This window comes from Rhinolophus sinicus, chromosome 1, assembly GCF_057876585.1.
Source record: "Rhinolophus sinicus isolate RSI-liver-muscle chromosome 1, RSI-T2T, whole genome shotgun sequence".
Taxonomy (NCBI): Eukaryota; Metazoa; Chordata; class Mammalia; order Chiroptera; family Rhinolophidae; genus Rhinolophus; species Rhinolophus sinicus.
This window is the reverse complement of record NC_142501.1, coordinates 89,070,722-89,142,810: the sequence shown is the minus strand read 5'-3', so window position 1 is coordinate 89,142,810 and position 72,089 is coordinate 89,070,722. Positions and strand designations below refer to the sequence as shown.

At 42.8% G+C, this 72,089-nt stretch overlaps 1 pseudogene; it reads right to left on the bottom strand.

Moving 5' to 3' along the window:
- Positions 1–36,878: 36,878 nt before the first annotated feature.
- LOC109461006 (eukaryotic translation initiation factor 1A, X-chromosomal-like) lies at positions 36,879–56,206 on the bottom strand (annotated as a pseudogene).
- Between the last annotated feature and the right edge of the window lie 15,883 nt (positions 56,207–72,089).

The window sequence follows — 72,089 nt, the reverse complement described above, 5'->3', positions numbered from 1 at the left end:
TAAATTTGGAATTGAGTGTATGGCTCCCACCTGAGCTGGTTCATTTGGTTTGTTAAGGTCCCCTGCTTGTATAGTGTCAGTTATGTCTTCGCACACCTGCCACCCCTTCTCCTTACGTCTCCACTGCAGCATCGGCCCTTATCAGCATCCTCCATGGTGCCTGGCACGGGGTTTCACCATCCTGGCCTTGGAACATTTGCTTGTTGATACATATTATCATAATTCAGTAAACTACCATTTGCCTGGCAACATGTTGGGTATTTTGTATATATGCTTTTTAATATTCCCAACATCCCAAGAAGGAGGTATTATTATCCCCACTTCAAAGATGAGCCAAGTTAGTTTCCGTGATAATTTCGAAATTTCCCTGACATCACCCAGAACCAACATGTGAACCCGATGGAAGCCTTGTGGGAAACAAGCCCCAGAGCAGTCAGTCTACCTCCAGTCAGCGCCTGTCTCACAGTGCAACTAAAAGATTGCCACACCTTCAGTGACTCCCACTGTTATGCGGCAGTTTCCCAAATCTCAGGTGGTCCTTCTGCTGAACAGGTGATGCGAGGATAAGAATGATTTCTTTGGTCTGTAAACTTTGCGGTAAGGAGAATTCCCAGCAGGCAGAGGGAATTGTAAAGAACCTCATCCCTGCTCTGTAACAGAGCTCGGCCTTCTCTCTGCCCCCTTTTCCACTTCCTCCAGGCAGTCCCTTCTACCTCTGGGCTGGGACAGCTGGTAAAATGCCACTTCCTTCAATTAAGGGAAAAGGCCTCAGTGCAGAATGGTTATCCAAGAGAGCTTACAAAACACTCTCCGGATCCCTCAAGTGCTGAGAAATCCAGACCAGCTGGATGACATTTTTCTCCCCAAGCTCGTAAAGCTACAACAATTAAGAGGAAAGGGCTTGGCACCACCCGGTTGGGGTGGAGTTCAGCTCAGAGCTCTGGAGAAGCTGCCCAAGGCCCTGGGTGACCTCTTGCCTCTGCCCCCCATGACCCCTTGCCCCCACTGCTTCCCAGGACAGTGGGTCAGTAGTCAGGCTCTGGCTGGTTTCAGTTTCTTTTCCTGAATTCTTGCAAAGGAGGAAGTGGAGCTAGAGGGGGAAAGATTGGGGATAGAGAGACAACAGACCGAAGCCCCGAGTGGGGGAATGGTTTCGCTGGTTCCAGGGTCTCTGACTGCCTCAATTTCCTTATCTGCCAAATTGGGAGAAAAGTCCAGCATCTGACCTCACAGCATGTTATGGGGCAAAGTGAATGATAGAGTAATGGCAATATTTCCTGTGAACCCTTGGAAGTCAGCATGTAAATCATTCAAACATCCCCAGTCCAACAGGCTCCCCGGCTTCTTCCCCACTAGATCAGTGGGAGTGCACTTAGGAAATGGAATTATAAAGTCACCCTGAGTAAATTGTAATTAGGAAAATGAATTTCTGTGAAGACATGTGTCATAGAGTTTCAGTGTCAAAAGAAATCTTACAGTTCGTGTATTATAATGATACCCAAACCAACAGAAACCATGTGGAGGTCATCTATTTATTGTTTGGGCTTTTCCATTCCTATAGCATAGAGAATTGGAGATGAGGTCGTGGCGTCGTCCTGTCCCTGAAAACCACCAGTTACCTTCTCATCAGGGTCATCATGCTGTCCCACCAGGACCCCTGTAGAATAGGAAGAAGGCAGGGATTGTTATCTTGATTTTTGCAGACTTGGAAACTGGGACACCAACATGTTAAGCAGCTTTGCCAAAGTCACAGTAAAATGCAAGTAGAACTGGGGTAGAATCCAGGTTTCCTTACTCCGAAAGGAAGGAAATAAATGACAGTGAACTCGGGCTTATAACAGTCCCCGTCTCTAAATAAAATACAGGGGCTTCTTATCACAAGGCATAACTACAATAGGAAAAGGGCCACTAAAAATAGATCCTGGGATTTTACAGTGAATTGTAGAAACCATGAAAAATTATACTGCAGATTATGAAAATATGCCCTGAAGAAAACAAGATGCGGTTTATAGTTGCTGCTATATGCAAAATCTTAGAATAAATAATTAATCAAAAACTGATTTGCTTGGACATCGTTTTTCTTGCACAATTTTGTTTTTATGATGGCGTCATAAGCCATCTTTCAATCCATTTTGGCCTTTCAAAGTGCAGTAACATGGAGTCCCTTCATCACTTAACTCAGGGGCTCTTCCTTAATCCTTGGATACGACAACGTTCCTGTTTGGAAGCCCACCACTCTCTTTGTGGGTTCTCTTTGCAGGTCCCACCCTCACTGTCTTTTCACCAGCTAACTCAGCCAGGTCCTGTCCAGTCGGTGGCTCTACCTGTGACTTGGGTCGTTGTCAAATATCGCTGAGTCAGCCTGATCAGATTCAGTATCTTTTGCAAGGTTTGCAATTTTATTTTGTGCAGATACACTTGTATTCAAAAGGAATATTTGAAGGTGAACTAATTTTAAAAGAGATCAGTTCATTAATGAGTATTTTTGTGTTGGAATGACTTTGTCCTTCTGGTGTAACTCATAACTCAAGAGTGGGGACAAGGAATTTTTAGATGGCCAGGGCTGCTCCTCTACCTCCCTTCTCACTCCTAGCCAGCCCCTAGGAAGCCCAGCGAGGTTGGACTATTTTCTAAGTGAGACATCTGAACTTGTGTCTACAGGCCTCGTCCATACATGGTCATCTCTGGAGCCTGGACGTTTGGGGTAGACTCTGTGCAGGAGGAGATGGTCTCAGAACCCCTACTTTTCTTTGCCTAGGACATTATTTCCAGACTGAAAGTCTGTTTCTTTGGTACCATCACTATTTTCAGTAGTCATCCCCTTTGGCAATTAGGACAGCCTAGGACCAGTGATGCACAGGTGGAGAGAGGGCCAGCCAAGTCTTGTAATTCCAGGCCAGATGGTGATGCTTTCCCTTCACCATTCATTCATTCAATGAAATGGATTAAGTGACTCAAAAGAAAGCAGCTTCCTTCACAGTTTATCCACCCAAGAGACATTTATTGAACAGCTAATAAGTGATAGGCATAATTCTAAGTGTTGTAAAGATAGAAATGGGTATGACATAGTCGAGCTCCAAGGAACTTAAAATGTAATTGAGGAGACAGGATATATGAGACATTGATTAATAGTAACTATTAGTAGTTTCAAATAGTGTATTTGGAAAATGTATTATTATTTATAATTATGTCACCTTTTATCTCCCAGTCACTCTGCAAGGTGATTTGGGTTGGTGTTAGTACCATTTAACTTTTAATAGATGAGAAAACTGAGGTTCAGAATAATTAACTTATAATTGGTAGAGCCAGGTTTCTCCTTATTGAGTCCAGTGCTCTTTCTAGAACGTCCATTTGTTGACCTTTATAAAAATACCTGAGTTATTACTCAGCCGTTAAAAAGCATGAAGTATTGATACATATACAATGTGCATGAACCTCAAAGTCACTATTCTAAGTGCAGGAAGCCAGACACAAAAGGTCTCATATTATATGATTCCATGGGTATGGAATATCCAGAATTCACAATTCCATAGAAACAAAAAGCAGATTGGTGGTTGCCAGGGGCCGGGGCCAGGGAGGAATGGGGAGTAACTGCTAAGTGGTAGGAGGTTTCATTTGGGAGTGATGAAAATATTTTGGAACTTGATAGAAACAGTGGTTGCACAACCTTGTGAATGTACTAAATGTCACTGAATCGTTGTTCACTTTTAAATGGTTACATTTGTAGTACGTGAATTTCACTTCACTAGAAAAAGAATTTCAAAGATACCAGAGTTGAGGTGTGACTGGGGCCTCCGGCCAAGGGCAAGGCACCGATTGTACTTGTCACACTCACTTTGCTTTCTTATCCAGCTTCCCTGGTGCTAGGACCTGGGGAGGCTGGTGGGCCACACTGCCTTGTCACAGGCTCTCAGCCTCCTGTGCTCTCCTTTGCAACACTTACTGGCTGTTGGAGGCCTGTCTCGCCATTAGCCTCTAAGCTGCAGGAGGGCTGGGCCATCTTTTTCACCTCCCGCCACTACAGTGTCCGGTACAGAGCAGGGATTCAGTAAACTAAAGCAACTCTGGTTCTACTGTCCTTCCAGCCCTTAACTGCTGTCTTTTTTAACCTCTCTGGGCCTCAGTTTCCAGGCGTCAGCTCTTGGTTCAGTTGACTTCCTCAGCTCTGTAGATACAATGTAACCCTGGTGTTGCTGCTAGGTTCCTCTTTAAGGTGGTTGTTGCCCTGAATACAGTGCCTCTGGGAATTTCATCACTGCTAGAGGATTCTATTTGTTCTGGGCAAATTATACCAATACATTATTTTTGTGGAACCAGTGAGAATCTTTTTCTCTAAGGAACTATTGTCACCTCCCTCTGTGTTCTATAAGGAAAGAAGGAAGAGTGAGGATAAGCTATTATTTCGATAAGCTCTAAAAGATGTTTTAAACCTCTTTAAAGAGCTGACAATGGAATGCTGTCAGACCTTTTAAATACTGGCCCCTTCGTGGGCATAAAGCTTTTTTCCATTTTGTGTTGGGATTTAATCTCAGAGCAGCAAGGCAGTACCAACCTCCCTCATTTTATAGATCAGAAAACTGGGGTCCAAGACGAATGACTCATTCAAGACCCACTGTGAATCAGTGACAGGGTGGAGATCTGACCAAAAGTCTGTGCACTCAGCCGTCCTCTGGAATGAGCTGCTGAGTCAAGCTTCGAGGGTCTCTCCTGGTGGTCTACAGCGGACAGGGACAATTGCCATCTGGAATGGGTTAGTTTCACTCCTGCCTGGAGGCTAGAGGATGGACTAAATGACCCCTGCAGGTCCCTTTCTTCCCTAGGCCTCTCCAATTACCTTCTCTAATTTCCAGCAAACATGCTTTCTCTAGGGAAAAATGAATCCGGGGCTCTAGCTTCCCTTGGGAGTCTGTAAACGATTTCACTTTCCAGTTTGGGGAATATGAGCTCCATGAGAGAAAATGCTCAGCGGGCTGTCAGAAGGAAACATTTCAACAACAACACACTATATATTTAGATTCTTCCTAGCAACTAAGGTTCCTAGTGGGTGCAGAAACTGGGAGGCAAACCTGAGTCCTCTTCCTGCCCCCCCCCCCCCCCCCCCCCCCCGGCTTCCACCCCCAGAGCTCTTAATTGGTTCACTTCTCCACTTGATGCTTGGACCCCCTCCCTACCTGGCAGGGGCACTTGAGGTTAACGAGGCTGCTACACAGAGTCATAGCTTTATCCTTGAGAAGTTCAGAGCCTTGTGCACCCTGACAATGTGGGCTGCCTGTTTCACATTTTCCTCATTCTTACTTCTCTGAACCTGGCCTAGGACACATGGCCTGACAAAGGACTTCTCTGATGCTTTTGAGTTTACGATTAACGAGGGTAATAATGTCTATTTAAACTGTTCACTAAATACCTATTTTGCTGAGCACTTTATGTGTATTATTTCATTTACTCTCACAGCAACCACATCAGGAAATGAGGTGCAGAGTAGTAAGGGAGTTATCTAAGATCGCCCAGCTAGTAAGTGGCAAAGCCAGGATTGCGGCCTTGTTCTGTCTGACTCCACAGCTCATTTTCTTCAGCATAACCCTAAACTTCTAGATGTAATTATGGGCTTTGCAAAGAGTCACATACCATTTTGACACCACAACACTGGCATTTCCCAGATTTTTTTTTTTTTAAGTTTTTTTGTATCGAAACATTTTAATCCTGTAGAAAAGTCACAGAATAGGAAGTGAACTCCCATCCCCCAGGTTCAACAATTACCCACATTTTGCCGTACTTAACTTCATCTGGCCATTTCTTCTGTTTCTTTTTTTTCCTCTAGCACTTTAAAGAAAATTCCTAACATTGTGTCATTTTGCCCCTAAATACTTCCATATGTAGCTCTGAAAGGGGGGAAGAAGAGTGGAAGGAGGGCCTTCCTACAGAATCACAAAACCAAATACCTAACACAGATAAAAATTTCTTAGTATCACCTAATATCACCAGTTCAACTCTAATTTCTGCACACGTCTCAAAAAATGTCCTTCCCCCCCGCCGCCCCCCAGTTTGGCTTCTTTAAATAAGCATCCACACAAGACCCACATACTGCATTTGGGTTTGTCTCCTGGGGCTCTTAATTTAGAATTTTATCCTCTTTTCCCCGTGTCATTGATTGTTAAAGACACTGTCCACCGTCCTGCAGAATGTTTCAGAGTCTGCATTTCTCCCACTGCTCGCTGGTGCTGTACTTAACTTACTCTTCCAGGGCCTGTGTTTCCCATAAAGGGATAGACCGAAAGGCGTGCTGAGGTCCACATCTCACGGACGTGGATGGTGCGGTGTCCTGTCTCCCGCCTCACCTCTGGGGCACATAGTACCTGGTTGTCCCGGTTTCAGTGCCTACAAACATGAATGTGTTTACATGGTTCCCAGATATTTTGATGGCTTATATTGATGAAAGATAGAATATTTAAATTCCACTTTGTTTTAGATGATCTGGACTATCTGCTATGTTCTCTCGAGTGTCAGGTTTGAAGACTAATTTCAGTTACATGGGAAAACCACAGTTTTTTGGGTTTTGTTTGTTTGTTTGTTTTTGCTTCAAGAGGGCTGCGGCCTTTGGGGTCCCAAGGCCTCCTTTGCAGAGGAGAGAAGCTGTCACTCTGAAGGTGTGGTGGACCAGCTCGCCCACCTTTTCCTTGAAAGCGGATCCTGTGGGTGTGCTCCACATGCATGAGCTAATGATCCAGGAAGTAGAGAATGCCTGGCTGCCTCTAGCAGCACAGTGATGTCCCAGAGACAGGAAGTGTGAACCAAGTCAAGCAAGAGTCAGGCGTACATCCTCCGTGCTGAAGGAGGCAGCTTGAAGACGCAGCAGAAGAGGAGAGAGCACATGAAGGGCTGATGCTCTCAGAGACCGTAAGCAGGAGGAGACAATAAGTGGGCAGAACTTGGACTAAGAAGAAAGTGAACTAAAAAGACTGTGCAAAGGACTTAACTCAGAGTGAGGAACTCGAGCCAATCATGAGAAGAGTGCTTGCGACTTGCAGGTTATACATGGGACCCGGCCGGAGAGACTTAGAATCATTCTTCAGATTGAAGGGCCCTTAAAAATCATCTAGTCCAACAGCCTTCCTTTTGCAGATGAAGACAGTTGGGCTCAGAAAGGAGAAGTCACTTATTTAAGGTGACACAGGTTTACAGTTGGGGCAAAGACCTAGTCACCTGCTTCTCATCAAGCCCTTCTCCACAGCAAGGTGCTGTCTTTCTTCTTCAGTAGCAGTGGTTGAGTGGGGCGACCTGAGAAACCAGATTTCATTGGTGGTAAACCAGCTCACACCAAACTTCTCTGACTAAGCAGTGTGCTTGTGATCTGTTTAAGTCCTTATAGTTTGTGCCCTGCTATACCTCTCACTGTGTGAACTACTTAGTACAGATGATGTGCTGTGGCTGAGAGTAACTAGAGAAGTACAGGGTGGGGCTATGTAGTTCTGCAGTCTAGGTTTAAAACACGATACGCCTGTATACCCTCATCTGCTGTCCCATCTCAGCAATGAAGGCTAGAGGTCAGGAAAAGACCCAGACACTCCATGAATGGTGGTGTTGCTGGTTGTTTCTTGGAAAGTGATGCTCTACTTGAGGGCTGCGACCTACCTCGAATCAGTCACCTATATCTTCCAAGCACTTAACAGAGGAAGAAACACATAATAATCAATGGTGCTTAATAAACATGTATAGTTGAATGAATGAATGAATGAATGAATGACTACCCCATGAGGTACACCATCCTACTCACATACTCACTGCATCATAACCCACACCTCCTCACTGAACTCTGCGTTGTGTTCCAGAACAGTGGGCTTCAGATGCTGCCTGCTTACTCGACCCCTCCCGCACACAATTTTTAAAACTATATATTCTCTTTCATTTGTAAGTCACCTTTCCAAAAGTTTACATCAAGAGTTTAAATATGTAGTTAAAAATGGATGTAGTTTCCAGAGTATTATAAACATTGGCATTTTAAAATAAAATTTTTAAATCATACTTTTACACGTATCCAACGGAAAACAGTTACCATGATTATTTGCTACACATTATCCATTTTAAAAGTTATGAACAAATTCTTCTTTATGGTTGGGAATTTATAGTGTTTCCTTTTCTCTTTGAAATTATCTTTCTGCTTTATTTCACCTGTTTTAATTTTCTTCAACAAAAATATATTCAGAAACATAATTTTTCAGAGTTCCTGTAACAGTTCTAATTGTCAAAATTATAATTCTGTATTATGTTATAATAGCAATTATTAGTGCCCAATTGATCAACACAATATAAAATATTATATATTTTGATAAGAGAATTTTAAACATACAAAGTACCAATATAGACAATATCCTGGGTTCATATAACAAACCTTGACAAATTAGAAAGAATTGAAATAATATAGAGTGTGTTCTCCAATCACAGTGGAATCAAACTGGAAACCAATAACAGAAGGCTAGGAGGACAATATCAAAACACTTCTACAAGCACATAAACCATGGAAAGAGAAAAAGTCTCAAGGGAAATCCAAAAAAATGTATTGAGCTGAAAGAAAATGAAAATACAGCATATTGAGAGTTTTGAGACACAGCTAAGCAGTGCTGAGAGAAAAAAATGTAGCAGTAAATGCTTACTTTAAAAAGGAAGAAAGTCTCACATTCATAACCAAATCTCCCACCTCAAGAGCCTAGAAAATAAAGAGCAAATGAACCCAAGGGCAAGCATAAGGAAGGAAATAATAAAGGTAAGAACAGAAATCAATGAAATTTGAAAACAGAAAACAATAGAGAAAATATGTGAAATAAAGCGCTGGTCCTTTGGAAAGATCAATATAATTGACAAACGTCCAGAAAGACTGACGAAGAAAAAAAGAAAAGACACAAATGACCAACATGGGGAATGAAACTGCAGCTATCACTACAGAATCCGATGACATCAAAGTGATAATAAAGAAATTCTGCAAGCAACTCTACTCTCATAAACTCGACAACTTAGATGAAATGGACCAATTCCTCAAAAAACATAAATTTACAAATAATTACAAAAAATTACAACTCACCCAAAATGAAAGAGGTAATCTGAATAACCCTATAGCAATCTAAAAAATTGAATTCAGAATTTTGTAACTCTCCCCCTAAAAAAATCTCCAGACCCACATAGTTTCACTGAGGAATTTTATCAAACATTTAAAGAAGAATTAACACTTAATTCTACATAATCTCTTCCAGAAAACAGAAAAGGAGGAAGCACATTCCAATTCATTTTATGAAGCTAGTATTATCATGATACCAAAACTAGACAAAGACAGAAAAAAGAAAGAAAGAAAGAAAGAAGGAAAATGACAAAACAATAAATCTCATAAATACAGACAAAAATTCTTAATAAAATATAGGCAAACAGAATTCAACAATATATAAGAAGAATTATATATCATGACCAAGTGGGATTTATTCCAGAGATGCAAGACTGGTTCGATATTTTAAAATCCATCAATATAATCAACCATGCTAACAAGCTAAAGAAGAAAAATTATATGATTATATCAAGCAATGCAGAAAAAATATTTGACAAAATTCATCTAACATCCATCCATGATAAAAGCTTCCAGAAACAACAACAACACACACACACAAAAAAAAACAGAAATAGAGAAGAAATTCCTTAACCTGATGACTACCTACAAGAAACCTCTAGCTAAGATTACACTTAAAAGTGACAGACTAAATGCTTTCCCCCCTGAGACTGGGCACGAGACAATGATGCCTGCTGTCACGGCTCTAATGCAACATACTGCTGGAAGTTCTCGCCAGGATGATGAAGCAAGAAAAGGAAATAAAAAGTATATAGATCAGAAAAAAAATAAAACCATTTCTATTTGCAGATGACATGATTGTCTATGAAGAAAATCCCAAGAAATCTACAAAAGACTTCTCAGGACTAATAAATGGCTTTGGCAAAATCACAGAACATGAGGTAAACACAAAAATCAATCAACTGTATTCCCCTATACTGGCAATAAATAAGTGGACACCAAAATAAAAAATATATAATGCCATATTACAATTGCTTGAAAAACTGAAATACATATAAGTCTAACAAAACATGTACAGGATCTGTACACCTAAAATTATAAAATGCTGATGAAAGAAATCAATAAGATCTAAATGGAAAGACATGTTGTGTTTATGTACTAGAAGACTCAACATAGTAAACATATCAATTCTCCTCAAATTGATATACATGTAAAACACATTCTTATCAAAACCCCAGCAAGACTTTTGGTAAATAGTCTTAAGATTATTCTAAAACTTATGTAGAAAGGCAAAGGAACCAGAACAGCCAGAACAATTAAAAAAAGAAAAGGAAAAGAACTTGGAAAAAATCAACAAAAACCTGATTTCAAGACTTATTTTATAGTTACAGTAAATCAGTAATCAAGTCTGTATGTTTTTGGTAGAAGAATATACATAGAGATGAATGGAACAGAACAGAGAACATGGAAATAGAACAAAACAAATGTGTCCAACTTCTTTTTGACAAAGCTGCAAAAAGCAATACAATGGAGGAAAGATAGCCTTTTCAATAAATAGTGCTGGAGTAATTGCATAGAAATAGGCATTAAAACAAAAAAACTAAAGTTATGTCTCAGACCTGATAAAAAAAAATGAACTAAAGATGGATCACAGACTTAAATGTGAATTGTAAAACTAAGTTTTTTGGGGGAAAAAAATGAGAAAGTCATCAAGATCTAGGACTTGGCAAAGAGTTCTTAGACTTGACACCAACAGTGTAATCTATAGAAGGAAAAATTGATAAATTAGACTTTTGCTCTGCAAAAGATCCTGTTAAGAGGATAAAAAGTCAAACTACAGACAGGGATAAAATATTTGCAAACCTACAAAGTACTAGTATCTAGAATGTATAAAGAACCCTCAAAACTTAACAGTAATAAAGCAAACAACCCTATTAAAAAATGTGTAAAAGATATTTCCCCAAAGAGAACATACAGATCGCAAATAAGTACATGAAAATATATTTAATATCAGTTGTCATTAGGGAAATGCAAGTAAAATCATGAGATATTACATACCCATCCGAACAGTTGACATTTACTTGAGTCAGTAAGGCAAAGATGTCCCCTTTCACCACTCTGATTCAGTATCATACTGGAAGTGTTCGTTAATGCAATAAGAGAAGAAAAGAAATAAAATGTTGAGGAAGAAGAAATAAAATATTTTTTGTTTCCAGATGACATGATTGTCTATGGAGAAAATCCCAAAGAATTAACAACAGAACAACAACAAAATGTTCTGGAACTAATAAAATGATTAGAGCAGGTTACAGGACACAAGGTTAAATACAGAAGTCAGTTACTTTCCTATATACAAGCAATGAATAAGTGGAATTTAAAAATTAAAAACATACCCCAGCTTACATTAGCACCCTAAAAGTGAAATACTTAGGTACAAATCTAGCAAAATGTATCAGAGATCTATATGAGGAAAACTACAAAACTCTGGTGAAAGAAATCAAAGATCCAAATCAATGGAGAGATATTCTATTTCATAGATAGGAAGACTCAATATTGTTCAGATGTGAAAGTTCTTCCCGAGTGATCTATATATTCTACACAACCCCAATCAAAACCCCAGCAAGTTATTTTGTGGACATCAACAAACTGATTCTAAAGTTTATACGGAAAGGCAAAACACCCAGGATAGCCAACACAATATTGAAGAAAAAGCAAAAAGTCAGAAAATGAACACTACTTGATTATAAGACTTACTATAAAGCTACAGTAATCAAGACCGTGCAGTATTGGTAAAAGTATCGACAGGTAGATCAATGGACTGGAATAGAGAGTTCAGAAATAGACCTAAACAAATGGAGTCAACTGGTGTTTGACTAAGGACCAAGGTCATTCAATAGAAAAAGGATAATATGTTCAACAAATAGTGTTCAGAACAGCTGGACAACCACATGTAAAAAAAATTAATCTGGACACAGATGTTATACCCTTCAAATGATAAATAAATCAAGAACCTAAATATAAAATGCAAAACTATAAAACTTCTAGAAGATAACATGGAGAAAATCTACATGACATTTGGATTTGGCCATGACTCTTAGATGCAACACAAAAAGCATGATCCATGAATGAAAAATTTGATAAGTTAGACTTCATTAAAATTAGAAACAGCTTTTAATCTATGAAAGACACTGTTAAGAAAATGGCAATCCCTCTTCTGGGTATCTACCCAAAAAATCTGAAAACATTTAGAGATAAAGACACGTGTGCTCCAATGTTCATCGCAGCTTTGTTTACGGTGGCCAAGACATGGAAACAACCAAAATGTCCTTCGATAGATGAATGGATAAAGAAGTTGTGGTATATATACACAATGGAATACTATTCGGCAGTAAGAAAAGATGATATAGGAACATTTGTGACAACATGGATGGATCTTGAGAGAGTAATGCTGAGCGAAACAAGTCAGACAGAAAAAGCAGAGAACCATGTGATTTCACTGATATGTGGTATATAAACCAAAAACAACAAAAGAACAAGACAAACAAATGAGAAACAGAAACTCATAGACACAGACAATAGTTTAGTGGTTACCAGAGGGTAAGGGGGGTGGGGGGTGGGAGATGAGGGTAAGGGGGATCAAATATATGGTGATGGAAGGAGAACTGACTCTGGGTGATGAACACACAATGGGATTTATAGATGATGTAATACAGAATTGTACACCTGAAATCTATGTAATTTTACTAACAATTGTCACCCCAATAAATTTAATAAAATAAAATTAAAAAAAAAAAAAGAAAATGAAAAGACAGGTCAGAGACTGGGGAAAAAAGTCTCTGCCAAACACATATCTGATAAAGGAATGTTATCTAAAATATACAAAGAACTCTTAAAATGCAATAATAAGAAAACAAATCCAATTAAGAAGTGGGCAAATGATCTGACAGACACCTCATCAAAGAAGATGTACAGTTTGCAAATAAGCATATGAGAAGATGCCAAACATACATCATTAGGGAACAGTAACTTCAAAAAACAGGTACTACCTACATATTAGAATGGTTAAAACCCCAAATGCTTACAACACCAAAAGCTGGGGGGAGAGAGAGAGAGCAACAGGAACTGCCATTTATTGCTGGTGAGAATGCAAAATGGTCCAGCAAATTTGTAAGACAGCCTGGCAGTTTCTTACACAGCTAAATGGAGTCTTAACATATAATCCAGCAATTGCATTCCCTTGTATTTACCCAAATGAGTTGAAAACTTATGTCCATACAAAACTGTGCACAAATATTTAGAGCAGCTGTATTCATAATTGCCAAATAATGAATGTCCTTCAATGGGTAAATGGATAAACAGTGTACATCCATATAGTGGATTCAATGCTGAAAGAAATGAGTTATCAAACCATGAAAAGGCATGGAGATACCTTAAAGCATATTGCTAAGTGAAAGAAAAGGCTACACGTTTTATGATTCTAACTATATGACATTCTGGAAATGGTAAAACTATGGAGACAGTTACAAGATCCGTGGTTGCCAATAATTTGGAAGGCAGGAGGGATAAATATGTGGGGCACAAGGGATTGTTAGAGCAGTGAAATTATTCTAACTATATGACATTCAGGAAAAAGCAAAACTATAGGATCAGTAAATAAGATCTGCGGTTGCCAGTGATTTGGGGGGAGGAATGGTGTTAGGGCGATGAAACTATTTTGTGTATTGTATTTTGATACTGTAATGGGGGATGCCTGACATTATACATGTTATCAAAGCCCATAGAACAATAGGAAGAGTGAATTTTAATGTAAACTATGGACTTTAATTAGTAATAACGTATCAATATTTATTCATCAGTTGTAACAAACGCACCATATTAAGGCAAGACGCTAACAATGGGGAAACTGTGCTGGGCTGGGAGAAGAGAAAGAGATAGAATATATGGAAACTTTCCATACTTTGCTCAATTTTTCTGAAACCCTAAAATGGCTCTAAAAATAATGTCTATTAATGCCTATTAATTTTACAAGACAGTTAATTCTCCCATAAGAGAGATTTCCAAAAAAAATTAAGTAGGTTTTTCTCCCTCAGAGAGGTGGAGCTTAACACCTAACCCCTTGAGGGAGGTCTGCCCTTGCTAATTGCTACTGAAGAGTAAAATACGGAGGAGGAGAAGGGGAGAAGAAGGGTCACCTGACAGTGCAGAAACCTGGCCAACACTCCCTCACCTGGGTGACCAGCGTTAACATCATCAGTCCTGCTGACTGCAGGTACCTTTGATTTGATGTGATGGGAATGGCACTTCACCTTTGTGGTAAGCCTCCCCAAATTCCATCACCAGTCTAACCATGAGGAGAACAAAACAAACCCAAATTGAAGGATATTCTACAAAATACCTGGCCAGCACACCTCAAAACACTTAAGGTCATCAAAAACAAGAAAAGTCTGAGAAACTGTAATAGACCAGAAAAGGCTAAGGAGACATGACAAGTAAAAGTAACATGGTACCTGGATGGGATTGTCAAACAGAAAAAGGACACTGGGGACAAACCAGTGAAATCTGGACAAACCGTGGAGTTTAGTTAAAAGTAATGTGTCACTGTTGGTTCCTCCAAAGGTACCACACAAATGGAAGATGTGAACCAAAGGGGAAACTGAGTGAGGGATTCAATTTCTCAGTTATTTCTCAACTGCTTTCGTGGACCTCTCTGTATTATCTTTGCAACTTTTCTACCTAAACCTATCCTAAAATTAAAAGTGCATAACAAAATAATGTGTGAAAATAAATGATACCACCAAATGCTGGATCCCTCATACAGGCTGGAAGGCGTGTAAAATGGTACAACTGCTTTGGAAGACAGTTTGGCAGTTTTTTTAAAAAAATTAAATATGCAACTACTACCTACATGACCCAGCAATTGCACTCCTGGATATTTTTCCCAGAGAAATGAAAACTATGTTCACACAAAAACCTGCATGGGTATGTTTATAGAGGCTCTGTTTGTACTAGCCCCCAACTGGAAACAACCCAGATGTCCTCCATTATGTGAATGGTGAAAGAAACTGGCACATCCATCCATGGCATGTCACTCAGTGATAAGAAGTAATGAACTATTAATACATACAACAACCTGAACGAATGTCCAGAGAATATTGGTGAATGAAAAAAGCCTATCCCAAAGGGTCACATAGTATTATATAAGATTCTATTCTATAACATTCTTGAAATGACAACATTATAGAAATGGAGGATACTGGTGGTTAAGGAGGAGCAGGATGGAAGGGAGTAGGTGTGATTATTGAAGGACGACATGAAAGATCCATGTGGTGATGAAAACATTCTATATCTTGACTATATCATTGTCCATGCCCTGGATATGATACTGTCCTGTCTAACATTGTAAGATGTCACCATTGGGTACAGGGACACAGGACATCTGTGTATTTCTCACAACTGTATGTGACTCTATCTTCTCAAAAAGAGTTTAATTACAATTTTTTTTTTAGAAAATTATCTATTAATGAAGTAGATGGGCTTTTAATTTTAATTACTTTATGGACCCATGCATAATATTACTGGGTATTAGAATTAGATGGGGAGCAGTAGCCATTCTACTCCTGCTTTTCATTTTTATAGAAGTAATGCTGGGAAACTTTGTTCACATAAATAAGTTTGGAAGGAGTTTTATTATAGCAATATGATTTAACTCTCTGAACTCTTTCCAAGTTCTATGCCAAAAATAACATACTGCTCTATCATCAAGAATTATTTTTAATAATCTATCAGGTGACAACTCGATTAGGTCCTCCTCTGATATCACTGAAAGCCAAGAATTAGAAAACATCTGACTTACAAATATCTGTTATCCAGTTTTTGTAGTCATTAACTTTCTCTGTTTCTGAGAAGCCACCTAAAATGCTTTACCAAGACTCATCAAGTGATTATTAATTATCCTTATTATTCTTTTTCTTAGAAGCACCTTCTAATTTGATATGCTTAGAGTTACATACATTGAAATATTGTTCATTTCAATACACATCTGCCAAAACTTTTTAATAAATTATTTTTATATTATCATGTGCTTTATTTTTATTATTGTCAAAGTTTTAAAAGCTGTAGATTTAAAGCATTCAACTTATGAATAACATCTACAATTTAGCCTAATTAAAGGCAGTCATCATTGTAAAATGAATCATCCAGATTAGATTTATTCTCCATCCCCAAACCAAAACCCACCTGTTTTTATTTTTCAATCCAAGGCAAAGTGTGTTAATATATGTCCCCATGACAAACATTCTACATTTTAATTCTAAGATGAAAGATGATAGACAGAGATAAATGGATGGATGGATGGATGGATGGAGATAGATAGATAGATAGATAGATAGATAGATAGATAGATAGATAGATAGATAGACAGATAGATATGAGACTGATAGAGAGATAGGGCTTGAAATTTTCCCATGAATTTATCACCCAGATGAAGTAAGGCACCATCACCTTTAGTATTTCCTAACTTCATTCACTTTATTTTCATGGGATTTACATTATGGCAATACAGGTATGTTCTTTGACAATCATTGGGGGATGAATGTGAAGATTCGTTAAAGAAAAATGATCACTTTTACTGCATCACTATATGAGATCTGACAATTAAGTTCGTGAACTTACCACCATGCGCTTACATTGGCAGCACTGTAGAAACAGCTCAGTGAGGTTTCATAACCTTGGTATATCAATGTCTCACAGTTGTGTTTGTGCCGACATGTGGCGGTGTCTTGCTGAGTGGCATTCATTATTGTTGTTGCGTGTTTTTGTGTGCTGCCTCAAGAATGTGTGAGCTTGAATTAGAGCAATAAATATTAAATTTCTTGTTAAACTTGGCAAAAGTGGAAGTGAAATCAGGGATACGTGAGTCCAAGTTTATGGGGATAATGCCATGAAGAAAACGGCAGTGTACAAATGGATTAAAAGTTTCTCTGAGAAGAGAGACCGCGTCACTGATGAAGAGCGGTCAGGGCAGCCAGTAATGAGCAGAACTGATGAAAACATTGAAAAATTCATCAAATTGTGCGTCAAAATCATTGGCTGACTGTGAGAAGCATAGCAGACCAAGCAAACATCGATAGAGAAACAGTTAGAAAAATCTGAACTGATAACCTTGGCATGAGAAAGGTGTGTGCAAAAATGGTCCCAAAGGAGCTCACTGATGAACAAAAGCAAAGGAGAGTTGAAGTTTGCCAAGACCTTTTGGAGACGCAAGATGATGTTTTGGGCCGTGTTGTCACTGGTGATGAAACCTGGGTGTACCAATACGACTCGGAAACAAAGCGTCAAAGTGCACGATAGAAGTCAGCCAATTCTCCATGACCAAAAAAGTTCCGTCAGTTCAAATCAAGAGTCAAAATGATGTTGCTAACCTTTTTTGATATCAGAGGAATTATTCATTATGAATTTGTACCAACTGGACAAACAGTTAACCAAGTTTACTATTTGGAAGTGCTGAAAAGGCTGCGTGAAAAAGTTAGACGACCTGAACTTTTCGCCAACACTTCATGGCTCTTGCATTATGACAATGCACCAGTTCACAGGGCACTGTTTGTGAGGGAGGTTTTAGCCAGTAAATAACTGTATTGGAACACCCTCCCTACTCACCTGATCTGGCCCCCAGTGACTTCTATCTTTACCTGAAGATAAAGGAAATATTGAAAGGAAGACATTTTGATGACATTCAGGACATCAAGGGTAATACAACGACAGCTCTGATGGCCATTCCAGAAAAAGAGTTCCAAAATTGCTTTGAAGCGTGGACTAGGCGCTGGCATCAGTGCATAGCTTCCCAAGGGGAGTACTTCGAAGGTGACTATAGTGATACTCAGCAATGAGGTGTGTAGCACTTTTTCAAGGATGAGTTTGCAAACTTAATTATCAGACCTGGAATATCCTCACAATACGTCAGAATTCAAAATCACCCCCAATGGGCCGAAGTACCTTGTTTCTAATGCCATGCTTTGCCCTTAACAGAAATATGTATAAGACCAAGAAAGACACAAAGTTTCAGAGATTTATGTTGTCTTCACTAATATTTTCAGTTGTCCTTTGATGCCATGGAGGTTTTTCTTTTTTTTTTTTTTTTAATTTTATTTTATTAAATTTATTGGGGTGACAATTGTTAGTAAAATTACATAGATTTCAGGTGTACAATTCTGTATTACATCATCTATAAATCCCATTGTGTGTTCATCACCCAGAGTCAGTTCTCCTTCCATCACCATATATTTGATCCCCCTTACCCTCATCTCCCACCCCCCACCCCCCTTACCCTCTGGTAACCACTAAACTATTGTCTGTGTCTATGAGTTTCTGTTTCTCATTTGTTTGTCTTGTTCTTTTGTTGTTTTTGGTTTATATACCACATATCAGTGAAATCACATGGTTCTCTGCTTTTTCTGTCTGACTTGTTTCGCTCAGCATTACTCTCTCAAGATCCATCCATGTTGTCACAAATGTTCCTATATCATCTTTTCTTACTGCCGAATAGTATTCCATTGTGTATATATACCACAACTTCTTTATCCATTCATCTATCGAAGGACACTTTGATTGTTTCCATGTCTTGGCCACTGTAAACAAAGCTGCGATGAACATTGGAGCACACGTGTCTTTATCTCTAAATGTTTTCAGATTTTTTGGGTAGATACCCAGGAGAGGGATTGCTGGGTCATATGGCAATTCTATTCGTAATTTTTTGAGGAACCTCCACACTGACTTCCATAACGGCTGCACCAGTCTGCATTCCCACCAACAGTGTATGTGGGTCCCTTTTTCTCCACAGCCTCTCCAACATTTGTTACTATTTGTCTTGTTGATGATAGCCATTCTGACGGGGGTGAGGTGATATCTCATTGTGGTTTTGATTTGCATTTCTCTGATGATTAGTGATGTTGAGCATTTTTTCATATGTCTATTTGCCATTTGTATGTCCTCTTTGGAGAAATGTCTCTTCAAGTCCTCTGCCCATTTTTCAATTGGGTTGTTTGTTTTTTTGTTGTTGAGTTGCATGAGTTCCTTGTATATTCTGGATACTAGCCCCTTATCGGAGGCACTGTTTGCAAAAATCTTCTCCCATTCAGTTGGTGGCCTCTTTATTTTGTCAATGGTTTCTTTTGCTGTGCAGAAGCTTTTAAGTTTCATATAGTCACATTCGTTTATTTTAGCTTTTACTTCCATTGTCTTTGGAGTCAAGTTCATAAAATGCTCTTTGAACGCAAGGTCCATAAGTTTAGTACCTATGTTTTCTTCTATGCAGTTTATTGTGTCAGGTTTTATGCTTAAGTCTTTGATCCATTTTGAATTAACTTTGGTACATGGTGACAAATAGCAGTCCAGTTTCATTCTTTTGCACGTGGCTATCCAATTCTCATGGAGGTTTTTCTACTTGGCCTAATGCACCGTATGAGTTTTGGGATGGATGTGAGTTAGTAATTTTTTCTTTTTTGTAAAGTGGCTAAAGGCTATTGAGAAAGAGCAGGCCTGACCCTCCAATTGTAGGCACATTATCAAGCAGGTCAGTTTTAGGGAAGGGTCAAGAAATGGAACAGAAGATCTGGAAGTTGGTTCCCTTAAAGCAATTCATGCCTGAATATCACTTGGAAACTCTTCCTGTCTCCTCAGGGACAGTCACACTTCAGTTGGTGAATCACTGTTCTCCCTTCTTGCAACGCACACACAGAAACAGGTGTATGGAGACCTAGAAGCTCTTCTGAACTTAACAAGGACCTTTGCACCCATCATTTCACTGTTGTTTGAGCCCTAACCAATGAACATACCTATTTGGGTGACCAGTGTTGAATCTTACAATTAGTTCAAGGTGGTGTCAGTACACAGCTTCCCTTTCTTTTCTAAGAAAGAGAAACCAAATGTCTTTAGGAAGTAATAGCCTCTGACAAGAGGCCAAATACACACACCTGAAGCAAACACACCACACATGAAATGTGCATAAGGATACAGCAAAGATATTTACTCTTCTTATTGAAAGGGAGGGATGAGACTGCTAGAGGGGTTGAAGGAACTGGAAATACAGGATCCCAAAGATTGGGGGGTTTCAGGAGGATTTGCATTTATTTCAGAGACTCACAAATGGGTATAAATGAGATTTGATGGAATAAGTGAGGCCAGTGGACTAATACCTTTTAAAAACGTCCACAGCTATCTCTTGGTAAATGAAAATGTTTTTGCCATCTTTTCCTATCCACAGGTAAGATTTTATTTTTGAGCCAGACTTCTGTATTCAATGATAAAAGGGAAGGAGGAGGGAAAGAGGGAAGGAGAGAGAGAGAGAGAAAGAGAGAGAGAGAAAAGGCAAAAGAAAAAAAGAAAAGAAAAAGGAAAGAGGGAGGGAGGGAGAGAGGGAAGAAGGAAGGAAGGAAGAATGGAAGACAATCAATTTGTCATCTTCCTGGAATTTCAGCTCAATTTCTGGACTGGTGGTAGTAAATGGGTTAATTTATACTAAAGTGTTATTGGCTTACAACACCTATACCTTCTGAAAAGCCCTTCTGGCTCAAAGCCTCTGTGAAATATTGTTTACATTGAAGAATCAAAGTAAAATAATAATAATAATAATAATAAAAGAAATGTTAGAGAAAAGGAATGGGGGAGATAACTCGTTCTTCTCACTCAGACAGTCCAATCAGGAAACTCCCTGCAGTGCCCAACTTTTGCTCACACCAATAGGGCCAGTAGATGCCACCTGCCAGTAGATGGCGGTCTTCATATTAACTGCCTATTCACCATTCCTTTCTACCAGATATATTGGTAGGGTTGGTTGGCTTAATGCACAGGCGGACTAGGCAGCTACCTGCACAGTATGAATTGGAGAGCCCTAGGTGAGATCTCCACCTGCTCAGCAGTAACTCTCTCATAGATCCTGCCATTTATGTCTAAAATTCAAATTTATCCAACACTTTGTGTGTGTGTCGGGGTATGGGCATTATTGTGGATGGCAAGAAGGAAGGGAAACTGAGGGTAGTCATTAACACTTTAGCAGGAACTAGTTTGGTATATTAACTCAGGAATGAAAGGACCTTGAAAAAGTATAGCAAAAGATTGGTATCTTCTATAAAGAGGATCTACCCAGGTTTGGTGGTTGTATAGGTAGGACATTCTGTGTGTAAGCTGGAGTGGCATGTAGGCACTGGGCACCTGAGTTACTGGGCAACTTTGAAAAAAAAGAGGTAAAAAGAAAAGAAGTGGCAGATGGAAACAGATCAATTTTGCCTGCACTCAGGCCTGCCCTGCCCAGTGTTTCCTTCAGCTCCCATCTCATGATGGAGGAGTTTCTTGAAGGTCCTTACTCTGGTAAGCTCCTTACTCCTTGGATGGCTCCAAAGGTTATATAATTCCTTGTCATTCTCTGATGCCTGTGGCTCTGGGTTGTTAGGACCAGCATCTTCTTCATCTCTAGGATGGCCTGAGAAGTGAGGGAACATAGACAAAGGAATTGTTCAGAGAGGGGCCTAAATGGTGAGAAGCTTGAAACTGGTACAGTACCTTTCCGAACATGGTAAACAAGATACTGTCTTTGGACGCCAATGGCTGTCATGTGGACCGTGTCACACACGTTCTGTGCAAGCCCCAAGGTGGAACCCAACTTGCAGAGAAATTGATCATAATGCAATGTAAGGAAAACATAACCTTCTGTGATGATGACGATGGCAATACCAGCTCACACTAACTGAACCATACGTGGTGTGAAGGCACCGGGTCTCATTTAATAATCACAGCATTCCTGTGGAGTGGGCATTATTATCCCCACCATTTACAGGTGAAGGACAGCGGTTTATGGGCGTTAAATGATTGTCTGCCGCCTTAGACGGAACGGGCTGCCCCAGAATCAGTAAGTGCCCTTGTACAGAGGCACTGAAGAAGAATTGGGGACATGGGGCGAGAGTGCCACAACAGAGACTCATTGAATTCAATGATCTGACATGTCCTCCCACACTTGGGGCATGTGGGTGCCTTCAGTCGCGCAACAAGGGGGGTGCCCACCAGGGTCTAGGGACTAACAGAGATCATGTTACCAAAAGGGGGGTGTCAGAGGGAAGAATTACTAAACACACAATTTGGGGTTTTTAAAAAGAAGAATTGCAATAGGTACTGTCCTAAGGAAGTGAAAACGTGCTGTGAGAAATTACAAGCGGAGGGGCTGCAATCTAGTAGTTCCTCTACTCTGAGGAACCAAGGAAAGTGGCATTTAAACTGAGACCTGAACGCAGAGTAAGAGACACTCCAGTAAAGCAGCAGGAGAAAGGAGGGGAGAGTGTTCCAGTGCAGGGAACAGTTTATACAAACCCCCAGTCAGAGTGGGGAAGGGGAGCTGGTCTGAAATGACGCTGGCCAGGTAAGCAGGCTGGATGTATCATGCATGCAGTTCTAAGCCACACTGAGACTATCCTTAGATTAAGATGGGGATTTTGAAGCTGTAAAGCAGGGCAGAGATATGATGAGCTCTGTTTTCTCAGACTACTGTGATTGCCGAATGGACGTTGGAATGAAGAAGACTGAGAGATGCCAGGAGACCAGTGAGAGCTTGGTAGAGGAATAGGAAATAGCCCTTTCTCCAAAAGGTTCACAAGGCATCGCCCACCCACACTGGCTGGTGTGCATCTTCCTGAAGGGAAGGTGTGGGGACAGAGTCCCAGAGAGCAGTTTCTGGGCTCTTGACCTCACGTGGAAAGGCGCTGGCTCGGTTATTAAATGGCCATCAGCTGTTACCAGTTAGCCATTAGCCACTAATGTAACTGCCGTGGCTACGCTGGGGAGTTGCTTGGTTGGCAGAGAAGCAGACTCCCGATGGCTCCTAGCAAGGGGGTTAGCAAGCGGATTGCGGATTGCGGATCCTGTTGATCCTATTTCCTGTGTCTCACCAGCTGCCAGTAAGATGGGGGCACGGGGGGGGGGAGAAGTGGGGGCCCTTTTTGGGGTACTGGTGGATGTTTGCTTTTCTGTTTTGACCATGGAGAATATAGTGGTATGACTCCCCTGTCTGTGGCTCCGTTGTTGTTCCTTTTTGGCCTCCCCATATCCTGCGTTCTTATGTGGGGAGCGGGAGCAGAGACCCTGCCTGACAGAAGGAAACCTGGGAGGGGAAGACAGAGAATAGGCTTGAGGCCTGGTGTAGGTCTCCACCAGCCTGACCCAACGGGGCTGTCCTTTCTGGTCAACATTCTTGCTGAGGTTTCCAAATCTGCACGCAGCAGTTCAGATCAGTGCTGGGCAGGGTGTGCTTGGGAACTGTTGTGCTCCGTTCTGTAATGAAGGACAGCTGGACTGAGCTGCAGCCCCAAGTGTCCACCTCCACACTGCCCAGAGCTGTGCGTTCCTTCCCCACCACCCAAGAGGAAGGTGTGGGAAGCTAGAGCTAAAGTCACGGAGGCTGGGAAGTCAGAGAAGGAAAGTTCATTCTTCGAAGAAAAATCCCAAATCAGATAATTATTCTAAATGCATAGATGAGTTAAGAATGGATGCATATTTCATGCAGATCTGGCAAATTACGGGACTGCAGAGCCATGTGGTGGAAAGAACAAAGAACTGAATGAGAAAGCTTGTCTCCCCCAGCTTACTGGGTGGCCTTGGATAAGACTTTTGACCTTTCTCTCTGTTTCCTCAGGCTCGGAGATAATTGTATTTGTCACCTTTATCTTGCAAGGATGCTGTAAACCTCAAGCTCCAAAGGAAAGTGTTCTGGCGGTTAAAAGCTTGATACAGAAGTGAGGCAGTGGTGTTGTTAGGACTGATAATCAGACGGCAGGGTTGGGAAAGAGCCTGGCTTTGTTTCCAGCTGTCAATAATGCCATGTAATGCTTCGCGTTGGAAATCAAGCCTTCACATTCTAGCACTTCTTCTGAATGTCATCCTGCAATATCTCCCGCCAGAAGCTCTTTTCCTCTACTCACCCCTCACCTGCCCCTGCTCCCACAATCCCGAGATTCTTAAGATGTTGTAACAGAGACACTGCAGACAGATGCATCTTCAGTGAAGTTCAAGAGCAGCTTTCCCCATTCTCTGCTAATGTCAGTTAAGAAATCCCTCAAACACAGGAGGTGACTACTATATTTAAGCCAGTGACCAAGCAGTGTTTAAACAGGAGAGGTCTTTACCAATATGGAATAGGAAAATGTGTGCCATGGACAGTGAGTGCAGTAGACGTTTTCATTTGTATTCTCTAGATATTATTGGAACTCAATCTCCTTAGTGAACGCAGCACCCTCTCCCCTTCCCCTGAACCACAAGCACAAGTCCATTTCATTTTCTTCAGATATTTACCACGTCTAAACTTTTTTACCCGTTTGTTCATTGTCTGTCTCTTCACTAAAAGGAAAGCTCCTTAAGTGGAGAAGCCATGTTCGTCTTGTTCAACACTGTATCTCTAATACCTAAAAGTGTGTCTGGCACATAGTGGGTATTCAGTAAATATTTGATTGAATGAAGGTTGTCTTTTTCTAGTTTGTGAACTGTCTATTATCTCTCTCCACCTACCAGAATACAAAATCTGTAAGGGCAGCAACCTTGACTCTTGTTTGCCATGATATCCTCACCACCTAGAACCTCAGGCACTAGAAAAATGATGAATGAATGAACATAGGCTGAATATAGAGATGAATGTAGGCTGAAGAGTTTAGGAAACACTCTAGGAGGAAAAGGAATCTGAGCTGGTCTTGAAAAGATTAGTAGAGTTTGGATACCATCATTATTTTAACCTTATTCTGTGAGATCTGATATTAATAATAATGTACTAACATTTACAGAGTTCTTGTTAGGGGGAAGCATTATTTTGGGTACTTTATGACCATGTTTTATATTCCAGAGAACTTATTTAAACTAGTTTATAAGTCAACCTGAAATAATTTTCTTCATTAAAAAATAAATCGGCTTTGACACATTCTTGTCATGGAAGTCAACCATTGTTCCCATGATGCTCTGAACAGCTGCAGTCCAGAGGAAGCCAGAGGAAGCCCCTCCTGCCTGCTGTTTAAGCAGCTGGCAGGTTAACAGAGACCACCCCAGACCCTGCAGCTATCAGCAGCTGCCTGAGCGGATGGAAATTCTGCTGCCATAGAGTCCAGCAGATGAGACCAAAGGGAGTGGACGTGGCCACTGGTCTGACCTGTGTATGTCAGCCCTACGGTGGAGGAAGTTTCTTAATCCCGAAAGGTCAACCAGTTCTCATGGTTCAGACGGGAAGTGTTCAAGTATTGTAGCAAGAGCCTCTCTGTGTTCTCCCTCCAGCCAGGTACTGTGGGGGCCACCCCAACTGCTGGGCTTCTCGAGAGCCCTCACTTTTCAGACTTTCTTTAGCCCCTCTGGAGGCTACAAAACCAAACTCCTAGATTTGTAGAATGTTGGAGCTGGGAGGAGCCATAGAGATCATTTAGACCGATCTCCTCATTTGACGGAGCCCAGAGGGACGTTGTCCTGCCCCAAGCCACATAGCTAAGTGATGGAAGCTAAAGTCTCTTAACTACATGGTTGCTGCACGTGTGTCACTTGTGTGCTAAACAGGTGTTTGCAGTATGATTATTAGCAGTTCTGTTTTCCTCTTTTTCCCCAAACAGCAGTAATTAGTATGTTATTAATTAACAATATTGTTATTAATACTATTGTCATCCGTCGAGCAATTCTCTGTCAGATTAGGGTTTTATTTAGCATTAACACTCTGATGGTAAGAAGTTTTCATTTATTCAGAATGACAGAAGTGTCAGGTTGAAAGAAATATCTACTGAGTGGAACACCTTGTAGAAATTATAATTTTTCTATGATTTAAAATGTAATTCATTACTCTCACCACAAAAACCAAACACAAGTAGAATTTTCTTGGGCGGTAGCACATTATAGCAGAAAATTCTCAGGCTTTAGGAACCGGAAATTTGTGTTCTAGTCTCGATTCTACATTCCACTGTCTTCTAAGTGTGTAACATCAGGCAAGTTGCTTAATATCTCTGAGCTTCTGGCCCCTCATCTTTAAATCAGGGTTACCAAAACTGAGTCCATATGCGTTGGACCATGTTACCCTGCCACCCTGGCCACAAGAACTTGGACCAGAGATGGCTCCATGCAGTGTTCTAGAGAATGCCAGCTGCCTGAGACGTAGGCTGCTGAGACTGGCCCCTGGGAATCTACTGATTGGATCGCGACTAACCCATTGAAGCAGCCAGCAGGACATGTGACTATGAGGTACTCTGAGAGGACAGAGAGTGAGGTGGTCCAGAAACTTAGAGACACAGAGAGGGGAAGCCATGGAAGCCATTCATAAACAGGGCACAGGAGACAAGGGTGAGAAGAAAATTGGTCATTTGGTAGCAGCACTAAAGATAAACAGTTAAGGGGGTACTGTGGCCTCCAGACCCTCCACAGGCAGCTGTGGCCCTACCGTCTCAGCATATTCTAGCAGCTGCTTTATGAAATGAGTTCCGGGTATCTTGTAGAGATAAATAGAGAGAAAAAGAAAACGTGGCCTCTCCCCTCAGGGAGTACTTAATCTCTCATTCTCATAAAAGTCAAGCTAGTAAAGAACACATGAAATACCGTAGGAGTCTAGTAGCTAAAGCCACACGCTTCGTAAATGAGCAGAAATGGACTTAATTCCTGGCTCTTCCATCTGCTAACTATGTAAGCTTGGAAGCATTTCTTGATCTCACCCGGTCCTCATTTCATCTACAAAAGGGCACGATGCAAGCGTCTCAGCATTGAGTGGGCCGTGAGGACTAAAGGAGGTAGCACAACCTTTGTTAGCAGAGCTCCTTCGATCAATGGCATTTCTTTGATCACGGCCACATCTCTTGTCCTGATCCACGTCCTCTGGGTCAGCCCTCATGCTGGGGTTCTGCCTTCCTTTGCTGTGAGAGGTGGGCGAGCGGAGGAGGGAGAGACGACCAGGGAAAACTGGTAGAGAAAGCTGCCTCCAGTCATCCCAGGGGAGGGGGCGCCCACAGCCCAACTTAATAAAAGGAAAAGCACTCTGAGTCCTTCTGGGGTGCCCTGGCCTCGTGCTCCCGAAGCGGCACTTTCCCTCCCCAGCACGAGGCCTCTGCAGCAGCCTCTCTGTTCTGGAGAGAGGGCCTCCGACCAGGATGCTCCAGCTGCAAGCAAGTTCCTAGAAAGTCCGATGAAATGGCTGTCATTCCTTTGCTGTGAGTAATCAGCCCTAACAAAGCCCACTGGTATTTCCGAGTCCATTCCCAGTGCCCAGAGCAGGTCCAGCGGCACAGCAGCTGCGGGGAGTGGAATGCAGCTCCGCACTTTGTCCTGGATTTAGCCTTCGGGAAGATCTGGATTTGGCCCGGAAGTGGGGAGGTGCTCTGAAGGCCATCCCATCTCATGCATGCCCCTGCCTCTGGGCCCAACTATTTTAAAACATGGGTGTTAGGGGACCCCTTAGAACCCACCCAAGTGTAGGGACCAGGGGAGCCAGGGTGGGGACAGTAAAATGATGTCCCTTTATCTTCTCTTTGATCTGCCACAGGAAGGGGCTGCAGGAGAGGGGGAAGAGAGAGAGAGAGAGCAGCTCAGCCTCCCACAGTTTCTCCACTCACTGCCATGTCATCCCCATCCCAGCTTTCTCTCCTTTGGTGTCTCGGCCAGGCAATCCCTGTATCTCTCCCCTCTGGGCCACTCATCAAGGGTCTGTTGCAGCCACCATTCCTGGAAGCTCAGGGCTACAGAGCTATTCCTTATCCTCTCCAAATCGGGGCGCAGGGGTACCCCTGAGAGCACCCATAGGCCCAGGTCAGATGCACTGGCGGGGGGGGGGCATGTCTTTTGCTGTCTTTTGCCTTAGCTCTTTAGGGGTCACAGCCACCCTGGTGAGAGGTATTCTTAGCCCATCTTTACTAACAAGGAAACTGAGGCACAGCAAAATCAAATGACTTGCTTGAGATCCTGCAGCTGATCTTTCCACTTCCTAGACAAACCCTCTGGAACCTCCAGGCCAATTTTCCAGGGACAGCAGCTTCAATTGCTCCCTGTTTGTCCACCGACTCCCATCCCAAATGAAACAACGGCACCCTTGCAGGCCAGAAGCCACAGCTAACTGCTGCAAAGCCTCCACAGGAAGAGCTCTAAAATGTCCTCTCCAAAATGGTGACACTTGCCCCCCGCGTAATTTTAAGGCAGGCATTGCCACTCCCCAGAGTGCAACTCCTGGGCAGGCGGATTTCCTCTGCATGCCCTGTCTGCATAATTTCTGAGCTCCCCCTTGACGCCCCCTGTAAGGAGTAGCCCTGAGGGGAGCCCTGGATGGGGAGGGGGCCAGGGCCAATGCCCCTCAAACCAGGTATCCTGTAAATACCCCGAGCATTTTGCATTTGCCAGGGTGTAACAGCTTTTAGTTGTTTCAGTTGTTACAAGGAAAGAGGATTCTGTAAGCACACAGTTGCCTGTGGTCAGGGGGATGATCTCAAACTGCTAGTTCCTGGGCCAGCAGCCAGCTGCCTTGCATGGTCAGAAGGTGAAATTTGAATGCTGGTGAATGGAGAGCGGAAGTTCAGCAAGGCTGAGCGAAGCCCATTCATGAAAAAGATCTCGTCTCACTTCCTTATTGCCAGGAGTCAGTGTGGAGGGGTGTGTATGTGTGTGTGTGGCTTTCTGTCTCACTTCTTCTCCCACCCCTCCTCTTTTCTTTCTTTCTTTTTTTTCTCTCTCTATCCACAAAATATCAAGTTCATCCTCAGGAAACGGCCAAAGAATGTGTAGCTAGTCTGTGGTTTGCTGAAAAAAGAAAGGACAAGAAAGAGATTTTACAACGGCAATACTCTACCTCCCTGATAAAACCAATCTCTCTCTCTCAATCTCTCTCTCTCTCTCTCTCTCTCTCTCTCTCTCTCTCTCTCTCTCTCTCTCTCTCTCTCTCTCTCTCTCTCTCTCTCTCCTTCCCTTGCTTCTTCCCTCCCTCTTTCTCTCCCTCCCTCCTTGCCTCCTTCCCTCACAGCATTCAGTATGAGGATTATGAAAGGATAAAAGTATGATTTCCAGTCTGCCCTCCTGTTCCCAGGTCATGCTGCACCCCTGCCCGAGCTGTCCTCACCCCCAGTCCTTCTGGTTTGAGATGACAGAGTAAGTCTCACATGGGAGCTGAGCTCTGTCATAGGTGGAATGGGAGGGTGGTCACGGCTGACCCAAGGGAAGCTTCTCTGAGGTTGAACTCAAGGCTTTCCCTTGGGGAGAAATTCACTGCTGTCCAGTTAGGATCCACCTCAGGGGACCACGTGGTACCTCTGACAGGCCATGCTTGTCACTAGGAGCATGACTTCCAAGCTTTCAGAAGGCTGCTGTGTAGCTGTGAAACCTGGGGCCGCTTGATCTCTTGGAGCCTCAGTCTCGTGACCTGTAAAGTGGGGATAATGATAATAGTCCCCTCCTCATAGTGTTGTTGCAATGATTAAGATAATGTGCACAAAGGACCTAATTAGCACAGGGTATAGTGATAGAAAAGATTGTGTTTTGGTTGAATACCTCCCAGACAGGGGACTCACTACATCTGCAGGCAATCTGTTCCATTTGCAGCAGCCCCATAAGGACACTACCAACTCTGCTGGGCTTTCTGAGTCTCGGGAGGGAGATGGCACTTCCTTTGCCTTTAGAAAGAGAAGCTGGGACGACTACCAAAAAAAAAATAATAATAATACATGCCCAACTCAGCTTGACCCACTCTGGTTCACTGGCGCCTTCTAGCCACTGGCGTGAGGAAGATGTGTCCTAGGGAAGGGGATGGAATGAAAGTCTCCAAAATGATTAATTGGTGCAGGGGATTTTAAGTTTGAAGCAGCTTTCAGTTGTTTCTTTCAGACTCTAGCCAAGAAGTGCTTACTGGGCACCCGCAATGATCTCGGAGTCTGGGAGGAGGTGCACCTGTCCCCACAGCTGAGGCCCCCTCCATGGGTGCAGCAGGTGGAGGAGCATGTAGGTACTTTCCCCACCCCATGAAATCTCATTCTCGCTGATCCTGCACATTTGTAAAAACTGTCATGACAATTGCTATTCATAAAGTCCTCCCAATGATGGCGTGAAGTCATCTGGACAGGTATTGGTCTTCTCCCCATTTTACAGATTACAAAACTGATGCCCAGTGATCCTGATGGTGGAATGTAAAGGTGCTGGAATTCTCCAAGCAGCTGTCAGTGCCTCTTAGGTGGGTTCTCCAAGTGGTGCAGATGACAGAAGAGCGATTCTTCTCCTCTGTGTCCCCAGTTACTCTTCACTGAGTTAGGCAGAAGCTTCTGACCCCTCCAAGTTCCTTCCCAAGGGGCTCCTCCAGGATATGGACCGACCGTCCCACACCCCTGTCCTGGGTTTGATTTGACCTTAGCTTTGGCCATGCAATCAACATTCGCTGATGCGTCCCAGCACTTCAGGGGTCACACGCTCCAAGCCTGCAGACCCCAGTTGGAGAAGGAGGGGTTCCCTACTAGGGCATCTCTCCCACTGCCTTCATTACTCCCCCCTCTCTTCCTCCATGTCCCCAAGCCATCCATTGATAGTGAAAGAGAGGAAACATCTGGTCTGGGTTCAGCTCCTCTGCCCTTGTGGGTGAGGGGGGCATAGGAAAGATGGTTGGAGATCTTGCAACCTTGAAATAAACCAACGGTTCCGTTGCACTGCTCTACAATCCAGTATCCTTTTCTTCCCTGACCTGAATACCATCCGCCCCCCAGCAAGAACCCCGCTAACACCAACCCCCACCCCTGCCACCACCTAAAAGACAGCTGTTGCTGCCATTTCCAGAAGCCAGAAAGATCCATGACCAAAGTGGGGCTCTAGGATGTCTCTGCAAAGACAATGAAGACGCTGATCGTCACAGGACCAGGGTGGGACGGCACTAGACACACTTCCAAACTCCCTAAATGTACTCTTCCTCCAAACTCCCTCTTCCTTCCCCTCTCCCTCTCTAATCATAATAAATTGTCTTTTATGGAACATTCACTCTGTGCCAGACACTTACAGAAATTACCTTATCTAATCATCATAATGTCCCATCAAGAAAGGTATTCAACCCCTTCTTACAGATGACAGAGTAAAAGCACAGAGAGGTTAAGTAACTTAGCCAACGTCACACAGCTGTGAAGTGGCAGAGCTCAAATTCAAACCCAATCAGACTCCAAAGCCTATGTTTTTACTAGCATCTGCACCAAACTCTCTCTCCCTGAATACTCCCTAAATTCTCCTTTTTCTCCCATTGAACCCACCGGTATTCAGGCACCAACCACCATTTTATAACAACTGGTACTGGTATTCTTCAGCTGTCCTCTTCCCTACCTATCAGGAATTCTTTGTTTGTTCATTTCCACCATTCACTCACATTTGAGGTCAAGACTCATAGGCTCCCATGTGTTCAACATGTGCTACATATTGAGGTAGAACCAAATACTCTAATCACTGTTCCAAACATCTACTGGATGCAGAGTCATCAGGAAGCATGATGGATGGAGCGGCACAAGGACACAGTATTCCCAGACCTTAGAGGCGGGACGCTCCTGTGGTTAGCGCAGGCTTATTCTCACCTTCCTGCCTCCCAGTTCTTTCTCTGGGGCTTGGAAAAATAAATAAATGGTAAGAACCAGGGTGAGTGGTGTGACATAGTGATTGCTCAGACAAAGACCAGGTCCCAGGGGCTGTTTGGCGAGGTGTGGCCTTGTTGCAGTGTGAGACTCCCCAGCCCTTAAATGATGCCTGGAGACCATCTTGAGTCAAGAGAAGAATAGGAGCCAATGCTTGGTGCCAGTTAAGGGGGCAGCAAGTCCGAGAGACACTGCGGGAGGCAGACATATGCAGCAGAGGAGACTACCGAGGGACGTTGGGGCCTTGTTGGGGAGGGCGCTGACTGATGGGGAGGGACAGCCTTGGTGCGTGAGAGGTCACGACACACACAGTGTGTCGTGAGGTGGTCTTTGGAAAAGTGAAGGGAGGGGCTGTGCTGAGGGACTGTCTCATGGCCGCAGCACGCCTGGGGCTGCCGGTGCCGCTGTTTCTGCACAGGTTGGAGAGCAGTGATGAAGGGCATTGGTGTCGGACAGACTGGGGTTTGAATCCCAGCTTCACTCTTACTAGCAGTGTGAGCCTAAACAAGTTTTTTAGGGCTTTGAGCCTGGGTTCTATTATCCATAAAATGGGCATAATAATACCTACTCCACAGTGTTGTCATAAGAAGTCAATGAAATATGTGTGTGAAGAATTTAACACAGTGCCTGGCATACAATGTCTCACAATTAAGTGCACTTACATTGGCAGCACTGTACAAACAGCTCAGTAAGGTTTCATAACCTTGGGATATCAGTGTCTCACAGCTGGGTTCGTGTGGAGAGTGGTGGTGTCTTGTTGAGTGGCGTTCATTATTGTTGTTGTGTGTTTTTGTGCTGTCGCGAGAATGTCTGAGCTTGAATTAGAGCAACGAACAAACGTTAAATTTCTTGTTAAACTTGGCAAGAGTGGAAGTGAAATCAGGAACATGTTAATCCAAGTTTATGGGGATAATGCCATGAAGAAATTGGCAGTGTACAAATGGATTAAACGCTTTTCTGAGCGGAGAGAATGCATCATTGATGAAGAAAGGTCAAGGTAGCTGGTAATGAGCAGAACTGATAAAAACATTGCAAAAAATTCAATGAATTGTGAGTCAAAATCATCAGCTGACTTTGAGAAGCATAGCAGACCAAGTAAACATTGATAGAGAAACAGGAAAATCTTAACTGAAAATCTTGGCATGAGAAAGGTATGTGCATAAGTGGTCCAGAAGGCGTTCAACAATGAATAAAAGCAAAGGACAGTAGAAGTTTGCCAAGACCTTTTGGAGAGGCAAGACGATGTTTTGGGCTGTGTTATCACTGGTGATGAAACATGGGTGTATCAATACGACCCTGAAACAAAGCGTCAAAGTGCATAATATAAGTCAGACGATTTTCCATGACCAAAAAAGTTCCGTCAGTCCAAATCAAGAGTCATAAAGATGTTGCTAAACTTTTTTGATATCAGAGGGATTATTCATTATGAATTTGTACCAACTGGACAAACAGTTAACCAAGTTTACTATTTGGAAGTGCTGAAAAGGCTGCATGAAAAAGTTATACAAAAGCGACCTGAATTTTTCGCCAACAATTCATGGCTCTTGCATCACAACAATGCACTAGCTCACAGGGCACTGTCTGTGAGGGAGTTTTTAGCCAGTAAATAAATAACTGTATTGGAACACCCTCCCTACTCACCTGATCTGGCCCCCAGTGACTTCTATCTTTACCTGAAGATAAAGGAAATATTGAAAGGAAGACATTTTGATGACATTCAGGACATCAAGAGTAATACGATAACAGCTCTGATGGCCATTCCAGAAAAAGTTCCAAAATTGCTTTGAAGGGTAGACTAGGTGCTGGCATTGGTGCATAATAACTTCCCAAGGGGAGTACTTCGAAGGTGATCGTAGGGATATTCAGCAATGAGGCATGTAGCACTTCTTCTAGGATGAGTTCACGAACTTATATGTCAGACCACATATGACTAGTTCATTCTTTTTTTTTTTAATCCCCTCCCCCCCAGTTCATTCCTTTTTGTTGCTGAGTAGTATTCCAATGTATCAGTTTGTTTATCCATTCACCATTGATCATTGGGTTGTTTCCAGTTTTTGAAAATTATAAATAAAGCTACTATAACCCTTGTGCACAAGTTTTTGTGTGAACATAACTTCATTTCTCTTGGGTGGGATTGCTAGGTCAGATGGCAAATATGTGTTTACTTATGTAAGAAACGCCAAACCATTACTTAAACTTGCTGTGCCGATTTTACATTACAACTAACAACGTTCTAGTTGCTCTATGTCCTTACCAACATTTCCTATTGTCAGTTTTTATTTTAACCACTAAGTATGTAGTGCCATCTCGTTGTGATTGAAGTTGCATGTTCCTAATGACTAAAGATCTTGAGCATCTTTTCATGTGCCTTTCTTGTAATTTGTATCTCTTCATCGGGGAAGTGTTTGTTGGAATCTTTTGTGCCAACATTTTATTGGGTTGTTTTCTTATTGTGTTGCAAGCATTTTTTTCTATAGTCTGGATACCAACACTTTGTCAAATATGTATTTTGCAAATATTTTCTCTCAGTCTGTGGCTTATCTTTTTATTCTCTTAACAGTTTCTCCTGTTTTCTTCTAGAAGTTTTAGGTTTTATGTGTAGGTCTATGATCCATTTCAAGATAGTTTTTATTCATGGTGTGGGGTATGAATCATTGTTTATTCTTTCTTTCATATGCATGCTGAAATGTTCCTACACCATTTATTGAAAAGTCTATATTTTCACTGAATTGCCTTGGAACTTTTGTCAAAAATCAGTTGACCACATATATGTGGGTCTATTTCTGGACTCTCTATTCTGCTTCATTGATCTATGTCCTTATTCTAGCCTGGGCCAAAACCACAATGTCTTGGACTGTTGTAACTTTATAGTAAGCCTTGAATTTGGGATGTGGTTTATTTTTTTATATTTACATAAATGGAATCATACTGTATGTATTCTCTGCTTACTTTTTTTACTACAATAACTTTGAATCCATCCATGTTGATATATATACCGCTAGTCCCTTCATTTTCAGTAGCGTATAGTATTCCTTTGTATGTCTCTACAAGACAGTTTTTTTACATCATTCGACTCTTGGTTAGTATATAGATTGTTTATAGTTTTTTACTATCCCAAACTATGTTTTAATGAACATTCTTGCCCATGCTTAATAGTGTGCCTGTGAAAGAGTTTCTCCAGGGTTTGAACCTATGTATGAAATCGCTGAGTCCCTGGGACTATGAATCTTCATCTTTACTAGAGAAGACCAAGCCATTATCTAAAGTGATTGAGCAGTTTTCACTCTCAGCAGCAGTGCATTAGAGTATTCAGAGATTCGCATTATCAGCAACACATGGCATTGTCAGACTTTTTAACTTCAAATTGTACCTATTATGGTTTTCATTTACACATCTCCGAACACTAGAGAAGCTGGATATTCTTTCTTATGCTGTTTGGCTATTCAGCTTTCCTTTTTTTATAAAATGCCTGTTTGTGTCTTTTCCTCATTTTTCTATTCAGTTGTGTTTTTCTTAATAATTTGATGAAGTCTTTATATATTACGAACACTAATCCTTTTTTCTTGCCCGGGTATCATGTCTCACAGTATGTATGTACCCTTTTACTCTTTTAATAGTGATTTTTGATAACCAGAAATTCTTCATTTTAACATAGTTAAAATTACCAGTCCACTCTTTTTTATAATTTTGCTTATTGTGCTTTGTTTATAAACTCCTTCTGAGTCCTGAATTCATAAAGATCCTTGCTTATGTTTTCTTAAAAGAGTTAACATTTTGACTTTCATATTTAAATTATTAATTTTTATGAATGTTATGTGTGTATATGGTGTCAGGTACAGATATGATTTTAAATGGATAACCAATTACCCCAGTATTGGGTCATCTGTATTTTCTCCATTGTTTTTTGATGGCAGTTCTGTCATATATCAAGTTTCTAAAAATGTATGAATTGGTTTCTGGACTTTATCTTGTTCCATTGACCTATTTGTCTGTCCCTTCATCAGTACCTGTTATCTTAATTACCATCATTTTTTACAAGTATTGGTATCTAACAACATAAGCTCCTTATTTGACTTCTTCAGGAGTATCTTAGCTATTCTTGGTCTTTTGTGCTTCAAGTAAATTTTTGAATCAAGTTGCCATAGCTCACCAAAAGGAAAAAATTCCCACCTGTTGGGATTTTGTTTGTTTGTTTGTTTGTTTAAGGCCAAAATATACTCCATGTGATGTTTCATTGTATTTCTTAACTTATGGTTTCTTCCTTTTTCTTAGGCCTGTTAAGGAATGATTTAAGAAAGGCTTAGTTTACAGAATGTATTATGAAAGTAATTTTTGATTCATACACTGTAATTTCATTGTTCATAGAACCCAAAACTATGGGTTATAAATGCAGGTGACTTTTGACAATGAAATGACATATTTTAACGCAACCTATTTTGCATAGTAAAAACTATTCTACTTATTTTGCCATTAAAAGTTGTCTTGCTTAAGAAATTTTGCATTAAGTAGAAAAGACTATTAACTAATATATTAATGCTTCCAATGTTAAGATAATTGGGATTACCTAGCACTGAATTTTTGCTACTACAAGTCTTCTAAATTCAAAATTGCTACTCAAACCCATATTCTAAAAGCTGTGTTTTGGAAATGCTTTTTTTTTTTTTTATGGTGACAACATAAAATGATGACAAGAATGTTATCAAACAGTATAAAAATATATACAGCTACACAAATTTGAAAATAGCCGCCTTTTTAAATTTCAATTGTAGATTTCTGCCTTCCTTAAATTGTATCAAAAATCGCAAGAGAACATCTAGGTAACTGGACATACAAAAAGATTCTAAACAGACTGGTTGGAACTAGCCCATTGATGATAAGGCAATTTATTCAAAATATCCATTAACTAAAAGGCATTTGTTTTATTAATTCAGATTCCCTCTCTCCCTCTCTCCTCTCTTTTTTCTATTGTTTTAATAGCAGATACTGTGGTCTTTTACCCCTAAATTCCATTACATCAAAAGAATAAAGTGTTAACATTTCACTGAAGATAATTCAACATCATTAGTTTTTAAAGAAATATCATAAATACTTTAAAACAATGAAAATTAATCAGTGTGTTTTAACAAATTTCATTCATGCTTACTGAAGTTTTAGACTTCTTAACAAGTGATGGCCAAAATCCAAATGGTAGCACAATACTCAGAAACTTTTAGTTCAATTTAGATATTGTCAATGTCTGCATCATCTCCAGTATCATCAAACTAGATTTCATCATCATCTCCAGGACCAAATGTATCTGTTGCATTGATTTTAGCATGTTCTGGGAGCTTGCCATATGCCTTCAGACTTCTAGCTTCACCTGCATTGTACTTTAAATCACATCAGCTCTGTTATCCCATTAGTCTCGCAGACCAACCAGTACAATGCCTGAGGTGTGTACCCAAACTCTTTTTTCTCGGTTTTCCTCCGATATGGCATGAGCTCTTTACACCATCCAAGCACATTGCCTCTAATCGTCCATTTCCCAACATTTTGATTACCTGAGCATACGCTTGCTTGTCCATGCTCTTTAAAGACTAATTCTCTCTCTCTTTTTTAATTCATTCTCTTTCTTACTTCTCGTCTGTTTTTACCTCCTTTACATTTATTCTCGGGCACAGCAGTGACAGCAGCCTCCTGGCATTTCCCACGCTTACCTGGTGGTGCCAGCCCAACAGCGAGGACGCTGACGGCCCAGAGAAACAAAGCAGTTGCAGGTTGGTGTGCAGGGCACTATTGCAACTGCCCACCTGTTGGCATTTTACTTGTACTTTCACTGTATCTACAAGTAAATCAAAATGAGGGAATCTATACTGGTACACTATTACATCTTCCTAGTCAGAATCATGGCGTGTTTCTTCATTTCATTTAGGTATTCCAAATGAAGTTTGATAACTTGATAATTTGAAAATTTTTATATTTTTCCTCGTGGAAGTCTTGCATATCTGTTAACTATATTCCTGGGTGTCTTGTTTTTTGTTGCCCTTGTGTTATCTTTTTTTAAAAATTAAATATCTGGGTTTTGATGGTGCATAAAAGTCAACTTTTGTATTGTGATCTTTTATCTGACAACTTTGATAAACTTTGCTATTTATCCCAGTAATTTGTCTGAAGAACAGCTTAGGTTATCTATGTAGACAGTCATATAATCTGCAGATATGATAGTTTTATTTCTTTCCTTATTTTTCTTTGTAACTTTCTTTTTTTTTTCTTTCATAGTGTACAGGCAGACCTTGGAGATATTGTGGTTTTGGTTCCAGACCACCACAATAAAGCAAATATGACAAAGAGAGTCATGAATTTTTTGGTTTCCCGGTGCATATAAAAGTGATGTTTACACTATACTGTAATCTGTTAAGTATGAAATTGCATTATGTCTAAAAAAATACCTTAATTAAAAATACTTTATTGCTAAACATGCTAACCGTCATCTGAGGCTTCAGCGAGGGATAATCGTTTTGCTGGCGGAGGGTCTCACCTGGACGTTGACGGCTGCCCACTGATCAGGGTGTAGCTGCTAAAGTTGACTGTGGTAATTTCTTAAAACAACAATGGAGTTTGCCACATTGACTGACTCTTCTTTCACTTGAACACTTAGGGGCCATTTTGGGGTTATTAATTGGCCTAATTTCAACATTGCTGTGTCTCTGGGAACAGGGAGGCCCCAGGAGAAGGAGAGAGATGGGGAACGGCCAGTCACTGAAGAAGTCAGAACACACACATTTATTAAGTTTGCTGCCTTATATGAAGCAGTGCGTGGTGCCCCAAAATATTTACAATAAGGACATCACAGATCACCATAACAAATATAATAATAATGAAAAAGTTTGAAATAGTGAGAGAATTACCAAATTGTGACACAGAGACACAAAGTGAGCAAATGCCATTGGGAAAATGGCACCAATAGACTGGCTGGATGCAGGATTGCCACAAACCTTCAATTTGTAAAATGTGTTGGGGCGGCCGGTTAGCTCAGTTGGTGAGAGCTCAGTGCTCTTAACAACAAGGTTGCCAGTTCGATCCCCACATGGGCCACTGTGAGCTGCGTCCTCCACAACTAGATTGAAACAACTACCTGACTTGGAGCTGATGGGTCCTGGAAAAACACACTTAAATAAATAAGTTTTTAAAAGAAATGTGTAAAACGTGCAATATCTGCAAAGCACAATAAAGTGAAGCACAATAAAATGAGGTATACCTGTACTAGCTAGAATTCCAACAACCTTGAATAAAAACAATGAGAGCAAATAGCCTTAGCTTATTACTGATTCTAAAGAAAATGTTTCAATATTTTACTATGGAATATGTGGTTACTGTAACTCTGTTTGTGTGTGCACACTCATGAGCTCACACATTCATGAACGTGTGCTAAAAAACCCTTATCAGGTTCAGGAAGTCACCTTTGATTCCTAGTTGGGCAAGGACTAGGTCTTTTTATCATAAAACAAATATTGAATGTTATCAAATGCTTTCTGTCTCTACTGAGATGATCATTTTTTTTTTCTCTTAATGAAGTGTTATGTAGTGAACTACATTTAGAAATTTTCTAATGCTGAACCAGCTTTGCATTTATGGAATGAATCCAACTTGGTCATGATTTATTATCTTTTTTCTTTGTGGCTAGTGTCTATATGTTAATGTTGTGTTTAGGATTTTTGCATCTATATTCATTAGTGAAAAAATGATTCTGTGATTTCTTTTTCTCTGATAACTATGTCCGTTTTGGTATCAAGATTATATTGGCCTCACAGAATGTCTTAAGAAATGTTCCCTTTTCTTCTACTCTACAGAAGAATTGAAATGATGTTGAAATTATCCTTTCCTTTAATGTTTGGCATACTCACCTATAAAATCATCTGGGATTGATATTTTCTATGTAGGGAGATTGTTAACTACTCATCACCCAAATTTAATGGTTTTCAATTTCCTCTTGAGTCCATTTTGGCAATTAATATTTTGCTGGCAATTTGTCCTTTTCATTTAAGTTTTCAAATTTATTGGCAATAAATGACATAATATTCTCTCATATTTTCATTCCTGCTGCATCAGTAGAGTGTGAATTTCCAAGGACTGCTATAACAAAGTACCAGAAACTGGGTGCCTTAAAACAACAGAAATGTATTGTCTCACAGTTCTAGAGGCTAAAAGTCTAAAATCAAGGTATCAAGAGCATTGGTTCCTTCTGAGGGCTCTGAGGAAGAATTTGTTCCATGCCTCTATAGGACTAGCTTCGGATGATGGTTGGCAAGTTTGGGCTTGTAGACACATCACTCTAATCGCTGCCTTCATCTTTCCATTGTGTTCTCCCTGTGTTTATATCTGTATCTCTTCCCTTTTTATAAGGACAGCAGTCATAGTGGATTAGAGACCACTCTAATGACCCATCTTAACTTACTTACAGCTGCAAAGATTCTATTTCCTAATAAGATTATATTCACAAGCACTGAAGGTTAAACATACCTTTTGGGGGGACACAATTCAATCCATACAAGTAGCTAAATTCTCTTTCTTATTGCTAATAATGTTTTTTTTGCCTTTTCTCTTTATTTCTTAGTCATTCTTGCCAGCAGTTCTCAATTTTATCAACATTTTAAACAAAGTCTCTTTCAGCTTTGTTAATCCTCTCTATTTTATCTTATGTTTCTGTTTCATTAATTCTACTCTTCACTAATTCATCCCTTCTACTTTTCAGATGATTATTCTTTTATTATAATTTCTCAATGCAGACATTTACCTTGCTACTATTTAGACTTTCTTCTTTCCTAATATATAAGCATATAAGCACTTATTTTCCTCTAACGATCTCTGACCACCTCTAACCACTGTTTTAACTTTATTCCCCACATTTTAATATGCAATGTTATCCTTATCAATCAATATTAAGTATTTTTTAATATCCATTATGATTTCTTCTATGACCCCGGAGTTATTTAGAAGTGTGCCTTTAAATCTCCAAATTTAGGATTATATTTTCAGTCATCTTTTTGTTTTTAATTTCTTACTTAATTTCTTTGTAGTCATAATATGTAGTCTATAACGTGCTGAAGCTTCTTAAGACTTGGTTCATAGCATAGCGTGTAGACAATTTTCTTAAATGTTCCAAGTATGCTTGAAAAAAATGTCTCTTTTCCATTTCTTAGGTATAGAATTCTATATTCAGCCATTAGATTTAGCTTGTTAATTGCATTGCCCAAATCTTCTATTCTTTTATTTTTCTGTTGCTTGAGCTATCAAATATTGACAGAAAATATTAAAGCTTCCCACTATGATGTAAATTTGTCAGTTTCTCCTTGTTGGTTCTTACAATTTCGTTTTATACATTTTGAGCTATATTGCTGGTTACGTACAAGTTTATGATTGTTATATCTTTCTTGTGACTTGAACTTTTTATCATTATGTAATGTCTCTCTTTATGTCTAATAAAGCTTTTTGCTTTATAATAATTTTTTCTGATATTAATATAACTATACAACTTCCTCTTTTATTACTCATTGTCAAGTATATCTTTTCTCATGCTTTTGCTTTCATCCTTTTAGTGTCTTTATGTTTGAATTGTGGACAGCATAAATTAGATTTTTAAATCTAGTCTAACCATATTTGCCCTTTCACAGAAGAGCTTAGTCTAATATTATTGCACTCTTTTAATGGGAAAGTTTAGTACATTTACATTTATAATGATTACTGATATAGTTGGATTATTTCTATCGTATTGTTCTTTGTTTCTTCCCCTCATTTTTGCCATTTGTCATTTAAACATTTTTTTAAAAACTCTATTTTTCCTTATGTTGGTTTTGAAGTTAAACTCTTCCATTTCTATTCTCTAAGTGGTTATTTAGTTTAAAATTCAAAGTTAATATTTTTTTCCCATCTCCTGATCAATGCAAGGACCTTAGCCTGTCTCAACTCTACTTATACCTCATTCCAACTTTAGTGCTTTTCTTGGCCTACTTTAGTTCTATCTGTTTCTTAAACCTATAAATGACTCATTAATGTTATTGCTTTGTTCAATATTTGGATTTACCCATGTGTTTGTCCTTTTCTTCAGTCATCATTCCTTTTTGTATCTCAATTCTTCCTTCTGGAATTGTTCTTTCTTCCTGAAATATATCCTAGCCCAGAAATTCCTTTAGTGAACATCTGTTTGTAGTAAACTCAGCTAGTTTTTTTTTTTTGTTTAATATAGCTTTATTTTATCCCCATTTTTGAACGATTGTTTTGCTGGGGATATATATAGAAGCTTTCTTAGCTTACTAAAAAGTCATCCTTTGTAGATAAACAGTCTTTTTTCTTTAGCTATTAAGATCTTCTCTTTGTCTTTGATGTTTTGTAGTTTTGCTATAATATGTCAAAACCTATCTTGCTTGGATTTATGGGGCTTCTTGACTCTGAAGAGCCACGTCATTCATCAATTTAGAAAAACTCTCAGTCATTATCTTTTTTTAGTATTCCTTTTCCCTCATTCTCTTTCTTTTCTTTCTATTTGTAACTCTAATTACTCCACATTAAAACTTTTCACTCTACCTCTATGTCTCTTTACCGTATCTCTTTACTCTATGTCTCATATTTTCCATCTTTGTTTCTCCTTATTATATTCTATGTGGTTTCTTTAAGTATAGCTTCCAATTTACTAACTCTCTCCTTAGTTATGTCTAACCTATTTACTCAGTGTATTGAATTTTAATTTCAATAATTTTTCCATTTTCCTACAAATTCTATTTGGTTCTTTTTTCAAATGTGTCTGGTCAGTGCTAATAGACACTTCTTCCTCAATCATATTTTAAATACCCTCTTTATTTTTTAAGCATTAAAATTAACTTATATTACGTATGCATCTTATCTTTAAATTTTGAGTCTTTATATGTCTGAATCTGCAATTTATTTGTTTTCAGCTCATGGATTTCTGATTTCCTTGTTTTGTGAAAATTATCTTTTTAATTGTGACTCACATTCATCCTTTGGAGGAAATTCTTTGAGACTAGGTTTTAAAGTGTATTTTTTCAGAGAATATCTCTAATGGCTTTTGCCAAGTGCTTAAGAGACCTATCATTCTGAAGCCCTGTCAGCTAAAATTTTAACTGAAAGATTTTTGAATATCAGGTCAAAACCCATGTGGGAATGAGTAGACAATTAGATTCCCAGGGGAGACTTTTCCCTGTATTCTCTTATATGCTGTACCAGGGCAGATAGCCTATTTTGTTCTAGAAGCTGAATTTTTTTCTTGATTTGTCCTTTGAATGTGAGCCTTTAAGAGTGTCATAGCTTTCAGAATGGATCCCCAGTTTAGACCTCTCACCTTGGATGGATCCTAGACTCTGTCTTCCATCCTCGGTGCATGACCTGTTAAAAGCTATGCTAGGTCACCAGGGAGGGCAAATGCAAGTACTTGCTCATTCTTCTAGATTCTAGGTTATTCTCATTTCTGGTCTCTGAGGTCTTCTATTGTTGTCCCATCTGCTAAGTAGTATATTTTTTAAAGTATTGTCAAACTATTGTCACCAAAATTAGTAGGCAAAAGTATGATGAAAAACGTGATATTTGCATAATCTCAAAGAATCTCGCCACAAGACATTTACTAATTATGAAGAAAAAATTAATAACTTTATATAGACGACTCCTGGAAGACACCACCTTAATCACATGATCAAAGCCAACATCACCACTAATGGAACATATTAGCATCATGGGCTTCCTAAAAGGATGCACTGAGAAAGGCACAATATCACTGTTGTGGTCTTCTTCCCCCCAAAATGTATTAATATTTGGAAACATTAGTCAAATCCAAGTTGAGCATCTTTCTACAAAAGAAAAGAAAAGAAAAAAAAAATTAGCCAACACTTTCAAAGTGTCAGGGTCATGAAAGACCGAGAACCAACCTAGATTAAAGTATAGAAGAGCCAAAATGTACTATGTCATTCAGGATTGGATCCTGTCTCATAAAGGGGGCTTTGGTAGCATAACTGATAAAATTAAATAAGATCCTTGGATTTATTAATAGTATTAGTTAATAGTGTAATTGTATATGGTGTTAATTTCCTGGCTTTGAGCTGTGCTGTCGTTTTTTAAGTTAACACATGGGGAAGCTGAGTGAAGGGTAAATGAGAATTCATTGTATCATTTTCATAAGTCTGAAATTATTTGTCAAGGACTGTGAAGGATCTAAGATTTTACCCTAAGTTAACATCATAAGCTAACATCATAACCTACTATAGTTTCATGGATGCTGGCAGAACACATGATACTCCTGGGTCAGGGACAAAGGGCTTTATTACTCATGGCACAGCAAGCATCATGAGCTCCGTGGTCACACTGGCTCCACTTGTCTCCTCAAGTCTCATAGAGCAACACAGTTGGGCCAGACAAATGCTACACAGGTAGTAAATTCGTATCATGTGGCTTAAGAAACTCCAACCTCTTCTAAGAGTCAGTAAGCAAACCTACCCAAACTTTGCCCTGAACAGAAGCATTATCTTTACCATATTGCAGAACAAACAAACCCTCTTCTTCAAAGGTAGACCTTCTCACCATTATCCAAGTCTATTCCTATATAGATAGTCCAGAGCAAAAGGCTCTCTTTGCCTCTTCACAAAATGTGCAAAAGCATGAGAGACCAATGGAAAATGATCTCCTAACAATTTCAAAATGAAAAGTTTAAAATAATAATCATCATCATCATCATCATCATCATCATCTAGGCTGGTCCGGTGGCTCAGACGGTTGGAACTCCCGGCTCCTAACTCCGAAGGCTGCTGGTTCGATTCCCACATGGGCCAGTGGGCTCTCAAACACAAGGTTGCCAGTTCGATTCCTCAACTCCCGCAAGGGAGGGTGGGCTGCACCCCCTGCAACTAAGATTGAACACGGCACCTTGAGCTGAGCTGCCACTGAGCTCCCGGATGGCTCAGTTGATTGGAATGCATCCTCTCAACCACAAGGTTGCCAGTTCGACCCCCCGCAAGGGATGGTGGGCTGTGCCCCCTGCAACTAACAATGGAGACTGGACCTGGAGCTGAGCTGTGCCCTCCACAATTAAGATTGAAAGGACAACAACTTGACTTGGAAAAAGCTCTGGAAGTACACACTGTTCCCCAATAAAGTCCTGTTCCCTTTCCCCAATGAAAAAAAAATCTAAAGAAAACAAAATGGAAGTCTTGGAAAGGTGTTTTTACCTCTATGTTAAAAATGAGAAATTTAATCACAGAAAAATTAAGGGACTTGCTTACATCATACTGTTAGTGAGAAGAATCAGAACTAAAACACCCAAGTCACCTAAACCTCCAGCCCCATACTTAGACTCTTTGTCCGAGGAGGCCCATCGTCAAATTGTCTGTGCTTTCATATCACACAAGTTATTGGACCAGACGGGATCTCCCTGGTGAATATTCCCTAGTTCTTAAATATATATTTCCTTCATAAAGCATTAATTGTCTTCCAACCATATAGCAATCACTTTCCTAGTAAGTTAAAAAAAAATTAATGTCCTCTCCCAAGTACAGCTGTACTGAATTTTGGAGTGCTGTGTTTAAAATTGAGACTAAGCGGAGTACAGCATTAGGAATAGAGACAGTGGAAATGTAATGGCTCTGTGCGATGTCAGAGGGGTAGTGGATGGGGGAGGGGGGTTCACACAGTGTGAGGGATATAAATGATAAACGTCTAAGTTTTGCCTTGTCTTGTGCACCTGAAACTAATAAAATTATATTTAAAAAAATTTAGACTAATTTAAAAAAAAAAGCACATCCATATCTCCATGGTACTGAACTGATTACCTAACCTAAATCTCTCCTGCTGCATTTCTTGTTATTCTGTCTTATAGAAATTCTCTTTCCTGTGGTATGCCTTCTTAGACTTGAGATCCTTAAAACCTCCACTTTTAAAATACCTCTGAAAACTTTTGTCAAAGGAAAGCTTAAAATTAGGAGAAAGAAGGAACAGGGAGTAAAATGAGCTGTAGCTGACCATCCTCATTCTCAAAAGGCCAGACGAAAGGTCAAAAGGGCTGAGGCCCTGGCATCTAAAAATGGGAGTTACACCCAGGCCTGCTGTGAATAAATACTCCACTTCCTTCTGTGGTAAAATCATTGAAAGAGGAACCTTGGGACTGAAAAATTGACCTCAAGTGCTTCTGTGGCCCAGACTGTCCTCAGGCAGGGTAGATCTAGTGAGACGGTCATCCAGGGCAGTGCTGCTCATATGTTAGTGAGCATCGGGGTCCCCAGGGGAAGGTGGGGATATGGATCTTTGGGCAGGCTCCCAGAGTTGCTGGTTCAGCAGATCTGGGGTGGGACCTGAGAATCTGCATTACTTAGAAGTGCCTAAATAATGCTGCTGCTGCTGGGCAGGCCATGAATCCAGGCTGTAGTTTAGATCAGGGATGCGTGACTTTATCTTTGCAGTCCCAGGTCCCAGAGCATACGTAGCAGGTGCTTTGTGAGTGTTTGGCCAGCGCCTGAGTTGGAAGCTACTTATTTTACCTTTCTTAATCTCAGTTTCCTCATCTGGATAAGAGTGCAGCATTTAAAGGCAGTATTAAGGGAAGACTTAAGGGACCCATATATTTCAAGTGCCAAGAAATGTGCCCAGAGGGTTGATGCCCTGTTTCTAGGCTGCCAGTCAATTGTTCCACTGCCTGTTGGGCCTATCCCGCCTTGACTAAAAGGAGAACTAAGTGAGGAAGAAATAGGAGGGCACAACTGGAAGTGGTGGAACATGGGCATTAGAAGTTTCCGAGGGAGAAAAGAGAACCAAGCCTGGAAGCTGAGCAGAGGTCATGACCACAGAGCCCAGGCAAAGTTGCAGCGTTGGGTGAAGGCTACGAAGGAAGGAGAGCTAGGAGAGTAAGGACCTCGACTCAAGACCAAGAGGCAAATCTGAGGCTGGCCAGCTCTGAACTTGACTTCCACAGCCCAGTTAGACTGCAGCCCCCCGTCTGTCTCTCCTTGTTCATTCCTGTAGCAGGCAGCTCCATTGTCATCAGTGCCTTCCCAGCTTGCAGCTGCTTCTTGATACCTTCTCTTGGGGAAATAGTTGCTGTCTTTCCCTTCCTGAATCAAGCTACTTGTACTTCCCATCACCTTTCCACTTGCTCAGTCTGGGAGGGAGGCCATGGGGGCCACACACACACACCTATAGACGCACATATTTACACAGTTCTCTCTCTTCCTTCCCCCTCCAGCTGCCCTCACCCCAACAATATCTCCAGCTGATCAGCCACGTGGGCCAGCTTCTCTCTCCTCTCCCCAGCACCTACATTTCCAACACCTGGGACTATGTGTTTCTATGGGGTTCTCTCCAGAATGGGGACCAAGTTCCATTTAACACACACACATCCGTCCATAGGACAGCGGTTGGGAGACTGGGGGAGGGGATGACAACTCTGTAGCCTGCAGTTGATTTGCTGCTCCTTAGAGGACCCAAAACTTTTTCTTAAAGGAAAAATGCAGAAAGGCCCCAACTCCTGATTGGCTAGCAGCTGGACTCTGGAATGCCTCAGTTACCAGTTACCGTATATGCTCACATAGAAGATGCTGCTGCAAAAGAAATGTGTCCCATTTGCCAAGACATGGTGGAGTAAAAATGGCAGCAACAGCACCTTTATTTCCCCGTTAAGGTCCCATCTCCCTTTCCAGTCTCCACTCCCATCGGCATGTCTATTGCCCCAGCAATCCCAGCTTGGCAGGGGCCGCATCTTGGCTGGAAACTAAGGCGAACGTATGTTACTTGACAAGAGGGAGGACAAGGAAGGACTTCTCTGGTGATTTGCCTGGAGACTCATCATTTAGATGCACACCACTGGTTTTCCTGGGCCTTCTCATTGGCAAACATACCTGGGATTTCATGTGAGGAAAGTTCTATTCACAATCGCCTACCTTTTCTGATGGGGAAGGGATTAGAATGATCATAGAGCTGATCAATTCTCCTGTGCCTGGAGCACTCCTCCCCCACCTCCGCCCTCCTCCAACCAGCAGCCCTCCTCTCTTGTATCCTCCCCCCACACCTCAGCCGCCTTACATTCTTCCACCCCCACTCCTGGCCAGGAGGGCTAAACAGAGGAGCAAAGAGAGGGGGCAGGGAAGCAGAGGAAGTTTGTGTCTGAATGTGTGCTCCAGTTACATTCCAGAGGCAAACAGAAAGTAAAATAGAAAAAAATTAAAGTCAGCTCACCACTGTTTTGTATTATCCATGCCTTTGCAACAATTCATTCAAGCAGATAACCACTATTGGACAAGACTTCTGTCGAAGGTCAGAAATGGAAAGCCTCAGAGACTGTCATCTTCCCTGTTCAATTTTCAGTAGATCGCTATAAGGATCAGAAAGGTTCAGCGACCTGACTAAGGTCACACAGCCAGTAACTACAGCTCCAGCACTAGAACCCAGGTCTCCTAAAACTTGGGTCAGGGCTCATTCGGCACCCACACTCGGTTTTTATTCACATGCATGTAATAAAATTATCATTGACTTGTCTCTTCCTTTAGACAGCCCCATGAGTTAAACCAGAGGTTAGAGAGGTAGAATGGGGACTTTTGGTGGGTGGGCTGTCCTTCACCACCGGAAAGAGGAGCTGCTGCTTGTTCTGAGCTAGACGCAGACCCTTGAGGATGGAGGCAATCTCACAATGACAGTTGGTTGCACAAATCCAGGGCAATTGAGGGGAACTGAAATTTGATCTGTTTCTTTCTTTTTTCTTCCTCCAACAAGGTATGAAAGAGCCAGTGAAAACCCCAGCCAGACATACTGAGCAGCCGCTGAATCATTGAGAAAGACACGAGGGCGGCTACTATCCCTGCTTGATTTGGGGAAGTGGAGAGCAAGTCCTTCCTGCGCTCTGCCTCCCTACTGTCACTGTCACGGCCTCCCCGTCCCTCCCTGTGTGTGCACGCACATGCGAGTGTGAGTGTGCACAGGTTCACAGACGTGGGAGCTCTGGCCTGTGCGTGTGTTCTTTCCCACACATCAGCTTCCCCTTCTGCCGCTCAGGGCCACGGTCCTCTGCGCGGCCAGCCAGCACAAGGTTTACATTAGCAAAGCACATTTTTGTGCTATGGATATTGAACTAGGGAGGAAAGAAAGCAGACTGTTGTCCATGATGGATGGCTTTTCTAGAAGACTTCCCAGGGTGGTCCTTAAGGGGGCCAGGATGGAGCGGGGAAGGGCGCACAGCTTCACAGCATTCCCTTGTTTCCTAGGACGTCCGTGTTGGGGGTGTGTCTGCTCCGCCGCCAGCCCCACCCACCTCCATTCAATCCGTGCTTGCCCCTCCTCCTTCGTCCTCCCCTTCCCCCCACATCCCCAACCTCCAGGTTACCTGAGTGCAAAAAGACTTTCTAAATTCACCTTTTAGAATAAAAAGTAACGTGTCCCATGGGCTTGCTTTTTATTATGGATTATGGCTGCCCCTGGAACTCATTCCTGCGTTTTGATGTATCTATCTCCCTTTTCAAACTGCTGCGGTGTTCTTAAAGTGTGTAAGCCTGATTTTCCGCAATCATCCTACTTATAAACGTGCAGCCTGAATGAGGTGAGGTGGACGAACCAGACACTCAGCGCTGAGTCTCACCATCCTGCACAGTACCTGCAACATGGCATGAGCTGGATACACGATTAATAGAAGTAACTAGGAGTCTGTGGAAACTTAGTTTATAAATCACTTTCCCTCAGCTTAGTTAACCCATGTTTTCATAGAAGAAGGAAATGAGCCTCTGGGAGCAAGTGGCAGAGTGGGAAAGCTAACCCGGCCCTCTGACTTGAGGTCTCAGCCTATTCCATCTTGTCGCACAGTTGGGGAAACCTAGAACCGCTATCAGAAGAGGGGTTTCAATCTAGCTGGAGAGTCAGAACCTGTGGAGGAAATAATGCAGAACAAGTCAGGGAAGTAGATGCTAACAATCCCACACAGAAGTGATTTGGGGAAAGGTAGCCCCTGGAGACAGGAATGAATCAGGCTCATTATCCCTGTTCAATGAGGAGAAAATGGAAGGGCCATAAAGAATTGGAGCGGTTCACCCAAGGTCAGATCACTGAGAACAAAGGCGAGTTAATCAAATCTTTAATCCAGTTGAAGGGTTTTCAAAGAGCTTTGGGGACAGGTAGAATGGCAGTCAGAGGCCCAGACCTCCCAGGCAGGGCCTAAGGACCAGTGCCCCCATCCACGCCTTTCTTTCCCAGTTCAACATAGGAAAGCTCCTAACACTGCTGGAGCAGAACTCAGAGTCAGTCCCAGGATCTACTTCAGCCCCCAAAAGCTCGTCCTGTCCAAGTCGTGGACATTTACAGATTCAAGGCTCTGGTATATCCTACAGGCGAAACCAAAGTCCAACCAACAAAATAAGAAAAAATCCTTCCAAACGATGGGGAAAAAAACTTTGTTTCACTCAGTGTTATCTGAGGTTTCCTGAGTGACCTGTGGAGCTAGCACCTACACTCCTGACCGCTGGAGTACTGCTCTTCTAGGGACCTGCTAGCCCGGAAGGAACCCTTTGTCTTGGGCAGTTTGGGGGGCCATCCTACAAGCTGACTTTCCAAGGGTCTTTGCAGCTCGCAGATCCCCAGCTCACACATAAGAACAAATGTGTGTTTTCCTCTCCTAGATAGAATCTCAGTCCCCCAGCCCTGCAGGCATATGCACCCACTCCTGCCTACTGAACACACTGCAGGGCTTCCCCAGAGTGTTGCCAGAAATTGCATCTCATTCACCCCTCTCAGGCCTGGTGCTTAGCAGGAAGCTTGCTGTAGAAAACATAGGTGCCTAAAAAGTGTGAGCTGAATTGAGTGCACTGCACCTCAGAGTTATTCTAACACTTTTTTCTCTTCTCCTAGTCCCCCATTCCCCATAGAGATTGTGTCTAGAGTCTCCCCCAAGAGCTGAGTTTTGAAGGTGTTGAGATTCTACTGTGAGAATCAAATAGCCTAAGCACAGCTCACTGTTCCCTTCCTCCCCACCCCTACCTCTGACCCCAATGCTTCAATGGCTTTTAGGCCCAAGATCAAACTCCACCCCAAATCTCTTTGTTTCCACAAGCTGTTGTGGCAGCAACATACTCCCCTTTCTCCTGTTTCCCCACATGCTACTCTCTTCTCCCACTCCCTTTTCTCTTCTCATCTTCATCCTCTGTTCTCCACACTTCTTTCTTCTCTTTTCTCACTCCCTTTTCTGCCCTCTCCCCACTTCTCTCTCTCCCTTCTCCCCACAATAAACTTTCTTTACCGCTGTGGATTTTGCTCCAGCCGAACAGCTGGCTCCAAGGAACCTCTGTGTGGCTGGGACCTGGGCCAGTCCTTTGCCTTCAGCTGCCTCATTCAGGATGATCTAAATAAGAAATATAAGCATAGGCCTCGAGTCTTCAGGGGATGCCCCTCACTGCCCTTCTGGGTTAAAAACACACTCAGTGATTTATCTGCATTTGGCTGGGGCAGAACCTCTGGCCAGTTTGGACACATCTGTCCACAGCCTCAGCCACCATGACCACTGGCTCTGCTCCCCAGAGAGGATGCAAGTTTGCAAGGGTAGGTTTGGAGAGTGTCTTGACTCTTAGGGAGAGGGCATCCTGCTCCATGTCACTGAAAGAATATGGTTCCAGGCTGGGCTTGGAAAATCCAGATGTGTGTTGGAGATGAAGTGGAGAGAAAGAAGGAGGACCCATGTCCTGCACCCACACCCAGGCTCCTCCTATGGGGAAAGCTCAAGGGAGATCCAGGAAAAGAAAGAGCCGAGGGGCCTACTGGGGGGAAGGGAGGGCAGCGAAGGCTGGTGAGGTGGCCGGAGGCCCAGGGAAAGGGGCACGATCTACTAAATGCACAAGCAAAGGGCTCTGCAGCCCTGGACCCCAGGTGGAGCAGCAGGAAACAGGAATGTCTCCGGGTCCTGACATGTGGTTGTAATGATCACAGACCCCTTAGGTTTCAAGGGACCTCAGAGGTCATCTCCTCCATCTTCCTGCTTCCGGGCAAGACTGTATCTAAACTAGTCAAGATGTGCAGGCAGCTCTGTTCTTAATGGTCCCTGGAGAAGGAAAAATGAGCTCCTTTTCATCAAATGTTCGTCTCAGGATCTTGGTGTCGACTTTTCCCACGTCTTCCAGAAAGGTCACAGATTGCAGAGGCTGCATCCAAAATTGCTCTGCGACAAAGCTGGGTGTCTGGACTCCTGGTTCCTTGGTCAATAGTGCACTGTCATTCTAGTTTCCCAGGCGTGCATATCTTGCTGCACAGCCTAACCTCTCTCTGCTTGCTCTCCAGCCTCCATGCTCCTCTATGTGATATATGCAGAGTGGTTAGAATGGTGCTGGGCACACAGTGAGCACTATGTAAGCTTTACATGTTATTATAATTGCTGTTGTGGCTGCAGCTTTCAGTGGAGACGGACATCAGCTATTCATCAATTTCCTTCTGTAGACTCCCCATTGTCTACAACGCCATCATAAAGGCAGAGAGAGGATTTGGGTTTCACAACTGAGATGTCTTCCCTGACCTGCCTCCCACTCCACCTCCACTCTGCCTCTCCAGCCAGGTTACCTTCTCCCTCTCCCCCATCTTCTGTGTGTTTCCATAACCACATTCGCTGACGTTTTTGAAGGGATAAGAGCATGGTGCAGAGTAATGGTTAGGGGCTTCTGATGGTGTAGCCACATAATTTATTATCTAATCCAGGATGCTTTTGAGACTGAAAGGGGTTTCTGTTAATTACAGGGGCTACAGCATAAACCAGAATTTTCCCAGACATCACCCTAACTCTGGGGTTGAATCTGTCAACACCGAGAAAAAAGATACCTACAAAGAAGGGCGCCCATGGCTAACTGGGCTCATATTTAAAAGCAAACCCTAGCAGCCATTTTACACAGGCGCCTCTCAGGGTGATGCCTCACGGAGAAACCTGCGCTAAGCTTCCTGGCTCCCACACGGAACTGCCTGCCTGCACTATGTTCCTGCCAGCTGAGCCAGTCCTTATAAAGGAGTTCCTGGAATAGTATTTCAACCAGTAGGCCTGAGGCTTTCTCCATCCAACCGGAGCTGCGCAGCTATATTCCCCCTTCCCCCCATCAGTATCTTTACCAAACAATCAGAGTGGCTCCATTCTGACCAATCAGGACAGTGCTTTTGGGAGCAATCAAGCTGTGAGGATGCGGAGTCCCATTTTCATGAGGATGGACTAATCAGAGACCAGAGGACAGGACTTCTCTCTATATAAGTCAGCTCCCCTCCGGCTCGGGGAGCACACTTGCTCTTTCCACCAAAGACTGAAGACTGTTTCTCCAGCTGGAGCTGAAACATCAAGATGTCCCAGTGAGGTCCCACTGGAGCAGACACAAAGGGACTGGAGCAGAGCAGGAGGTGGGATCGGAGCTGGGCAGAGCTGTGTAGCTCATCGCAAATGAGAGCCGAGCCACGACAGTGATGTTTCATAACTGAGCTGTACCACTATTGAGCTGTTTGCACTGAGTGGTTTCCATCTTCACCAGATCCCAAACTGGGGGTTCCTGTTGGCGTTAAATTGGCATCAACGACCACTGGTTGATAAATCATATCTCTACAACCTGTCCTCTGGCTGGTGCTGAGCAATTTAATTGTTTTGAGCTTTGGTTTCTTATTGGTGAAATCTACTGAGGTGAAATATCTATCCCCCCAAGGTGGGGAATCTCGGACTTTGAAGTACATGAGAGTTAATTGTGATGTTTGTCAACAATGAAGACACCTAACCCAACTCTTGTAAATTCTGATTTGGTGAGAGTGTGGCCTAGGAATCTGCATTCTGATAGGTGGTCCATGGCTCAACTTTTAAGAAGCATTGCCTTTGAGTCATTTTAAGAACTATGAAAAGAACATGAGTAAAGCACCTGGCACAGAGCGGGCCCCCGTGAATGGCAGCTCTCATCAATCTGGGCTTGTTCCTTTCCTTCTTCTTCCTCGACCCTGTGTGCTCCCTGGGGGCAAGCATTGTGTCTTATTCCTCTTTGAAGACACGCTCCTGGTATACACTAGGTGCTAAATGATGTTCTAGAGATCCTTTCTAGACCCCAGTTTGTGGAGTAGAGAAGTGAAATGACCAGCCACCAGTACCAAGGGCCCCAGCCGTGAGAAGTGGTTGATATGCAGAAGCACTGACTTCTCCAAGTCTGGGCACCGCCCTGCAAGCAGCTGTACTCTTGCTTCTCACCTGCCCCTGCCCCAGCCCACCCTCAAGCTCAAGCTGAACAACCTGGGCTGGGGTGGAGCACAGGTTTGCTGGGAAATCTGGCTGACAGATCTGACCGTTAAATGGGTTCATTCTGAAATGACTTTGAGTGAAAACTGAAAGTAAAACTCAAACCACCCACTTCCCCCAGCAAGTGCTGAGTTCAGCAAGGCCACTCTGGTCCTCTAGTCCTGGCTCCTACTTCTCCTTTCCTGGCCCAAACCCTAACCCTCCTGAATTCTGTACCTCCACCACCCCACACCCACCTCACTGCCCCAAGGACTTTGTTCCTCCCCTCCTCCACTGCCCACGCAGAGGTCGGAGGCAAGGGTGTGGTGGAGGAGACACCCTCTTCATGCAGGGGGACCCCCAGCCTCCTTATCAACCCTACCTCCTTTTTACACTTTGACTGTATTTACTAAATAAGAACCAATTCTTCCATTTGAAAAGTTTATCAGGTACACATAATGGCCAAAGCGTCTAAGCTGCATATTATGCTGTTTCAACACTGAGTTAGTATTATTCAAGTCGAAAACAAAGAAAACATAACATTTAAAAATACAAAAATAAATATACATGCTAATGCACACTTTAGCATGTAAACAAAAGCACTATATTTTTTTATAGCAAAAACTCAGACTCCACAGAAATAAAAGACATAATTTCTATAATCCCATCCTCCAAAAACCACCGCCTTTCAGGGTTCAGGATTTTTAATGTTATATTGTAATTAGTCTGTGCAGGAGGATTATTATTGAATGCACACTGTTACCTCCTAGAGGTTGAGTAAACTTGCTAAAGATCATTCAGCTAGAGGGGTGGCAGAGCCATTTGGTGGAGAGAGAGAGAGAGAGAGAGAGAGAGAGAGAGAGAGAGAGAGAGAGAGAGAGAGAGAGAGAGAGAGAGAGAGAGAACAACCTGTTGGGGGTGGGGTGGCGGCAAGGCAGCTGGGTTAAGCTCACTGAGGAGTGGAGGGATTGCTCAGACTATTTAACGCTCCTGCAGGAGACCTAGTGACCTCCACAAGTGCACAGGCTACCCACTAGCCTGGCCTGATGGTTGGAATTAGATATTTAAAACTGCAATTTAATTTAGGGACCACTGAGTTGTACCTGTTAGTTTTATAGACATGGAAACTGAGGCCCAGAGGACCAGTGCGAAATGGACCAGTGCGAAATGGACCAGTGGCATTCTAACTGGGGAGCAGCAAGGCTTCCCAAGAGACTTGTGAGCCCGGACTGTGTAAAGGAATCAGTTTCCTGACCCATAGCTCCTTGGTGCTCACTGCCCTCTGGATACGCCTGCCATCTCCTTTCACAATTGCCCTTCCCCACTTTGCAGAAGAAAGGTGCACCTGTCCCCCACCCTGCATCTTATTGTGTCCCAGGTATCAACACCTTGAGGCACCAAACAAGGGACCAAACAAAACCTTGGCATCAAGAGAAACTGTCTTACTCAAGGCCCTTGTCTGACATATTTAAGATGAAAGCTCCATGTTAGAAAGGGGGTATTTTGGTCTGTCATGGGTTACATTAAATTCAGATATATTATAAAGCAGGGGGTAGGAATGATGATGATTTTTTTTTAGCAACCTCACCTCTTCTTCCCTCCTACAATATTAAAACACAAAAAGAAAACCAACCTTGCTGAGGGGAGGAGTATCAGTTATGAACAATTAAAGAGATTGTCACCTTATGTCACCCAGGAGTTAAACTCATAGCAAGTTCATGCCTTTTCTAACAATCTGAAGATCAGAATTCAAAAAGAGATGATTGTCCTAGGGATATGTACTAACACCTACCAGCCGGAACGGTTCACGCTGCATCATTTCTCCATGATTTTAGTTCCTAGCACACTGTCACTCTCTCCAGTCATGACTCCTATCTCTTACCTCTTGGAGATTTTAGTACGTAATAAGCATGCTTCCTTGAACACCAAGTCCCCTAATTGTGTTGTCCACCCTGCCCTTGCCACCTACTCCCATGCTGATGCACTAGACCCCATTATTACCAATAATTTCAATCCCATGGTAATCTCAATTTCTTACATTCCACTGTCTAATTCTACCTCCTGTCTTTGCAGTTTACTCTCTCTAGAACCTCAATTCCAATAACCCTGGACAGCCTCAGATTCCCCCACCCATTGTTCTTACCTGCTAACCAACCTTAAGCTCTATGGCTAATCATGATCACTCTCTTGAATACGTCTTCAATTTCTCACGCCTTCCTTGCTTTCTCACAGCAACATACCAGCTGAGAAGCATAGGCAGCTGGCTGAGGTACCAAGAACTCCCCTTGGTGGGTGTCTGGAATGTGCAAGCACGCCCTGATGCTTCTCGGCCATGGAGAAGGGGAACACCAGCCGGTGTGGCTAGAACACAAAAGGAAAGAGTGCTCCTCGAAGGCTGATGGACGTGGGGAGCCGCGGTTTCCATGAGGACTTATGAGGAAGCTGAAGAATGCCTGCAAGAAACCCAGCCACTGTGCCGGGAGGTCCCCCTGGGGCACGGTCCTTGGCAGATCGGCCTCCTGGCAGCCCACACACAGCTCGTCATTGCAGCCCACTCACTCCTCGTACTCACGCTTTCCAAGAGGAAAGACCCATTGGGTCATCACCCCACACAGAAGACCCCTATGAGACAGTCTTTCACCAAGCCACCTCAAAGGAGCCAGACCTCCGGCTTCAGCACCATGCCGTTGGCCAGTCTTCTGCCACTAGGAGAGCAGGACTCACATCGCAGGGACTGCCCACTGTTGGAGAAGGCGCTCCCTGTGACAAGTGCGCAGCGGCCCTTAGAGGGTCACTGATCACACTGGCTCCCAGTCAGTCCCGAGAACCAGTTCTTCATTTCGCCTGTCACCAATCTAAGAACTCCACGTCCGACTCGCTGAGCTCCCGGGAAGCTGACGTAAGCTCTCTGAACCTGTTTCCTCATCCATACGATGGGAAGTGGTGCCCACCTCCATGAAGGGCAGTGATATTTCGTGACTTGTACCTAGAGCACCCCGCCTGGCAGATTAGGACCAACGCACGGTTATTTATCCCGACCCCCTTGCACCCATGCAGACACAAGCGAGCCCTCGTAAAATATTCGGGGCTGTTTTCTGTGGATAAAAAGCTTGAGAGTCTCTATTGCCACTTGTCCTGGAGTCAGAAGATCTGGGTTTGAATCACAGCACTGTACTAAGTGGTGTGTGACCCTGATAATATCACTCGCATTCCTCCAGACCTTCATTTCCTTCTCTGCAATATTGGGGACGGATGGTTAGGTGACTTTTCATATCCTTACAGCTTAGCATCCTAGAATTCAAATATTCTGACTAATCCAGCACTTTCTTTTTAAAGTTAAGAAAACTACCAATGCAGCTCCCAGAGTTGGTTCCCCTCAGAGTGGAAATAGGAATTGGGAGGGGCCTCATGAAAAAATCACAAATGATGAGAGTGGGCCAGAAGTTAGAGAGGGTATCCCTGAACTGTTTTCAAGTTATGACTCATGCAGAATTGCTTCTCTACCCCACCCTGGGCTTCTGTCCACCTGCCTTCAATCAGACACCTGCCAACAAGTCCTGCCCAAGTGTCAGGGACAGGTCAGGGGGAGCAGAGCATTCCAGGTCTCTCTCCTAACCTGACCCCACAAACTAATGTAGAATGGCCTTCACTCAAGAGAAACATGACCCAAAGAAGTCAGGATGGGAGGTTGTAAGACCCGAGTTCTAGGTCCTGACCTGCCATCCTGAGATGGGGTCTTCTAGTCAGCTGCTGTTTCCAGTGGCGCCCCTGTCCACCTGTGGGCTGTGGTGAGCAGGAAATGTGACAAGAAGGAGGATACCCCCGGGTAAATGATCATGATCTTTACACAGGTTCATTGCTCCTTGCAGAGATTGTCTTCTCAATTTTTTTTTATGACTTTCTTTGCAATACAAAGCTGAGATCCCACATCTCTGATGAATAATTGGTCACGACTTAATCAAGCCTTAGGACGTGGCTGGCACTGGGTTCAGCGCTTTATATATAATCTTCGCATTTAATTCTCACCCAGAAAATTATGGGACGATTATCTTCATTTTCTAGAGGAGGAACTAAAACGGGAAGTTAGATCACTTGCCGGAAGACCAGTAGTTAGTAAATGACTGAGCCAGGAAGTTCCTGTAAGTTCATTTCAAAAATTGGATTAGCTAAAAATTTGTGTACCAACTTTATGTAATGAAAAGTTTCCCTCCTGTCTCTGTCGCCCAGCAGTGTCCCCTGCCCTCAAGGCTGCCAGAACAAATCAGTTTCTTATACATAGTTCCAGAGATATTCCCCGCGTATACATTCTAATATGTACATATTCTTTTGTCTACTCCTTTTATCGCAAACGGTAACGTACTATTGTTCTGCACTTTGCTTTTACTTAACAAATATTTTGAAAGCTAGTTCTCAATCTCCCTCTCTCTGTCTCTCTGTCTTTGGAACTGGATTTGTAAAGTCCTGGACTCTTAGTAGACCCATCCCAGAATGGCTGCCTTTGGTTAGGGTGGGGGTGGGAGGGCCATGGGACGTGAAAGCTAGAAGAGACTTAGATCCTGCAGGCAGCCTCCTCCATCGACAGGTGAGTACCCCGAAACCCAGAGTGGGATGACCCAATACGACCACCACTGCTGGCACAACTCAGGAACCTTCTAGAACAGGACCCAGGGTAAGTGTCCACTGCACAGGGAGGCCCAGGCCCAGAGGTGGTGGCAGTCAGCGCAGGGTACCCCAGACCGATGTCCTGGGCTGTAGTACACTGGAGGAAATTCCTGGCCTGACCCTGATTTCTGTTAACCAGAGAGAAACCTGGGTACACGCCCTTCATTCTACACGTAGGGCCTGTGCTTTAAGTTCAGAAACACTGGTTCCCCAAGCCTCTGTTCCAGACTCTCCCTCTTCCTTGGACTTGCCTCCATGCAGGTGAAAGCACTGTACTGTAATCCCAGAGAGTCCCAGAGAGTTGGCTGGGTGACCAAGCAGATCTGTGGATGATGATTTAAGGATTCACTTCACGCTCTGGGTTCTGTCCTCCAAATTTCCCCCATTTACATTGTAAAAATTGTTATGCTTGAAGGGAACTTCTACAGCATAAAATACAAACAAGATTTAAAGTAATCCCTCTTCCTGGAGTAGAGAGAACTACATTTAGGGGGACCCCATTATATGCATTTTACCATGAGGCTGGAAGATTAAAGTACACGGTTTCCCATTTTTGGAATCCTGGAGGTAGTCTAGGGTCTGAGGAATAGACTAGCTACCATTTCTGCACTTAGGGGTCATTTATTTAACTTGGAGGTTAGGTATGGCCTAGGGTTCCGTGGTTCCCAGACTTGCACTTGATAGATGAACAAAACTTCACCAAAAAAAATTTGAGGACCAATAAAAAGCTGGTGACTTTGTATTTTTCTAAATAAGAATATGTAGATAGATATAGATATAGAAATACCAGTTGCTATGAGTGTTGTTTCACAAAGAAAGGACATTTTAATAACAAAAAGTTAGATAATCTTAGAATAAAGACTCTCCGTCAAGGAATACTTTCTACTCATTATATAGTCTTTATGCTCCCTCCGACCAGCAAACACTTCTTCAAGGACCTTCAGCGGTCCCTGATTTAGGAGTTAATGGACCTGATGGTGTTAAGTGCGCACTCTTAACCAAAGATGTTTCCTGTCTCCCTGAATTATTCTTCAGTTGTTCTTTCTTCCTTCCCTCGCCCCTCCCTCTCTTCTTTCCTCCCTCCCTCCCTTCCTTCCTGCTTTCCTTCCTTCCTCCTTTCCCTTCCTCTCATCCTTTACAGAATTTATTGAGCATATACTATGTTGTAGTCACCTTTCTGCCATTTTTTCTTCTATAGCACATGTTTCTAGAATGTCAAACAGCTCGTGCACAACTGATAAATATGGTGGTGATGTGGTTATAGAGTGCAAGTTGAGTCGGTTTATATAACATTTTTCCTAGTAAGGAGAGCTGGAATAGTGGGAGCAGAAGGATAGCCTCCACCACGAAAGGGAAAAGACCTCAATTTGGCTTCAGCAGAGGCAAGAGCCCTTCCAGTTCTATTGGTTAGTTAGCTAGTTTGTTTCTTTTTAACTATTGCCATTTATTTATTTATTTATTTATTTATTTATTTATTTATTTATTTATTTTAAGGAGGGTGCAGCTCACAGTGGCCCATGCAGGGATCGAACCAGCAACCTTGGTGTTATCAGCACCATGCTCTAACCAACTGAGCTAACCAGGCACCCCTCTTCCAGTTCTATTTTAAGAAAAATTTTAAAGCGTGCCTGCACCTGGGGTTTGGTCCCCAGAGAGACTCACTCCCAGGAAGCAGGTTGCACTTCCTGCTCTGCCCACCTGGCTTGGACACCACTTCCACCTGCACTGTCTCATCACCTGCAGGCGACACTATCGCTCTGTAGATTTGTGTGGCCTTTAACTTCCCCGCAGCCCACCTCGAAATGTCGAGCTCCATGCCTGGGCTATCTAGGTTTTCTCCTGAGCCAACCCTTTTGGAAGGGTTCTTTTACCAAATTGCATACATTTTGAAGGCCTACCCAATCCTATTGTTTTCAGCCTGTTATGTTCAGTGTGCAATTTTTTAGAAAGCAAAGTTTTTTCAGGAATGCTCATATTATGTTACAGCACAAAAACTATGCTAAACGAATACTGCTTATCTTGAACTAAGCTATAGCACAACTATACTCACAGGATACTAAGTGGCAGTCAAAATAAAAAATGTAGAGTTATGTGGAAAAATCTTACTGCAGCGTAAGTGAAAAAGAGCAAGTTGCAGAACAATATATACAGTATGATATTATTCATGGGAGTGGGGGTGGGGGGAATAATCTTCAAAACAGCACCTTTTATTTGCTAGACTACACATATTCCACGTTGATAAGTTAGAGGAAAATCTCGTCACTGCGTCTGTCTCAGCAGAATGGGGAGGAGGACACCAGCAACACTGTCCTTACACCCAGGCCAATGGGACCCCGCTCTGGCCCCCTCCAGACCCTTCCCTCCCGCCAAGGAGACCTCAGTTTTACCGCACTTTCCATTCCAGACCACACTCAGGAACTTGGGACCCAGAATTCTCTTCCTAAGAATCCTGAGCCCATATCAAGACCTGTGTGGATCGTTTTCTAGATCCTTTTCTGGAGACTTTTCTGGATCCAGTCTCCCAAAGGCTGCTGCCTTTGTGTCCACGCTTAGACCCAAGGGAGCCAGGGCTGGGAAGAGAAGGAGGAAAGCAAGAGGCCTCCAATGGTGCTCCCGCCCTGCCCACGAATGTCAGAGACAGGCCTGAGACCAGGAGGCAGAGTAGGTTCTGTCTGGTTCTACAGGCATTTATCTGTAAGAGTCAAGCTTTACAGGGAGAATTATTTTTGCATTGCTTATGTACTTAACAGTTAATTAAAACATGATGAAAATAATTTAAATACTCCCTATTCATCCAGAGATTGGAACTAACAGAATCTTTAATGATGAATCTTGATTATGGCTCCTGGGGCCGAAGAGGGGAAGGGGAAGGGGGGGGGAATGAAGACATAAAGGGGAACAGAACTCTGATTATTCTGAGGGACAGGTGTCAATTACTTCCTAATTTTAAAGAAAGAAAGTATACTTTGATGGCTGTAAAGGCTATGAGGGCGAGGGCAGAATTCCCCAGAAGCAAAGGCCACATGCTGCTTCCATCCACAGCTTCAAATCCAGCACATGGCTGCCCTGAGGGAAGGACCCAGGAAGCAGACCTAAGCAGGCGCTGGATCACAGTGTCAGTGCAGATGGTCAAAACTATCTTTCAGAAGGGACACACTGGGGATTTCCTGGGGGTGGAGTCCTGGGCAAGTTCCCTGGGCTATTCTGAGGTGACCCAAGCGCCCCCACACCTGATTCCTGGAAGCCTGCTTGGGCTTATCAGAAAATTGCTATCTTGTCTTCAGTTATATGCAACAAAACAAGGGGGTGGGGGAGGAGGAAGGAAGCCACCTGGTACTGAGCGGAAAGAGCCAGAACCAGGAAGTAGGAGGCCAGCCACCTGAGGGTGTGATGTTGGGCCATCCACAGAACCCTGGGTTCTGCTGGCCCCCCTCTCACGTGTAAAATCGGGATATAGTTCATCTCTGGGTAACTTCAAAAGTCTGTGGAGAAAATTATGTAAGATAACGACTATGAAAGTAACTTGCAAACCAGTAAGTACCATGAAAATATAAGGGTTCATTCCAGATACACCTCAAATGTCACCTCCTCCAGGAAGCCTACTCTGGCTCTCTAGTCTAGTTTAGGGGTTTTTGTTTTTAGATCTCTCTAGATCACTGTGTGAACTTCAGTTTAACACTTGATGCACACTATTATATTGATGTACTTGGAGGACAAAATCTTACTCGCTTTCCCATCCCCAGCTTTTATCACCATGTTGGACATGTAGTAGGCACTCCATAATTGCCTTAAAAGGACTATGTAAGTGAATAAATAGCTACGAGCCTCTGCCTCCATCCCTTCACTCTACCTGATGTGGAATACCCATGACTCATCCTTGCCATGAGCCCAGGGGTGTTCTGACAATTACAAGATGCTTCCTCTGGACTCACTCTGTTTCTTTTTGTCCCCCCACATATGTTCTTCATGTGTACCCCCAAGATCTAGACTCTAACCTCCTAGATGTCAGGAACCTTGTCCAGTAATAAATAGTAAAAAACAAAACAATACATGATAATGTTAATTCAGCTGTAACTGAAAAACAAAGCACTCGGTAGGGGAAAGTAAATCCCCTTGAATTTAAACACACGCACACACACACACATGCACACATACTCAATCACATATACACACCTACACACATCACATATGTGTGCACGTGCACACACATCCATATAGATGCACACATACTCAGACACACATGTGCATGCACACACATACACACAGATGCACACATACTCATCACATATACACACATACACATATCACATATGTGTGTTCAGGCACGCACACACACACACACACACACACACACACACACACACACAGCGCGCCAGTGCCGTGAAGTCTGAGGGCATAGGATTTGGTTTTCAAGCCTCGGAGTCCAGGCTGAACTCATTCTGTGACACGCCCTGCAGATTTGTCCTGTTGAGTCTCTGCAAGAGGGGAGTCTTTCAAGGCTTTTGAGAAAACTGGAGCCGCAGTGTGCCCAGGCGCCCCTCAAACCCGAGAGAGACGACTTGTCTCCTGGCTGGGCACAGCATCAACCCTTAGGGTCAACTAAGGTGAGGAAGGTGACTGAGGAAGGAGGAGCAGAACGCTCCGTGGAGGAGGGGTGGTTTGGGGTGACATGAGCTTCCTAAAGAGGAGGGGCACAGCAGTGAAGAAAGGCTACACAGGCAGAGTCAGGCGGGGGGGAGAGCCTTGGAGCACTTTGGGGGTGATTCTCTTTCAAAAGAGCTCCTGGAGGTCTAGAGTGGGCAGCTGCAGATAGTGGGTAGTGTTGCAGACGAGGAATCTTAGGGGGAGCTGAATGGATTCTTGGAGGAGGGACATTCGACTGAGTCATTGGTGCCACACTGCTGGCAAAGACTCCATTAAACATTGAGAGATGCTTGGGGACAGATGTTGCTCATGGTCCCTGCCCGCTGGGAGCAGACTGTCTTTGTGATCTCTCTCCGCTGAGACACGGGTGTTTACCGGGTGACGTAGCGACCATTTTGCTTGCATTCTTTGGTGCCTTAATAAGCACTTATTAGAAGCACAGTGGATTAGACAAGGAGAGGCTGGAACTGTACTCCTCAGGCAAGCTGTTGAAGATTGCTTGGTTTCCTCCCTGCAAAATGGGGCAAACACCATCCTTCCTGTTTCACAGGGCTATTTTGAAAATGAAATGGAGGTGAGGAGCTTTGGCTCAAGGTACCTGAGGAGGTCTGGGCGGTGTGGGTTACCTGCAGGGGCCCAGCCTTGGTGCTGCTTTCATCGAGGTCTCTTCCTTACCATATCCCCCCGAGTGGGGACAGAAACGGGTACTCCAGGCCATCTGATTCCCTCACCAAATCCCACCCTCAATCGCCCCCAGCTTCTGTTGTCAAGAAAAGGTCTGGGGTGTAGAAGGAATTTTACAGAGGAAACGTAGTGGAGTGAGCAGGAACTTGGAGTCAGCAATACCTGCGTTCAAATCCTACTTATCAGCTTTGTGATCGGGACAAATTACTTACTCTCTCTGTGCCTCAGTTGTCTCAGTATAAAATGGAAGGAAATGTGCCTGGTTCCTAGAGTTGAAGAAAGAATCAAATCAGGCAGTGTACATAACATCCCTGACCCGCTATGTGGTGGGCACTCAATAGACACGCGTTGTCTTCAGTAACCTCCCAGGTCTTCTCTGTGCATCCAGCCCCTATTTGCATCATAGGTTCTCCCTGGGGAGAGCCACCCCAGCTCAGAATGAAGCGGGATGAAAAGCATAGACTCAGTTCTCACAGACAAAAAGCCCTTGGGCCCCAAACACCTAAAACAAATCTCAAAAAGAGCTTCAGCATTCCTGCCCCTGTACTGCCTTTTTAATCCTCTCTCCTTCCTCTACCACAGCTTCCACTGTCGCAGGCTACAGTACCTGGGAAGACAAGAGGAAGGGGAGGATGCCACCCCCTCTCAGCCCCAGGCTGAGGCCCGGCGCCACGTCTCTCTGCTGTCTCTGGCCACATCTTTAGTTTCCTATGGCTCCCTGGTCCTCTCTCTACAGCTCTTCCTTGTGTGTCCTCGATGCCTCAGAGGGTGAATGGGCTGACATTTGAGCATGTTACCAAGCACTTGTACAGAAGGTGCTGTCTCAGGCAAACAATCCATGACCTGGAGGAAAATGAAATTTAGGGTGAATCCAGTGAGTCAGAGAATGATGAAGGTCCATAAACAGGCAGGGAAATACATGCAACAGATCACACACATACATGTACATACATACATACATGCACACACGTTTGTGCACACACATACATGAACCACCCATCACCTGTATGACTTATATAATATTAACACATAATTTAAAAGAAAAAGCAGAATGAAAGAATGATTGCTAATGTGCAATAACATGTATGAGTCTCAGAAAAAAACGTTTGAACCAGTGAAGTCAGATGCAAAAGACGATATTTTCTTCATGATTCAACTTATGTCCAGTTCAAAACAGGCAAAGTGCATCTGTGTTGTTAAAAGTCGCCATGGCTGTCACTAGCACCTCCAATAGCAATTGGGCAGAAGGTGGCTTTTGTGGGTCGTCAGCAACACGGTTACCTAGAGATGTGCACGTTGTAAAAATTAAGCACACTTACCAACTATATGCTTATTATACACTTATTATATTAACTACATATATAAACATATATAAACATAAACATAGATACACACATTTGTATTGAGAGCTCTACACTTATGATTTGGACACTTTTCTGTATACATATAGTATACTTCTACAAAAAGTAGTTGTGTTAAGAGAATGGAAGGACAAGCCATAGTCTAGGAGAAAATCTTTGCAAAACACGTATCTCTGCTAATAGACCAGTGTTTAAAATTATACAAAGAACTCTTAGAACTCAACAATAAGCAAACAACCAAATTAAAAAATGGGCAAAGGATCTGAACAGACACACCACCAAAGAAGACATACAGATGACAAATAAGCCTATGAAAAGATGCTCACATCATATGTCACGGAATTGCATCTTAAAACAGCAGCGAGGTACCACTGCACACCTACTGGAATGGCTGAAGTCCAAAGCATTGAACACATCAACTCCGGATGAGAATGTGGAGCAACAGGAACTCTCATTTATTGCTGTTAGGTATGCAAAATGGTCCGGCCGCTTTGGAAGATAGTCGGGCAGTATCTTACAGAACTGAATACCCATGCCTTAAGATCCACCAATCCTACTTCTTGATATTTGATACCCAAATGAGTTGAAAATTTATTTGCACAGAAAAACCTGCACACAAAGGTTTCTAGCAACTTTATTCATAATTGCCCACAGTAGGACGCAACCAATCTGTCCCTCAATGAGTGAATGGATAAGCAAACCATGGCATATAGAGTATGATGCAGTGCTGAAAAGGAATGAGTTTCCAAGCCGTGAAAAGACATGGAGGAACCTTAAAAGTATACTGTTAAGTGAAAGGAGCCGATCTGAAAAAGGCTACAAACACTGTATCATTCCAACCGTGTGACATTCTGGAAAAGGCGAACCATGGAGACAGGGAAAAGGTCAGTGGTTGCCAGTGATGAGGGGGAAGGAGGGATGAATGGGGGAGCACAGGGGACGCTGAGGGCAGTGACATTATTCTCTATGACACTGTAATGGCAGATACATGCCATTATGCGTTTGTCCAAACCCACAGAATGAACAACACAAAGAGTGAACCCTAATGTAAACTATGGACTTTAGTTAATAATGTACCAGTATTGGCTTATCAATGATAAGACATGTCCCACAACATGTTCATAACAGGGGACATGGGGGGGGAATACATGGGAGCATGCTATACTTTTCCATCAATTTTTCTGTAAAACGTAAAATTGCTTCAAAAAGTCCATTAATTGGAAAAGTAGTTATATCACCTTGGGTAGTGCTTAAGCTTTCTAAACGTTGATTTCAGTTTCCTTATATATGAAATGAGAGTTTAAGAAGGTGACGCCAAGTGTCCCTGGGGAGGGAAGCTGAAAAGGCAAATAAACCTGTTTCCCTGTCCTTTCCACCAGTACCCTCAGTCCCCCAAGAAGGCGTTAGTATCTGTATCCACACAAACACAGGTGTTTGAACAAACATTATTTGAATGCCTCCTATGACATCAGCATTATAATAGGTGTTAGAAAGAATGCCTGGGTCTGCGGGGCTTCCTGGGAGCAGGGGTGTCCAGCGCTAAAACGTCAGACCCAGGCAACCAGGTTGGTTGGAGATAAACACGTCAGGAGCCAAGATGTAACATAAGCGCTGCGATCTAAGTTCATCGACAACGCTGAGAAGCTTTGATAAAGGAAACTAGTTTTCACAGAGGAGAAGGCATCTGCAGTGAAGTCCTGAGAAGCCAGCAGGAGCGCTCTATCAACCGCAGGAGAGAAGGAAGAGGGACAAGGATGTTTCACATCCAGGGGACAGCTAGTGTGGATATCACAATTCGTAGGTGCTGCAAGGTCTATGAGGCCTCCTGGGCAGTCCATCAACAGGCTAGTTGAGCCCCCCCCCCCAGGAAACTCGACCCAGAACTGAGCCCCCCAGGCTTCCCTGCTCCTCCACTCAGCAGAATGCTGCTGAAGAAAACCACACGGTACAGAAACTGGCGCTATTTTAGATTCATAGTCTCCAACCTCAGCTTGGCCCTTCGCGGCTGCTTGGAAATCATTTCTCATTTCTCAGTTTTCTTTACCCCTTTCTCCACAATAGCTTTTTCACACTGTTGCTAAACCGCCTCTAACCCATCTCACTACCTCCCCAGACATTCTCAGCAGATGGCAACCTTCCCCCGTCCACCTGCAGCCTCACCGACTCCTCCCTTGCATCCCATCACACTGGAAGGCATGACCCACTTCTGTCCCACAGGACCCCTCTACCCCTGCCCTTGTCCCTGCCACGTCTTCAGCACCACGGATGCCTGACGTCTTCTTAAACAGCCCTCCTGTCTGGCAGACTGAGGCAGCGTTCCCTTTCTTTCATGTGTCCCTTTTGGCCCTTCTGCTCCTTTACTTTTGCTGCCTCCTTTCCTTTACCCATCCGCAAATGTTTCCATTCCTGGAGCGTCTCACCTCTTCCCCATTACTTCTTTCCCTACTCCCTGGGCTGGGTGATGTCAGCTGCTTCCCTGGCCTTCTTATCTACATGCTGAAGATTCCCAAATATACATACCTCTGAGCATTTCTCTTCTCTGAGCATCAGAAGGACTAGCTTTCTCCGTCCTGAGTATCCTCACCTTGATGTCCCATGGGAACCTGTTGAGGTGCCTTTCCTATGTAACCCCCGTTTCTCAGCATCCACTCCCCCTTCCCCCAAATGGAAGCAATATATCCAGGCAGCCTTATTTGTACCACAGAACCCTGACATAACCCCATTCTGCCCCCCAGGCACAGTATGAGACTGTCACACCTGATTGGAGCAGACATAGAAATCTGATTCTCTCTTTGGAAAAACTGAGTTTAGAGATATAGTGATTAAAATCAGAAGATGGAGACACTTGTTCTTAGCATGGCTGCTAGCCGTGGCTGTTTCATCTTCTTTCCCCTCTGAAACCATATTCCTTCTCCAGTTGCCTAAGCCAGAAGTTTAGAAATTGTGTTTTTCATTCTTTCCCTCACTATGCATATGCAATCCATCACTAAAACAGCCTCCCAACGGGCTCTTGCCTCCAAGCTGTGCCCCAGTCATTCTCCATATGTAGCCAGAACATTCCTTCTACAATAGAAAGCTCACTGGGTCGTTCTCTGACAGCACACACCCTCTGTCCTGACACGCAAGACCCTTTGTGACCCTATATGCCTTCATGCCTGTTCAGCCTCATTTCTTGCTGTCCTTTTCCTCACCCTGAACCCTGCAGCCAGAGGTGCAGTTCCCCAAATTCTCTGCTCTCTGTCACCTGTGGACTTTTGCACTTGCTTTTTTTTCCCCCCTGCCTGGAACATTCTTTCTCCACCCATTTTTGGATGTTCAATTCTTGAGCAACCTTCAGTTGTGTCCTTAACTGTCACTTCCTTGGGAGAACCTCTCCCATTGTTGCCAGTCTGGATTCGTTACCCTCTAAAGGACCCACCAGCATCCCTCCTTCACTCTGTCTCATCACCTGCCACACTGTTCGAGTTCCCTCTGAATTGGTCTGACTCCAAACTAAACACAGCCAAACCAAGATGTGCAGGCACTGCCTAATAATGCAGTGCCCCTCAAACCAGCGTTTTTGAAATATTTGTTCAATACTCTTTGACCCAGCAGGGAAGCGTTCAGAAACCTAAACTATAAACGTGCTCATACATATAAAGATTAACATTTGCACAATCCACTGCAATGTTGTTTGTAAGAGCAAAAAGTTAGAAATTATATGTCCATCTATAGGGAACTGGTAACTAAATTGTAATATACCCATCCAGTAGAATATCATACAGATGATGGAAAGAACGAGTGTCTCTGTATTGGTGAAGACCCATATCCAAGTTATAATGTCAAGGCAAAGAGAGAAAAGTGCAGAGCACCAGGTATTGTCTGGGTCTGCCTCTACTTGCGGAGGTATTTGCGTGTTCCCTCTACTACCTAGGGAAAATAACAGTTAACACTGAGCACTAACCCCATGTCAGGCACAGAACAACGTACAGATTTCCCCTGCTGTCGGAAAGTAGACGTTCCTATGAAAACTTTCAGAAGACAAAATGGCGTAAAGTGAAGAAGCAATCACCATTCATTTATAAGCAGAAAATTTTGAGCATTCCCAGATGCCCCAAATAATCTACCAAATCACACATAAAACCTAAAATCACACTAACATACAGCAAAAGCAGTGCCACTCACTGCTTGGGGTATGCTCTGCCTCTTATAATGGCTGCAAAGTAAATGCTCAATGCTGTTTGCACTCTTAGCTTTTTTTCCGTAAAAGCAAAAATCCTCTTCGGATTTCTTTCCGTTAGTGAATACAGGTACAGCATGTCCTTGAATAACGCCATTTCTTTCAACGTCATTTCATTATGACGTTGATGAGGAAAAAAAATCAATTCCCTGCTGAGGCCACCCTCTGTGTGGAGTCTGCACGTTCTCCCTACATCTGTGGGACTCTGGTTTCCTCCCACACCCCAAAGATGTGAATGTGGGGTTAATTGGTGTGTCTACACTGTCCCAGTCTGAGTGAGTGAGTGTATATGTGTGTGAGTGTGTGTGTGCGTGCAAGTGAGTGTGTGTGTGAGTGAGTGTGTGTGTGCGTGCGTGCGAGTGTGTGTGCGCGTGAGTGAGTCCGTGCGTGTGAGTGAGTGTGTGTGTGCTGAGTGTGTGTGCGTGCGAGTGAGTGAGTGAGTGTGTGTGTGCGTGCATACGTGTGCTCACCCTATGATAGAAAGGCATCCTATCCAGGATGGGTGCCCGCTTTGTGCCCTGAGCTGCCAGGATAGGCTCCTGCCACCTGAAACCCTGAACTGGAATACGTGGGTTGGAAAATAATGATCTTGTTTTTATTAATCTTCCTTAAATATCTGTATAGCTCACATTTATTTTAATGTTTAATATTAGAAATGTTTTGGGTATTTATCTGGAAGTTTGGTGATGTTTTTGCGTAGGAACTTAACTCTTGCTTATACCAATTAACCTGTGGTAGAACTGGTTTCCTGACATGCCCTTTCTGTTAAAGTCACAGTTGCCAGGAAGGTATGGATGATGTTAAGTGAGGACTTGCTGTACTAATGTAGGTCTTTCATACACGTGAAGTGGCGTGATGCCAACTTTCAAAAAAGCAGGGGATACCTGAATTTTACATTTAATTCTCACAACACTATAGGTAGATATATTACTTTCTCCACATTTCAAATACAATTTAGAATGGGACATAGACGTGAGAATGATATTTCTGCCTCTAATACAGCCAGAATGGGTTTGGCATTAACTTCATTAAAGAACAATTCTGATCCATTTCAAAGCATGCTGAGGGAGAAAAAAAATCACACGCACACACAAAATTTACACATTGGACACCTTTATAGGATATCCAAAAAAAAAACAAAGCCACACACAAACTGTTTATAAATGTTGCCTTAAGGAGGATTTGAGAGCCCCCAATAAATTATAGCCCCTCATCCCTAAGTCAGTACCAATTGAAAAGTAGGCAGAAGATCAAAATATCATCTAGTCAATTCCTTGGAGACTGGGCTTTAGATCCTTTATACAAGTGGGTTTGCTTATATCCCCCCTCAATTTGAGGGGCTTGTCCACAGAAGGCTGACTGTTGCAGCCTTCCCCCACCCATGCATGCCCTGCCGCCCCCTGCAGGGGCTGCTCAGGTGAAACAGCAGGAGCAGAGCAGAGTAAATACTCTTGCTGGCCAGCAAAGGCAAGAGAGAGGGAAGAGCAGGGCGCTGTGCTCAGTTTCTTCACTAAGTCCCTCACAGATGTGGGTGCGGGATGGAGAAGGACAAGAGTGTTAGAGTGATGGACGTTCCTCCAAATGGAAACACAGAGAGTTGGGAAAATGTGTTCCCAGATAACATTCCCAACTCTTTGCTTCCTGAACTCACTGAACTTGCCCACCGAACTTATGGTTGTTAGAAATGCGTGTCCCCCTGGGTCTGGGAAGACTTGATCCCACCATCATGAGGAATTTGCCCCATTCCCCGCTACTGCTCCTTTAGGTCACCTCCTAGAACAACAGTTGGGCACAGTAGGTTTGGTTAACAGAAGGTCAGGAACAAAACAGAACAAGACATTTAAATTTACTCCAAGGCCACTGAGTAGGTAAACTGGAAAATTAATCCCCGATTCCATTTCCCATCTTAAATTATAAGATGCCATGTAGTGCAATATAGCTCATCAGAGTTACTGCACAAGTAAACGACAATATAAAAACACTCCAAGGGTACAATGCCAACATAGGTGCTCCAAATTTAAATATGAGTTCATTCATTCTCATTGTCAATTTCTCTGGGGGCACATCACAGTCCAATCTGTAAATCCTTTTACAAGGAAAGTTCTAAGAAACTAAAATCTAAAATCAAATAAAGTTCAAAATCTGGTTTTCAAGTGAAACTGAAGTTTTAATAAATTGAAGTCCCTCCCAATTTCTGATTCTGCTCAGTCTCAGCTGGAGGAGATCTGAGCATCTGCGTGGAGTTGGGGCTCCTTCAGCGGCCACTGCCTGGGCTGTCGGTAATGAGTGTGGTTCCTTCAGCAGCTCAGAAGCGACGGTGACAAAGTCTCTCACGAGCCCCATCTTAAAAGCATCCAAATAGCTAACATATTGAACCCAACAGATTCCCCAGCTCTTGGAGAAGTTGCCACAAGCAAAAGTATAATACCTTCCACGGGCCCTGGAGATGATGCTACAAAGACCATGGGAGAGATCCAGGGGGTGTGAGAAAAGGAAGACGTGGACCAAGACAATCTTTCCCATCTGCCAGGATGCCAGTCAGGCAATGCTAGACTGGGGTCTGGAGTCCACTTAAGCTCAACAGGGTCAAATCTCCCCTTGAGAGGTTCCTTTTGCCACTATGCAAGTGTCATGTGGGGTGGCAGGC